At 38.8% G+C, this 55,164-nt stretch overlaps 1 protein-coding gene across 1 annotated transcript; it reads right to left on the reverse strand.

The window, feature by feature from the left end:
• Nucleotides 1-3,378: 3,378 nt before the first annotated feature.
• On the reverse strand, nucleotides 3,379-51,022 carry gkt (glaikit). The gene is made up of 7 exons (XM_067782984.1): nucleotides 50,720-51,022; nucleotides 50,416-50,630; nucleotides 47,203-47,482; nucleotides 47,030-47,132; nucleotides 44,259-44,648; nucleotides 43,523-44,114; nucleotides 3,379-3,802 (listed from the first exon to the last, which is right to left on the reverse strand). Exons 1-7 carry the CDS (start codon nucleotides 50,805-50,807, stop codon nucleotides 3,671-3,673), a joined length of 1,800 nt encoding a protein of 599 aa, XP_067639085.1. The 5' UTR covers nucleotides 50,808-51,022; the 3' UTR covers nucleotides 3,379-3,670.
• Between the last annotated feature and the right edge of the window lie 4,142 nt (nucleotides 51,023-55,164).

The following is a 55,164-nucleotide window of genomic DNA, read 5'->3' on the forward strand; positions in this document are numbered from 1 at the left end:
AGTATTACTAAAAGCAACTTTAGGGCAGTTTTATATGCTTACTACCGGTAAAATACATTAATACTCTCTAGTTGATTTGTTCACAAGTTTCGCTATCTAAATAATTATTTATCTGTGATTATTGACTTCATGCTTTATTTTTCTATATCTGTATTTGTTTCTTTTTTTCTTGTGTTATGATCTTGCTTAGATTTAAGAATTAGATATCTGTATTTTTGATGTTCCATATACTGTTGTACTATAAGAGATCATATATATCATTGTACTAATGTAACTTATCAATAAATGAAATGAAATTAGATGTTTTGATGACACGAAAATTAACCGCGATGTTTCGCAGTTGGTGAAGCATGTGCTTGGATATTTTGCGTCAGGTGCCGTTGGTCCCGTACATAGGTGTGATTGAATTTTAGATAAGGAGTAACATGCCATGTAATGTAATGTTTCACTGAGCTGAAGACAATTGCCTGTCATAAGGAGGTTTCAGCATGATAACTACCCAAAGCTCACTGTAAAGTCAACGGAAAAGCTTTTCGTCGAAAGTGTTGGCTTTCGCATATCCGCAACCCAGTCCAGGGCACGGCCCGTTTCATAAAAATACAAGCCTTGTAATTCAACTGAATCTGTTCGGACCAATTTTTATTTTCAAAAGAAATTTACTTGAATTACAAGACTTGTTTATTTTGCGAAACGGCCACCAGATTGCTGATAACTGTATAGTCGTGAAAGCTTTAAAATGTCCCACACTGGTGAAAGAACAGCAAGCAATCCCAGTGGCGCGCTGTCTGCATCTTATTACATTAATGTCAAGTCGATAGCTATCACCCAGTGAGTTTTCTAGCTCCGTATCACCCTCAGTTTTCACGAAACCGCTCGAGATCATTTAGAAACTTGGGAAGTAGAGGTCGTGATATTTTTGTACACAAAAGAAAAAGTAGGTTTATTAAAGGCAGCGTTTGCCAAACTAAAGACAAGAAATTAACAAATTATATGGCTCACAAATTGAACCAGACTTCTTCCTGGATTTAAAGTATTTGCCAAAATTCTAGCAAGGAAAATAAAATAATACTACAAATTGCTCTTTCTCCCAGAGCAACATGCCTTCCTCCAACAGGGTGGAGTACATACATTAGAAGTAAAGTCACGCATTAGAAGTAAAGTAAAAGATAATCTTAAAGCAAATAAACAAAATTATATATTTTCAGTAGATATAGAAAAGACCTTTGATAGAGTTATTTCATTTGTTGTAATAAAAGAACTTACTACCTGGGGTGTTCCGGCACTAGTGCTAAAAACTATACATTCCCCTATGTCGCATCGTCGTTCTTTTTTTATCGAAGTTAACGCTTAATAAAAATATTATAAATATAAATGAGGTGAACTTTATTGGTGTATACGCTGACGATATTTTCGTTGCATTTCAGGCTCAGCAGAACAAATAAATAACAGTTGGAGTTGAGTAAACAGCAAAGTACAACGGTGCACAAGCAACTGGAGCAGTGGTACCAATTAATGAGCCAGAAGCTATGCATACATGCAACAAATTTAAATGTGATATATCCTCATTGCAAATAAGCAATCAAGATATTAGGTTGAAACCCCATATCTCAATCCTTGGCAATGAACATATCAACAAAATTTGCGGAAACCTAGACAAGTTATTAATCTACTATTCTGTACGAGAAAAAAAGGACCACACATATACGCTATTAATCAGTCGAGCTATATGTGAAGGAATAATTCAACACGGACTTACGACATCTGGATGGACATCCGAAAAGAATATAGATACTTTCGAACGGCTGCACGGTTGCTCATGGCTCCCCAATAGCCGCCCTCATACTGGAAGCGCGGTACCGATTGGCACCTACAAAGGTCAGCTTATTTGATGAAATTTGATGCTTCTAGCCGTAAAAAAGGGGACACAAATGACAGTTTATAGGGGTATACACTATATATACTACGGATCTCTATGATTTTTTCAAACAACAATATATGCTATATACGTAAGCATTTGGTGAAATTTGAAGCTGCTAGCTGTTAAAATGGGGCAGAAATTGCGAAAAGTGTCTTAACTGAACAATCGGTTGTATGAGATATATACTATATATACCACCGATCTCTATGAATTTTTCAGACAGCAATATATGCTATATACGTTAACATTCGATGAAATATGAAGCCTCTAGCTGTCGAAATGGGGCAGTAATTACGAAAAACTTCTTATCTGAACAATCGGTTGTGGGTGATATATGCTACATGTACGACCAATCTCATCCCTTTTTTCAGACAATAAGCTTCAATCTGATAAACTGAGGAAGATATGACAAATCCCTATTTTCTGAAAAATCGGATATATCCCCCATATATATGCTATAGTGGTCCGATCCGGCCGGTTCCGACAAATGTCTAATCGGACACCCAAATATACCCGCTCACCAAATTTTATCAAGATATCTCAAAAAATGACGGACTAGTTTGCATACAAACAGACAGACGAACAGACGTACATGGCTAAATCAACTCAGCTCTTCATCCTAATAACTTCGGTATACTTAATGGTGGGTCTATCTATTTTCCTTTAAGGATTTACCATTTTGAGATTCGTGACGAAGTTAATATACCATTTCATTTTCATGAAAGGTATAAAAAAGAAAACACAAATGCTGACATCTTCAAAACCTACGCCAGAATAAAAAAAAATGAATTTAACCCAGAACTTATCTTGTTGACTGACAGCTCTAGCCAGTGCGATACCTCAATCTATGCTTTAGACGAACAAACTTCGGTTTACTCCTTTAAAACTCTGAAGCACAGTGTATTGCCCCTACATTCTGGAGTTTTTAATGCAGAACTTGCAGCTGTTGAACAGGCAATTATATACAGCGCTGAAAGAAAAGCAAAAACGCTTCGACAGCCAAAGTGTGGTTTAATACATTGGCTTGGTTGAGTATAATGGACCGGAAATCCAAAGATCTTGAGAGGATCAAATAATAAAAATCCGTTGGGTTCCAGACCACGCAGGAATCAAAGGAAAGGAACAAGCCGATCACATAGCAAAAGCAGCTCTCCGGTTACCAATAACTGTGGAAGTACCTTGCTATGGTAGTATAATAATGAACCACTGTTATAGTTGTCAAGAAGTTGAGGAACAAGAAAAATGGAGAAATTCAAATACATTTCTTCGATCACATAAACCGCGCACGAGGAGGCCAAACTACAATTTAAACGTTACCAGGGATGAATGTATAAAGATTGCAAGAAAATATAAAGACTGCAAATTGAACTGTGAGATAATCTGGATTGCGATGAACTAAAAACTTAAATGTTATATTAAATTCAAAATCCTATTCGGGTTTTTATGATTAAAAGTGAAAGTTTGGGCATTATGTAAGTTAATGTTTAACTGTTGCGTGCAGCACTTTTTATTGCATCTAAGCTATTGCTTATGCTAACTTCAGTGTAACTATTAACAGGTTTTAACAAAGCAAAGGTAATTAAAAGTACATACATTTGCATGGTCTAGTAATTTGATTTTTATCACACTCTGAATTAAAATAAAGGGAGTTTTAATCTGACCTAAAATTATGTGTTACAATTCAAGTCTCAATATGTGTAAAGCATGCAAATGTGTTAGTATGCAATTGAAGCTTGAGCAGCAGTTTTATTTTCACTGATGTAGATAGTCCATCAAAAACGGTTTATCGTCTGGTGCATATGGAGTCAGTGGCACATCATAAGGAAGCGGAAACGAGGGTATACCATCACGGACGTGTCCCAAAGGAAATGTATCCTCACCAATCTGAAAAAAATATAATATACTTATTTTAATTAGTATTTAATTAGCGAAACACACTCATTTTGCTTTATACAATTGTTTTTCGATGTTAGAGAAAAACAATTAAGGACGGGACCGTCTTCGGCTGTGCCGAAGACTTCATACCTTTCATGAATGGGGCTGAACAATAATCTTATCCCGTTGGTAATCTCCAAATAATCGGATGTATTAGATAAGATATATATAGTAAAGAGATGTACATACCTAAACGATTTTTAAGATAAATATAAAATAAAAAATGGCAAAAAACCCCCTTATCTGAACGATCGGTTGTATGGGATATATATTATATATAGCTCCGATCGGAATGATTTTTACTGGAAATCTTCTATGATATATTAGAATATATATCACCGAGTTTCACGTTTATACTTTCTAAATTGCGGCAGGAATGACCAAAATCGTCTTATCTGAACGATTGGTTGTATGAGAGATATATGTTATAGTGGTCCGATCCTACCGGATCCGACAAATGCCTAATATAATACAAAAATACATCCTTGTGCCAAATTTCATTGAGATATCTCAAAATTTGAGGGACTAGTTTGCGTTCAAACAGACAGACGGACGGACAGACGGACATGGCTATATCAACTCAGTTCGTCGCCCTGATCAATTCGGTATACTTAATGGTCAGTCTATCTTCTATATTTCTCAACGTTACAAACATCGGACCAAAGTTAATATACCATTTCATGTTCATGAAAGGTATAATTACAAAATTCACAAACGCCGATGTTTAAAGGTAGATGCTTTTGGCTGGGTGGATAAAAGTATCTGTCTTTTCACTAGAATGAAGTATGAATGTTGGAGATTTCGACTTCAATACTCAGCTCCCGAGGAGCTAGCTGATGAATATGTGAAGTTCAGAAACATGTCCTGCATAACCATCGCCGTTTGTAAACTTTGTAGTTTTTCTCTAATGTCAATACTTATTTTAAAATGAAGCATAGTTACTTATAATATTATTAGTACAGTTTTATTCAAGGCATTAAGGCATTTCTTCGATTGTCTAATTATCTTTTGAGTGTTAACTTAAAGTTAGGAGTAATTTGGAGTTAGTGTAACATTAGAAAAATAACATTTTTTTACAAATACTCATAACTGTTAGATCAAGTCCTATACCTTTTTTAACACAGCGTTGCATTGTTTACATGTTTCGGGACCTCCTTCATCAGAACCGATCATTTAACAACGGCTTTAATATTGGAACGTGGGATCGAGTCCCAGTACCTCAAAAGGATCTGGTGAAGATATGTAATCTACGCATGGCAGTGATAGTAAAAAATCAACAAATGAGGAAGAGTACTCCCCATTAGAAAGAGAAATGAAATGCCAACCAAGCAGTTTCTGTTGAATACCCAGAAACCTGGGCATCTACACAGACATCTGATTGATGAAGTTACACCGCCCAGGGGCTAAAGGGGTCACCTCCGTAAGCATTATGTGGAAATACGGCACTTGAGAACATAGCCGTCTGAAGCAAAAAAACACAAGCAGATCCTCAGTGATATCCAAAAACAGGCGTCGGATCACTATGCCAGGAATTGCTCGGCAAATCCGGTACTCAAAGAAAAATACCCAGAACCAGCAGAGGAGGAACGCACTCTCCCTAGGGAAACGCGCGTCACTCTAGCTCAACTTCGATCTGGATACTGGAACAGGTTAAACTCTTACCTATCCAGAATCAAGGAAAAGGTACAAAACAGTCGAAGCGCTTAGCTGTTTTAAAACAGCTCGGCTTACTGCAAACAAAGCCATAAGGTTGGCCAAGGCAATTTATTATACTCAGTTGAGCAGAGCTCACAGAGTATATTAACTTTGATTGGATAACGGTTGGTTGTACAGGTATAAAGGAATCGAGATAGATATAGACTTCCATATATCAAAATCATCAGTATCGAAAAAAAATTTGATTGAGACATGTCCGTCCGTCCGTCCGTCCGTCTGTCCGTTAACACGATAACTTGAGTAAATTTTGAGGTATCTTGATGAAATTTGGTATGTAGATTCCTGGGCACTCATGTCAGATCGCTATTTAAAATGAACGATATCGGAGTATAACCACGCCCACTTTTTCGATAACGAAAATTTCTAAAAACCGAAAAAATGCGATAATTCATTGCCAAAGGCGGTTAAAGCGATGAAACTTGGTAGATGGGTTGACGTTATGACGCAGAATATAAAATTAGTAAGATTTTGGACAATGGGCGTGGCACCGCCCACTTTTACAAGAAGGTAATGGGATTCAAGGGGTTGTATAGCGCAAAATATAGCTTCTCCAACCCAATTGTCAACCTCACCTTCGAGCGGCGAATCCCGTTTCACTAACAGACGAGGCTCTGGCGACCCCAAGCTCCTCATGGAACTTGGGGGTGGGGAGGGAGGGATGGCCTGAAGGTTCAATGTGGCCATATAAATCGTTCCCGAGATGGTCGGGCCAGCACCTTAATGGTGCTGTGTTACCGGAGCGTATCGGATCTGTATCCGACAAAGGACCATCACATCGATAACACTCCCCAAAGCCTTCGGGGAGTAACCTAATCGCTACAACAACAACAACAACAAGGTAATTTAAAAGTTTTGCAAGCTGTAATTTGGCAGTCGTTGAAGATATCATGATGAAATTTGGCAGGAACGTTACTGCTATTACTATATATGTGCTAAATAAAAATTAGCAAAATTGGATGAAGAACACGCCCACTTTTTAAAAAAAAATTTTTTTAAATTCAAATTTTAACAAAAAATTTAATATCTTTACTGTATATAAGTAAATTAAGTCAAAATTCAACTCCAGTAATGATATGATGCAACAAAATACAAAAATAAAAGAAAATTTCAAAATGGGCGTGGCTCCGTCCATTTTCATTTAGTTTGTCTAGAATACTTTTAATGCCATAAGTCGAACAAAAATTTACCAATCCTTCTCAAATTTGGTAGAGGCATAGATTCTATGACGGTAACTGTTCTCTGTGGAAATGGGCGAAATCGGTGGAAGCCACGCCCAGTTTTTATACACAGTCCACCGTCTGTCTTTCCGCTCGGCCGTTAACACAATAACTTGAGCAAAAACCGATATATCTTTACTACACTTAGCCCACGTACTTATTTGAACTCACTTTATCTTGGTATAAAAAATGGCCGAAATCCGACCATAACCACGCCCACTTTATCGATATCGAAAATTACGAAAAATGAAAAAAATGCCATAATTCTATACCAAATACGAAAAAAGGGATGAAACATGGTAACTGAATGGGTTTATTGACGCAAAATATAACTTTGGAAAAAACTTTGTAAAATGGGTGTGACACCTACCATATTAAGTAGAAGAAAATGAAAAAGTTCTACAAGGCAAAATCAACAGCCCTTGGAATGTTGGCAGGAATACTGTTAGTGGTATTGCATATATAAATAAATTAGCAGTACCCGACAGATGATTTTCTGGATCACCTGGCCCACATTTTGGTCGATATCGCGAGAACGCCTTCACATATACATCTAAGGGACACTCGCTTTTAAAACCCTCATTAACACCTTTAATTTGATATCCATATCGTACAAACACATTCTAGAGTCACCCCTGGCCCACCCTAATGGCGATATCTCGAAAAGGCGTCCACCTATAGACCTAATGTCCACTCCCTCTTAAAATGCTCAGTAACACCTTTCGTTTGATACCCATATCGTACAAACATTCTAGAGTCACCCCTGGCCCACCCTAATGGCGATATCTCGAAAAGGCGTCCACCTATAGACCTAATGCCCACTCCCTCTTAAAATGCTCAGTAACACCTTTCATTTGATACCCATATCGTACAAACACATTCTAGAGTCACCCCTGGCCCACCCTAATGGCGATATCTCGAAAAGGCGTCCACCTATAGACCTAATTCCCACTCCCTCTTAAAATGCTCAGTAACACCTTTCATTTGATACCCATATCGTACAAACACATTCTAGAGTCACCCCTGGCCCACCCTAATGGCGATATCTCGAAAAGGTGTCCACCTATAGACCTAATGCCCACTCCCTCTTAAAATGCTCAGTAACACCTTTCGGTTGATACCCATATCGTACAAACATTCTAGAGTCACCCCTGGCCCACCCTAATGGCGATATCTCGAAAAGGCGTCCACCTATAGAACTAAGGATTACTCCCTTTTAAAATGCTCATTACCACCTTTCATTTGATACCCATATCGTACAAACACATTCTAGAGTCACCCCTGGCCCACCCTAATGACGATATCTCGAAAAGGCGTCCACCTATAGACCTCATGCCCACTCCCTCTTAAAATGCTCAGTAACACCTTTCGGTTGATACCCATATCGTACAAACATTCTAGAGTCACCCCTGGCCCACCCTAATGGCGACATTTCGAAAAGGCGTCCACCTATAGACCTAATGCCCACTCCCTCTTAAAATGCTCAGTAACACCTTTCATTTGATTCCCATATCGTACAAACACATTCTAGAGACACCCCTGGTCCACCTTTATGGCGACATTTCGAAAAGGCGTCTACCTATGGAACTAAGGATCACTCCTTTTCAAAATACTCATTAACAGCTTTCATTTGATACCCATATCGTACAAACATATTCTAGAGTCACCCCTGGTCCACCTTTATGGCTATTTCTCGAAAAGGCGTTCACCTATAGAACTAAAGCCCATTCCCTTTTAAAATATTCATTACCACCTTTCATTTGATACCCATATCGTACAAACACATTCTAGAGTCACCCCTGGTCCACCTTAATGGCGATATCTCGAAAAGGCATCCACCGATAGACCTAAGGCCCACTCCCTCTTAAAATGCCCAGTAACACCTTTCATTTGATACCCATATCGTACAAACAAATTCTAGAGTCAGCCCTTGTCCACCTTTATGGCGATATCCCTAAATGGCGTCCATCCATAGAACTATGGCCTACTCTCTCTTAAAATACTCTTTAATACCTTCCATTTCATACACATGTCATACAACCACATTCCAGGGTTACCCTAGGTTCATTTTCCTACATGGTGATTTACCTTATTTTGTCTCCATAGCTCTCAACTGAGTATGTAATGTTCGGTTACACCCGCACTTAGCCTTCCTTACTTGTTTTAAGTATAAGTTTAGTTCTGCTTTGAATACAAAAGGAAAGTGGAACAAAATCAAACAAATAGGAATTGGAAAGCCCAAAAGTGACTTGTCTCATCCCCCTGATGTTGACATCAAAGAAATAAATAATACTATTGTAAGACTACCAAACTCAGCCGACAATGCGCGTGTTAATGTTGACACTGGCCCTTCTGAGTTTGTTTGTGTCGACAATTGTGATGTTGTCCAAGCCATACTTTTTGTGAAGTCTAACGCAATGGGGTTTGGTGGTATATGTTCAAAGTTTTTAAGTCATTCTTCCCAAAATCCTTCCCCACATTACTTGCTTGGTCAACTCAATTTTGACGACCGGTGTCTTCCCAATATACTGGAAAGCTGCAAAAGTTATTCCTATCCGTAAAAAAAATAATGAGTATCGACCAATAGTCATACTCCCTTTCCTCTCTAAGGTCGTTGAACGTATTCTACATGGGCAAAACGTATCATATGTAAATGAACGCAAGCTCCTGTCAGACAGTCAGTCCGGTTTCAGAACAAAGCGAAGCTGTAAAGCGGCACTCGTGAGCGAGTGGATGAAAGTTACATTGCCTTCTTAACACTTCTTGACCACTCTAAAGCTTTTGATTCTGTAGACCATACTCTGCTCTGTAGGAAGCTGGAAAACTTATTTAATTTCTCTGGTCATGCAGTTGCCCTTATAAGATCATATCTTGGCGATAGGACTCAAGCAGTATGTATAGATGGTAAAAAGTCTGACTTCCTACATGTCTTAAGAGGCGGCCCTCAAGGCTCTATCCTGGGTCCTCTGTTATTTGTTCTGTATATCAACGACTTACCCGATGTCCTTAAGTATTGTAATGTTCATATCTACGCTGATGATGTGCAGTTGTATACGTGTTGTCCTCGTGATCAAACTAGCTTGAACATAGATAAACTAAACCACGATTTGAATCAAATATTTTCATGGGCTACTATGAATGGCTTATGTATAAACCCGAATAAGTCAAAATGTATTGTTATTCATAGAAGGTCTTTTCCTACTAATGATTTAGAGAATGTAGTGTTTGACAATTCCGTTATAGAATCCTTAGATACGGCGAAAAACTTAGGTGTAGTTTTTAACAAAACATTGACATGGAAAGACCATATTTTTAGAACGGTTGGAAAAGTGTATGGAATGCTTCGTACACTATGGTTAACACAGTATTTCACGCCTTTGCACATAAGACTACTTCTGGCTAAAGCGTACTTAATACCTACGCTACTCTATGGTTGCGAGATTTACTCACACTATGTGTGCAAGAACAAACTAAATGTTGTTTACAACAACATTGCTAGATAGGTTTATGGGTTGAAAAGATTTGATCACGTATCACAACATGCTGAAAGGATGCTAAACATTTCTTTCGAAAATCTTTTAAAAGTCAAAACACTGTCCTTCCTCCATAAATTGATACACACGAAGGAACCTGACTGACTATCTATATCGTAAGCTTATTTTTCTGCAATCATCAAGATCTGTGCTTCTTCTTACGCACATTAGATACCGCACGCTAACCTTTGAACACCAATTCTTTGTTACTGTAATACGTCTTTGGAACTCCCTACCTACAAGTCTCCGACTCTTAAGTAATGCTCTGCACTACAAAAAAGAGCTAACATAATTTTTTAACGACTCTTATACTGGATTTCAACTTGTTGTTGTTAAAATGTTCATTTCTAAGTCCCTTTTCCTTTCTCTGTGTCTTCTTTCTTTATTTGTTAATCAGCCAAAGGTTACACTAGTCAACAAGAGAAATTACTTTGAAATCTAACTATTTAATTTCGATGTATTATGGCCCCCTAAGTACAAAAACAGCCAAAATTTAAAATTCTCTTGATACCATTTTTTTTTTCTTTTTCTAAAATCACGAATTTTCACAGAAGTCCTTCCATTTATTTTATCATATCTTGGAAATTACTTATCTAAATTCGTTGAGAGAAACACCAGTGGATTCACCGCAAAATTTTCTTCAAGTCTTGAACAGGCCCGACGAGAGGGGAAATTTTTTTTAATTCAGGAGAGTCTTTAGTTGTTCCATGTGTAAATTTTAAGCCGAGTTTCAAAAGCAACGAATATTGATAAAGATTTTTTGCCTGGGCCTGAGGAGACAATAAAAACATCAAACAAAAATGTGTTTCACAGGGGGCCCGCGATTTAGAGGTACTAAGAATTTTTTTTAATTCAGGAGAGTCTTTAGTTGTTCTATGTGCAAATTTTGGGCCGAATTTCAAAAGCAACGAATATTGATAAAGATTTTTTGCCTGGGCCTGAGGAGACAATAAAAACATTAAACAAAAATGTGTTTCTCAGGGGGCCCACGATTTAGAGGTACTAAGACAATTTTTTAATTAAGGAGAGTCTTTAGTTGTTCCATGTGCAAATTTTAAGCCGAATTTCAGAATCAACGAATATTGAAAATGATTTTTGGCCTGAGCCTGAGGAGGCAATAAAAACATCAAACAAAAATGTGTTTCTCAGGGGCCCGCAATTTAGAGGTACTAAGAAATTTTTTTTAATTCAGGAGAGTCTTTAGTTGTTCCATGTGCAAATTTTAAGCCGAATTTCAAAAGCAACGAATATTGATAATGATTTTTTGCCTGGGCCTGAGGAGACAATAAAAACATTAAACAAAAATGTGTTTCTCAGGGGGCTCACGATTTAGAGGTACTAAGATTTTTTTTTAATTCAGGAGTCTTTAGTTGTTCTATGTGCAAATTTTGGGCCGAATTTCAAAAGCAACGAATATTGATAAAGATTTTTTGCCTGGGCCTGAGGAGACAATAAAAACATTAAACAAAAATGTGTTTCTCAGGGGGCCCACGATTTAGAGGTACTAAGACAATTTTTTAATTAAGGAGAGTCTTTAGTTGTTCCATGTGCAAATTTTAAGCCGAATTTCAGAATCAACGAATATTGATAATGATTTTTGGCCTGAGCCTGAGGAGGCAATAAAAACATCAAACAAAAATGTGTTTCTCAGGGGCCTGCAATTTAGAGGTACTAAGAAATTTTTTTTTAATTCAGGAGAGTCTTTAGTTGTTCCATGTGCAAATTTTAAGCCGAATTTCAAAAGCAACGAATATTGATAATGATTTTTTGCCTGGGCCTGAGGAGACAATAAAAACATTAAACAAAAATGTGTTTCTCAGGGGGCCCACGATTTAGAGGTACTAAGACAATTTTTTAATTAAGGAGAGTCTTTAGTTGTTCCATGTGCAAATTTTAAGCCGAATTTCAAAATCAACGAATATTGATAATGATTTTTGGCCTGAGCCTGAGGAGGCAATAAAAACATCAAACAAAAATGTGTTTCTCAGGGGGCTCACGATTTAGAGGTACTAAGAAATTTTTTTTAATTCAGGAGAGTCTTTAGTTGTTCCATGTGCAAATTTTAAGCCGAATTTCAAAAGCAACGAATATTGATAATGATTTTTTGCCTGGGCCTGAGGAGACAATAAAAACATTAAACAAAAATGTGTTTCTCAGGGGGCCCACGATTTAGAGGTACTAAGACAATTTTTTAATTAAGGAGAGCCTTTAGTTGTTCCATGTGCAAATTTTAAGCCGAATTTCAAAATCAACGAATATTGATAATGATTTTTGGCCTGAGCCTGAGGAGGCAATAAAAACATTAAACAAAAATGTGTTTCTCAAGGGGCCCACGATTTAGAGGTACTAAGACAATTTTTTAATTAAGGAGAGTCTTTAGTTGTTCCATGTGCAAATTTTAAGCCGAATTTCAGAATCAACGAATATTGAAAATGATTTTTGGCCTGAGCCTGAGGAGGCAATAAAAACATCAAACAAAAATGTGTTTCTCAGGGGGCTCACGATTTAGAGGTACTAAGAAATTTTTTTTAATTCAGGAGAGTCTTTAGTTGTTCCATGTGCAAATTTTAAGCCGAATTTCAAAAGCAACGAATATTGATAATGATTTTTTGCCTGGGCCTGAGGAGACAATAAAAACATTAAACAAAAATGTGTTTCTCAGGGGGCTCACGATTTAGAGGTACTAAGATTTTTTTTTAATTCAGGAGAGTCTTTAGTTGTTCTATGTGCAAATTTTGGGCCGAATTTCAAAAGCAACGAATATTGATAAAGATTTTTTGCCTGGGCCTGAGGAGACAATAAAAACATTAAACAAAAATGTGTTTCTCAGGGGGCCCACGATTTAGAGGTACTAAGACAATTTTTTAATTAAGGAGAGTCTTTAGTTGTTCCATGTGCAAATTTTAAGCCGAATTTCAGAATCAACGAATATTGATAATGATTTTTGGCCTGAGCCTGAGGAGGCAATAAAAACATCAAACAAAAATGTGTTTCTCAGGGGCCTGCAATTTAGAGGTACTAAGCAATTTTTTTTAATTCAGGAGAGTCTTTAGTTGTTCCATGTGCAAATTTTAAGCCGAATTTCAAAAGCAACGAATATTGATAATGATTTTTTGCCTGGGCCTGAGGAGACAATAAAAACATTAAACAAAAATCTGTTTCTCAGGGGGCTCACGATTTAGAGGTACTAAGATTTTTTTTAATTCAGGAGAGTCTTTAGTTGTTCTATGTGCAAATTTTGGGCCGAATTTCAAAAGCAACGAATATTGATAAAAATTTTTTGCCTGGGCCTGAGGAGACAATAAAAACATTAAACAAAAATGTGTTTCTCAGGGGGCCCACGATTTAGAGGTACTAAGACAATTTTTTAATTAAGGAGAGTCTTTAGTTGTTCCATGTGCAAATTTTAAGCCGAATTTCAAAATCAACGAATATTGATAATGATTTTTGGCCTGAGCCTGAGGAGGCAATAAAAACATCAAACAAAAATGTGTTTCTCAGGGGTCCGCAATTTAGAGGTACTAAGAAATTTTTTTTAATTCAGGAGAGTCTTTAGTTGTTCCATGTGCAAATTTTAAGCCGAATTTCAAAAGCAACGAATATTGATAATGATTTTTTGCCTGGGCCTGAGGAGACAATAAAAACATTAAACAAAAATGTGTTTCTCAGGGGGCCCACGATTTAGAGGTACTAAGACAATTTTTTAATTCAGGAGAGTCTTTAGTTGTTCCATGTGCAAATTTTAAGCCGAATTTCAAAAGCAACGAATATTGATAATGATTTTTTGCCTGGGCCTGAGGAGACAATAAAAACATTAAACAAAAATGTGTTTCTCAGGGGGCCCACGATTTAGAGGTACTAAGACAATTTTTTAATTAAGGAGAGTCTTTAGTTGTTCCATGTGCAAATTTTAAACCGAATTTCAAAATCAACGAATATTGATAATGATTTTTGGCCTGAGCCTGAGGAGGCAATAAAAACATCAAACAAAAATGTGTTTCTCAGGGGCCCGCAATTTAGAGGTACTAAGAAATTTTTTTTAATTCAGGAGAGTCTTTAGTTGTTCCATGTGCAAATTTTAAGCCGAATTTCAAAAGCAACGAATATTGATAATGATTTTTTGCCTGGGCCTGAGGAGACAATAAAAACATTAAACAAAAATGTGTTTCTCAGGGGGCCCACGATTTAGAGGTACTAAGACAATTTTTTAATTAAGGAGAGTCTTTAGTTGTTCCATGTGCAAATTTTAAACCGAATTTCAAAATCAACGAATATTGATAATGATTTTTGGCCTGAGCCTGAGGAGGCAATAAAAACATCAAACAAAAATGTGTTTCTCAGGGGCCCGCAATTTAGAGGTACTAAGAAATTTTTTTTAATTCAGGAGAGTCTTTAGTTGTTCCATGTGCAAATTTTAGGCCGAATTTCAAAAGCAACGAATATTGATAATGATTTTTTGCCTGGGCCTGAGGAGACAATAAAAACATCAAACAAAAATGTATGTTTACATGAATCCGAAATCGTAAAGTTTTCGTGGTGACACTGATGAAGGTTCATCTTCAAAAAGTCTTCCAACGGTACCACCAACTCTGTATCAAAGTCCAGATTATTTAAACGACTTCGATATCGGTACCGTGAATAATGAGGTTTTGCAATCTGAAGAAGTCAACGAACTAATTCGCCGTGGTCATCAAAAGTGTCCTGTTATTTTTCCACGTTATTGTCATGACGAGGCATTTCCTATCTCGTTGTTAAACAGAATCTTGCCAAAAGCTGTTTATTGCATACCATGTCGTCTACTAAGCACCAATACTTTAAATCGATCTAAAATTTGTTCTGAGCATACTCGAAATTCCAGGTATGGAAGAAGCTATACGATAAACTGCCATCACACGAAAATACTCAAGATCACATTAAATGTTATATTCAATGGCGATCTTTACAAAATCTAATTCAAAAGGAGGCTACAATTGATACACTTATCAATGACCAGCTAATCACTGAAACTCAAAAGTGGAAAGAAATTTTATATAGAATTTTGGACACTATTTCCTTTTTGGGTGAAAGAGGCCTAGCTTTCAAAGGCGAAAGTATATATATTGGTGGAAGAAACGATGGACATTTTTGACTGCGCAAGCATACGGCGATGTTATCGACATTCTCAAGTACATCAACAAGTTCGATTGTATCTTGCTTTCCTCAATTTGGTTCAAAATACTGACTACCATTAATGAAAGAAACGTGGTGCTCCAAGCTAGAGACGCCACCATAGATGTTGAGGTCCGACATCTAGATGCCTTATTAGCTGATTTAAAGTTGACCAGGAACCAATGGGAAACAATTTTAAACGAATGCAAAGCAGTTGCTATTCAATTGAACATCTCGCCAAATTTTCCGGACATTGGAAAAAAAACCCAAAAGACGTTCTGAAGATAATTTAAATGAGATGATTACGGATGATTCAGAGTCTGATTAAAAACAATACATTCTTTGTGATCGTTGATTCGGAAATCACTGGCATTACTGAACGATTTGCAGCTATAAGAAATTTGAACGAGACGTTTTCCTTTTTATGGCAATGCGAAGACATGAATGAAACTACGGTTCGGGCGAGTGCAGCAAAATTTGCCGAAAAATACAAGTCGGAAGTTTCTCAAAGCTAAGAATGCGAAATAATTCACTTGAAACACATTGACGCAGCAAATTTGGATAAAGGTCCGTCCACCATTGGAATTGCTAAATGCACTCTATGTTCAAAATCTGTATACAAATGTCCCCAACATTCGTGTTGCTTTACGTATCTTTTGCACTATACCTGTCACTGCAGCTGGTGCAGAACGTTCCTTCAGCGTCCTTTCAAGAATCAAAAGCTTTGTGTTGAATCCGTTTTGGCAAGACAGTTAAATTTTGATATTATTATAAAAAATTTGCAGCGAAAAAAGCAAGTAAAGCCACTCTTTGATATCCGAACTTTCTATATTGAATAATTAAATGTTTGTATGTTTAATGGTGTGTTCACTTTTTACTTAAGATTTTGAAGAATTAATGAGCTTAACACCGATAAATGATAATTGTTATTCAATTATTATTTTTGGTTTTTATTGGGAAAAACTGAAAAGAGGGAAACATTTACTGGCATATTGCGATGGTACCATTTCGAAAACCGCCACGTCATCATCGTCAGGCAATTTCGTAATGTTTTTACATATTTCAACAGGTTTCACCGGGGATCGAACCGCGGCCAAACTGCTGAAATCACAATCACCTAACCATTGGGCTATTGTGTTGTATTTGCTTTCTTGGTTAATGCTAAATGTATCCTTCTTTTCAGTTTTTCCCAATAAAAACCAAAAATAATAATAGAATAACAATTATCATTTATTCCTAAAAATCTTGAATAATTAAAATTTATAATCATCATTAAATTTATCAGAAATGTATTAAAATGTTACTAAATAACTAGAAGAGTTTATTTGAAACAATATGTGGCTGTTACACGAGAGTTTTATTTCTACGTTACAATAATAGTATAAATAGTAAATATTCTGTGTTAATTTTATTGTCAGCTCTTAGTCCAAAAATCATTTAGTTGATGTGACAAAAATTTCTTTGATGTAATCCATCAATAATGATTCATGAATGAGACGTCATAAATTCAAGTTAATCAAATATATTAGTGGATTTTTTATAGGGGCCCGTAAATTGTTTAGTCCCGGGCCCGGATTTTCTCTCTACGGCCCTGGTCATATTTATCTGTTATCAAATATATACAACTTTTTCCTTGAGGTATTTCTTGCGATGTTCTTAGAATGCTTAAATCATAAAAACAAAAAGATCAAATTATCACTCCGTCATAGAAACTGTTATACCTACCTACTGAACATCCCAGCCTGCACATGCCATTTCCCATAGCATATGAAGTTTTTTTGAAAACCTCTTTTTTTCAAAGCGTTTCGCAGGTAGTGGTTAAAAATTTTATAGACTCATTAGATGCCTGCCCTGTATGGTATATTGTCGCCGATTGTGACAAACTTAACGAAAAACAAGTAAGGAAGGCTAAGTTCGGGGGTAACCGAACATTACATACTCAGCTGAGAGCTTTGGAGTCAAAATAAGGGAAAATCACCACTTAGCAAAATGAACCTAGGGTAACTCTGGAATGTGTTTGTATGACATGTGTATCAAAAGAAAGGTGGTAATGATTATTTAAAACGTAGTGGGCCTTAGTGCTATAGGTGGACGCCTTTTCGAGATATCGCAATAAGGGTGGACCAGGGGTGACTCTAGAATGTGTTTGTACGATATGGGTATCAAATTAAAAGTATTAATGAGGGTTTTAAAAGGGAGTAGCCCTTAGTTGTATATGTGAAGGCATTTTCGAGATATCGACCAAAATGTGGACCAGGGTGACCCAGAACATCTTCTGTCGGGTACCGCTAATTTATTTATATATGTCATACCACGAACAGTATTCCTGCCAAGATTCCAAGGGCTTTTGATTTCGCCCTGCAGAACTTTTTCATTTTCTTCTACTTAATATGGTAGGTATCACACCCATTTTACAAAGTTTTTTCTAAAGTTATACATATTTTGTGTCAATAAACCAATCCAATTACCATGTTTCATCTCTTTTTTCATATTTGGTACAGAATTATGGAATTTTTTTCATTTTTCGTAATTTTCGATATCGGAAAAGTGGGCGTGGTCATAGTCGGATTTCGGCTATATTTTATACCAAGATAAAGTGACTTCAGATAAGTACGTGAACTAAGTTTAGTTAAAATATATCGTTTTTTGCGCAAGTTATCGTGTTAACGGCCGAGCGGAAGGACATACGGTCGACTGTGTATAAAAACAGGGCGTGGCTTCAACCGATTTCGCCCATTTTCACAGAAAACCGTTATCGTCATAGAATCTATGTCCCTACCAAATTTCACAAGGATTGGTAAATTTTTGTTCGACTTATGGCATTAAAAGTATTCTAGACGAATTAAATGAAAAAGGGCGGAGTTACGCCCATTATGAAATTTTCTTTTATCTTTATAGTTTGTTGCTCCATATCATTACTGGAGTCGAATGTTGACATAATTTACTTTTATACTTTAAAGATATTAAATTTTTTGTTAAAATTTGACTTAAAAAAATTTTTTTATGTGGTGTGGGCATCATGTAGCGAAATTTTGTGCGCGGATGAGTATGTGAGTGGGTGCTACGGTATACGTGCGAGTGTGTGCTACCGTTTGCGTGTGGGTGAGCATGTACGTGTGAATACGGGAAAGCCGAAAGTAAGTTGCATAAGTGATGGTGAAAAATTTTCATTTCTAACTTAACTTTCTATAGGCCGGGATTGGCTATAAAAGGGGGTGAAACAAGACAACGGGCCAAAGTTGAAAGTAAACTGTGCCGTGAAGAGCTAAAGTGCTTAGTGGAAATCGTTGATTGTTCTTAAAAAAAAAAAAAAAAAGAAACAAAAAAAAAAAAAAGGAACAAACTAGAAGTTGTGCGCGAATATATTGCGAGTGCGGTCCTTAAAGTAAATTGAAATCTAGACCAAAGTTTTGCGTCTCACGGGATTGCGGGATACATCTCCCCCAGATTTGTGTAACCTCGGCCACTTGCCTGAGCACAAGGAAAGTTTAAACAATTGTGCTTCTGTAGACAATAGATATTTCCCTTGGCTTACGAACGGGGGTCTGGGATTCTCCATGCCCCGTCGTTAAAGCAAGGCAAATAAAAGGTTCCATTGCCCCAATCCTTGCCGCCAGATAGACTCACAGCTGTGCGGTTATGGATATTTGGGCAAACAAACAATAGACAAGAAAATGTGATTTGAAGCATGCGCATGCGCAAGATAATTCACTATGAGCTATTTCTAATGATTTTCCATTTTGGTTTTGTTATATTTTTTTTGTTAGATTGCATCATCGAAGTAAACACCACACACACTGCACACCATCACTTGCTTAGCACGGAGCACATACCCAAACAGTATCACCAACTAGATCTCACCAAAGCCACAAGCCTAACGGTAATTTGATGCCACAAAACCTGAAGTAAATACGCCCAGCTCCAGTAAAACAAGGCAAAACCAATAAGTACCACACAACTAAACAAAACTTCTACCACGCCATCACCACCACCAAGGAACCTAAGTTGGAAGAAAGCCCAAAAACTTTGAGGCAAAAGAAGCGACAGACGCCCGATAGGCAGCGGCAACTGCAGCTACAGTAACAACCCCGTCACCATCACCACAACAACAACACCAAGGGACATCAAACATTGGAAATTGGTCCGGAAAATAAATAAGCCAGCTCGAAAGATTTTTGTTGATGTTTGTATAATTTATTGTATTATATGTACACTTGGATTATCATTTAGGATAGGACAGAGGGGTACGAAACCTCACTTTCTTTAATTTTTTTTATGTCTAATTTAGAACTTTCTTCTTTTGGTATTTGAGCAAAATTCAAGTGGCTTTTTGCGTTAGGGTACTTTTTCTAGGAAAACTCTACGATATTTTTTTACACTTTTCTTCATTTAATTTTTGCTTTTGCATTTCTTTTTATTATTTTTGTTTGGGTCTATTTTACACCATTTTTTTTTTTTTTTTAAGTTTCCGCATTCCGTTGAGAACTGCTGTAAAAATTCTTGCAGTATTTCTGCTTACTATCCACTAAGCAGCAATTCCTACTTTTTAGCGAATAATTACTGGAATTTGCTTCCCTCGCACTTTCGTGCATGAGCACATGGCTTAGGCCCAATTAATCAACCGGGTCTTGGGCCAATTGTGGCCTGTAAGCAGGGTCAAAATCTCATCCCGAGATCTGCCTTTTTATGCCCTTACAAGTCTTTTTTGTATACCACTATCTTATCATAAATTTTACTAATGTTTTGTTACCTTTTGTTTTTGGATTGACTTGGTACTCGTAGCACTTTTGCTCCCGGGCTCCGCCCAGCCATTGATAAACGCAGAAACCTCGGTCCCTGAGCCCCGTTGGGCATTACCAGCTACAAAACTTATAGATTTTTTTTTTGGTTCACTTTTTTATTTTTTATGCAAGTTTTGTTAAGCACTTTCCGATCGCACGCATTGAGGCCCACCGTGTAGAATATCACGAGTTAAATGATAGGTAATGGAGCGCAGTGACCACGCTCAAAAGAGGAATGTATGTAAAGCATATATGTTTTTGAGTTCTTTTTTTTCAGCAACAGGTACTCAAGAGCGACGGTACCGGAGCAACGGAGTGACCAGGTGAGTGCTAATATATCATACCAAGAGACATATATGCACATATGTATGTACATATATTAATAATTGCGCTCCTAACCCGCCCCTAACTTGTTGAATGATTTAGTAGCGAGAAAAATAAGAGGAAAATATATGTACATGCATAATTGCTCATATATTAACTTAGAGTCGGAGTGAGTGAATCTTTGTAGTCCTCCTTTATGCCCTTTTCCATCCTCTCAAAACCAGTTTTTTTTTTTATAATAAATTCCGCTAGTAAATTGTGATAGGTCAGGGATTGCTCGCGAAGACAAGCTTAGGGCGTTTAAGCAAACGTGCTACAGCTTAGCGAGTATCTCGTAAGCGTTTTGATACGTGCAAACAGAACATTAAGGTGGGTCGCCGCGCACCGTCAACGATAGCATTCTTTTGAGTTTTTTTGGAGTTTGCCTTATTCATTACTAAATCTTACCAAGTCAATTTTTTTTAGCTCGATTCCAGGGTCTTATAGGCATATACAATTTTTTTTGTAGACAAGCTACTTTCTTGTTTTTGGAGTATAGTTTTAAAATTTGTAATCTCTAAGTTTGTCCAATTGTTCAATCTTATTTTGTTTTTACTGAATTTTATTAATTTGAAATATTTTGTTATTTTCATGTAGGATAAGAGCATATATACATAAGTAGAGCTGAATTTATGAAGTTTTGGAGTTTTTATCTATTGTTTTAGTAATTTTTTTATTATTTAACTTCTAGAAATTGGGATAGTAGAAATAGTAGGGCACAGACATATGTAGATATAAGAAAAGGAAAAATATTGTTTGTAAATAAAAAAAAAACATGAATGATTGAAAATAGGTTGAGCAATTAATCATTAAACATGCAGGGCTAGGTTGGAATATTTTGGTGTGGGTGTTGCCTCTGTGCGCGCCGAGGTAAATGAAGGTGAGTACAAACGTGACTGAATGACGGACGGACATGTGTCAGGTTCGGGGGCACTGTAAGAAGTAGGAGTCACCACAGTGCCCATGGCTTCGCGCAAGTTGCGCTGAAGAGGGTGGGAGGACTCCACCTGACAGGACAGGCCTTATCCTTGTTATTATATTCCCTTTCTATTAGATCCCCACTTTAGAATTTTCAACCGAATTCCAGATCATGTTTCCTTCTCTGTATCCTTTCCAACAAATGCAGGTATGAACCTATTTTTTGTTCATGCGGCTGTGAGTGGGGGTGGTGGAAAGACTCCGCCCAGGACGACGAGCTAGCTGGGGCCCGCGAGCATACCTGCTTGCCGCCACTCCTTACCAAACAAACATGCAGCTACATGACAATGGCGCCCAACGTAATAGCCCAGTAATCCTTTCAATACTTACCACTTCTACGTTTCACTTTTATCTTCTATCATATATCTCCTAACCCTTTTCAATTGCCATAATTTTTCATTTCTTAATTATCTTATTTCCGTTTCTTTATTTCCTTCTCTTGACATTGGACAGGGACCGTCATGATGACAGCGTCACTGGGGCTCACCTTGGTGACTAGCGTTATCATGGAAAACGTGTGAGAATTAGCTAAGTGACCATGTCAGGGTTCCTTTTCTTTTTGCTTCGACAGTTTGGTTAAGTGGTACCTGACATGGCATTGCGCCAAGAGGAATAGTTTGGTAGGTGATCGTGGCGAGCTGTTCAAGCTTCCTTACTGGTAATCCAGCATTACCGGTAAGTGAGGTTTACAGTAAGTCGCCACGACAGAAGTAGGGAATTGTAGCATCCACGCTCGGAAATCAGTTGACGGACGTGAAGTGCCACACTTCAGCGGACAGTACGGAGACTGACGCAGGGCAGGACTTTAGACAGATACGAACACCTTCGCATGCCTTCATCAAACCATCGCCAAGGCAACACCAAACACACCCAAAGCAAATAATAAGAATTTTTGATTTTTTTTTTTTTGTAAAGGCTTTTAACCTACAAGTTGTAATAGGTTGATCTCTTCGCTTAAATGCCAGTTATTTCATTCTAGTAGAAAATCTATGCAATTTCATGATTAGCTCCCCTGTTGGAATCTAGAATAATTTTTAAATATATCTAGTACACTTATCCTTTTCTTTACTTAATTAGCTAGTAGTATTCTAGTGTTTTTAAAAAAGAAAAAAAAACATTTTTTTTTTATAGTTTTCACAGATAAAATATACATTCACATATACGATTTGAATTTGAAATTTTATAGTTGTATGCATTTTTTTAAGCAAACAAGTTGATACACAAATGATCATAGAAAGAGCCAATATAGCAAATACTTTCTAAATACATACGCCGTCAGCCCTCCGAATTTTCACTTTCGGTGATTTTGGATATTTTTCTCGAATTTGTGCTGACTCATTTGTGTAACTAGAGTTATTTTTTTGTTGCAGCTAAGTTGGAATATATGTACCTACATACATGTAGATATATGTATATGTACATTGGATGCAGTTGTACACATATAAGCTCGTTTATATTAATATATACTTATATATACCTACATATTATTTCTGAATACATAGTTTTCTTGAATTTTTTATACTTTAGAAACAAAACCTTTTTTCTTAGAATATTTTTAGTTATACCGCGACGGTTGATTTGCCAGTGGAGTTGGTTTCATATGTTCCAGTGATCAGGTTTCTCCATCGTTTTTTACAACATTATTTTGGGGAGTTTCCTCGTTCACAGGTAGGAGGAGAATAACAGTTCTTCACCTAGGGAGAGTTTATGGAACAAGAGGAGGTAGAAGAGATAGTGCCAGGCGGTCTGGGCATTTTAGATATAAATCGTAGGGTTACGAGGAGTGCGGCCAGGGCTCTGCAAAATCAGATCGCTGGGTCCATATTTACTACACAAATCGATACGGGGATACCACACCCTGTCGACTTCGTGCCAATCGATCTCCTCAATAGGTGCACTGCCAGGGTTTTTCGGTCGCAAGGATAGCAGGTTCCAAGGATCAGGATCACAAACGAGTTTTAATGCAACACCACTAACGACAGTATCAGCTTTTCGCAAAAGATCGAGGAGATAGCAACCATGGCAGATTCAGATGAGAGAGAAAGGGACGGTGTTGCATCCAACCGTTCGTTGACGTCGGGTACGGGGCCGTAGGTGGAAAACCGAGTTCGTCGGATACCCGTGTGGAGCCGCTGAGCCAAATAATGGCGATGATGGCGCAGCAGCAGGATTTGCTAACGAAGTACGTGGACGAGGTTAACCACTTACGAGCCAGCGTGGCCGACCTCAACAAGCGCGCGTCTGGAGTAGGGGCATCAGCCCAGGTACCACAGGACCGACCCAGAAACACGTCTACACCTGAAATAAACAACGCGAGATATAATGGCATGGGGCAGTTCGGCGATGCAGAGAGGACGCAAGGCGAAAACCTGTCGCACTCTAGCGATTTTAGGCGCTGGAAGAAAGTCGACCTTGAGAAGTGGCATATCAAGTTCGACGGATCCAGCAAAGGCATGAGTGTGGAGAGCTTCATTTTTCGCGTTGAGAAAATGCGTGAACAGAACGCTATCACGTATAAGCAGCTGTTCACGGATTTTCACTGTCTGGTAACCGGCGGTGCCTTGAAATGGTATTGGCAGGTACTCGAAGATAATGCAGAAAATCCCGAATTTGGATATCAGGAACTAAAAGACGAGCTGCTATGCCACTTTAAGACCGCTGAGACAGACTATGAGATCATACGCGAAATAATGGAGCGGAAACAATAGCCGAAGGAGAACTTTGATGAATTTTACGGGGAAATCCACAATTTAACCTTTCGTCTGAGGAAACGTATCCCGGAAAGGAACTGATTGGCATTGTCAGGGAAAACCTTAAGCCCTACCTGGCCAATCTGACGTTTGCGGCCAAGATAGAAACCTTGGCTGAATTGAAAGCTGAATGCAAAATGGCAGAAAAGGTTATCAAAGAAAATAGGAGTAGACCCAAACCAGTTAGCGAGATTAATTTTGGCGAGAGTGAGTTGCTAGGAAATAGTGTTGAGGCAATTGGTAAAACCCCATATGGGAAAGTGCAAACTCCAGCTCAAAATCAGGCTAGAAACGATGTGTTCCCGTCCTTTTGTGGTAACTCGTCTAAGTCCGCTGTGAAATCCTTTTGTCCTTCACCTTTCCATCTCATGTTGTGTTTCGCTTGTGACATGCCGGTGGATCACTTCGGGAAAAATCCGACAGAAGCCAACAAGGACACTAGATGTAAGTCCTCGTTTCACAACATGGTGTGTTTTTCCTGTGGAAGTGACTCGTCGTTTTGTGTTTAAAAATCAGATAAGGGAAAACACAGGCTGGCAGAGATTTCCGGGAACTCGTGTCAGGAGCAGGGAAACCCGGAAACAGCTTAAGCATTTTGAAAAATGAAAACTCAGGTAGAAGTAAAATCAAAGAAATGGAGAAGAAAAAATTAGGTAAGAGTTTACATCAGCGTAAGATAGAATATGAAGAAGCACGTAGGAGAATTTTTAATGAAGAAATGATAGCTAAAAAGAAAAATAGGAATTACTTTAAGATTAAGAAAATGTGAGAAAAGAAAAGAAGTTTTAAAAGAATTAGGAATAAGATTGTTTCAACTATAGTAACACTGAAAGGGGATAATCGCTTCTTTGCAAAAACGAAGATAGGAGATCTTGAGGTGCTAGCGTTGCTTGATTCAGGGGCAGGTGCCAGTTGTATTGGTAGAAATTCAGATGCGTTATTGCGGGGTAAGGAGAACCTAATAATGCCAATCAGGGGACAAAATGTTAGGACGGCGAATGGTGGAGAAACCGCGGTCACGGGGGTCATAACGTTGCCGGTTTTGTGGGATGATACAGTCAGGGACTTAGAATTTTTAATCGTACCCGATCTTCAGCAAAAGGTGTATCTTGGTGTTGATTTTTGGCAGACGTTTGGGATCGATGTGGTCAGTAGGGGTATGAATGTGAAGAGGAATGAGTCTGACGTTGCAGAGCTCGTGCCCGCCGAGAGTGATCTGTCGTTTGACGCGGTGCAACACGAACTTTCCAACGAAGAAACCGTAGCCTTGGAGCGAGTAAAAGCCCAATTGCCATCATTTTCAGTCGTAGGGCTTGGAAAAACCGATGTAGAGGAGCATGTAATCGAAGTTACTGACGAGAACTTACCCGTGAAGCAACGATTCTACCCAATCTCGCCGGCCATACAGAAATTGATATACGCAGAACTCGATCGAATGCTGGAGATGAGAGTGATCGAAGAGAGCAACAGTAGTTGGAGTTCGCCGGTCTCCCTAGTAGTGAAAGGAACGAAAAATAGATTATGTTTAGATGCAAGAAAATTGAATGCGCGTACAATTAAGGATGTTTACCCGTTGCCGCATATAGATGGAATCTTGAGTAGGTTGCAAACAACGCGATATATTTCGGCCATAGATTTAAAGGACGCTTTTTGGCAGATACCGCTTGAGCAGAAATCCCGAGAAAAGACAGCGTTTACTGTACCTGGTAGGCCTCTATATCATTTTAAAGTTATGCCTTTTGGGTTGTGTAACGCGGCACAAAGAATGTGCCGACTTATGGATAAAGTTATTCCTGCCTCTTTGCGTGAATCAGTGTTTGTATACTTAGATGATTTGCTCGTGTGTTCTGTTGATTTTCCGTCTCATTTGTGTCTGCTAGGAAAGGTCGCTAAGTGTTTACGATTTTCAAAACTTACGATTAATGTTGAAAAGAGTAAATTTTGTTTCAAAGAGGTTAGGTATTTAGGATACGTAGTGGGCAACGGTTGCATTCGTACAGATACCAGTAAGGTGACTGCCATGAGGGACTTCCCGGAGCCAAAAACGCCGAAACAGCTTAGGCGGTTCCTAGGGATGACAGGCTGGTACCGCAGATTTATTCAGGACTACGCAACGATTGCAGCACCGCTGCACGACTGTCTCACTAAAGAACGAATTAAGAAATTTACTATGACAGACGATGCTAGGAGGGCTTTTGAGCGTTTGAAAGAGAGCTTGATATCCGCTCCGGTACTCACTCACCCGGATTTCAACAGAAGATTCTATATACAATGTGACGCATCAACCGACGGAGTAGGGGGTGTGCTGTTCCAACTGGACGACGAAGGGAACGAGCGACCAATCGCGTATATGTCAGCTAAGCTCAACAAGGCTCAGCGCAACTACAGCATCACCGAGGTCAAGTGCTATGCAGCAGTGCTGAGTGTAAAGCGTTTCCGGCCATATGTCGAAGGATTACCCTTCACAGTTATAACTGACCATGCGAGCCTGAAGTGGTTGATGAACCAGAAGGATTTAGCTGGACGGCTCGCACGGTGGAGTCTTAAGCTGCAAGGATTTGACTTCGACATACAACACCGCAAAGGAGCACAAAACATTGTACCAGATGCGCTATCTCGTATGGATATGGAGGAAATCCCCATGAACAGCCGAATGTTAGACGTCGACATGGGTTCACCCTGCTTCAAAACTGAAGAATATGAAGAGTTGAAGAAGACAGTAAAGAGCCACAGCGACCGACTACCAGAACTATGTATCTCGGACGGATATGTTTATAGACGGACGCAATTCTTAAGGAGGGACGATCTTCAGGAGGACCAGGCCTGGAAACTTTGGGTTCCAACTGAGCTTAGACAGGGCTTGGTGGAAGCTTCCCATGGCTCACCATCAGCAGGGCATTGTGGGATACATAAAACCTTGTCAAGGATACGACAAAAATATTATTGGCCTGGTATGGTGACCGATGTGCAGGTACATATAAAAGGGTGTGAAACCTGTAAAGTAAGCAAACCACAAAATTATTTCCATAAACCGCCTATGGGACAACAACAATTAACTGAGCAACCTTTTCAGCGTTTGTTTATTGATTTTATGGGTCCTTATCCACGTACGTCAGAGGGTAATATGTTTGTTTTTGTGTGTCTAGACCACTTCACTAAATTTGTGTTTTTAAAACCTATGCGAAAAGCCACTTCAGCCGACGTCATTAAACTTTTAGAAAAGGATGTATTCCACGTATTTGGGGTGCCTGAATACATACATTCAAATAATGGGAAACAGTTTGTTTCCGAATTGTTTTCTTCCTTCCTAGGAAAATATGGGACAAAACACATTAGGACTGCATTTTATTCCCCGCAAGGAAATGCTGCTGAGAGAGTCAATCGGTCAGTGTTGCAAATTGTGAGGTCGTATGTAAAGGAAAACCAAAGGAATTGGGACAAGCATATCAGTGATGCAGCCTTCGCACTTCGTAGTGTAGTACACACCAGCATCGGAAGTTCCCCATATATCGCCGCATTTGGTATCCCTATGATACAGCATGCTGCATCATACGGGTTATACCGCAAGCTTGGCGCGCTTAAAGATGCTGACTGTGAAATCTTGACGACCGATAAAAAGATGCAAAAGATTAGGGACAAGATCATGAAGGAGCTGAAGGTGGCCCATGAGAAGAACGCTAAGGTTTATGACACTAGATCTAGAGAAGTACGTTTCAAAATAGGACAAGTGGTATATCGCCGAAACTTCAAGCAAAGCTCGCAGATAGAAAATTATAATGCTAAACTAGCTCCAAAGCATGTTAAATGCATAGTGTTGAAGACCATTGGAAATTCAATGTACGAGCTAGGCGATATGAATGGCAAAAGGATCGGCGTATACCACGCGAAAGATATGTATATTTGTAGTATAATAGTCTTGTTGTCGTTATTGTTATAGATGGATCGATGTAGATGTCGTTTCGTGGTCAAATTTTTTGTAGACTTAGTAATTATTATTTATATCTATACTGAACTAATTTACTGATACATTTTTTATCTGTGATATTTTCTCATGTAACTCGCAATTTTCGATCTATGATATATTTCTTCTTTGACCTCTCGATTAATTATTTATTTACGAATTTTTACGAATTTTTTTTTTTTTAAGTGGGCGTGTTCGTCATCCGATTTCGCTAATTTTTATTTAGCACACATATACAGACCAATTCTAAACATTCTCGCGGAATTTTGTTCTCGCGGATTTTTTTATTCCCGCATGTAGCGCAGGCCTTTCCTTCACATTGGCTAAAAGTGGCACGCAACATGTACACACAACGGCATCTGCCCACAACAGTTTTGCAGAAGTGCTGGCAACATTGTTTAAGTGGTGGGCATCATGTAGCGAAATTTTGTGCGCGGATGAGTATGTGAGTGGGTGCTACGGTATACGTGCGAGTGTGTGCTACCGTTTGCGTGTGGGTGAGCATGTACGTGTGAATACGGGAAAGCCGAAAGTAAGTTGCATAAGTGTTGGTGAAAATTTTTCATTTCTAACTTAACTTTCTATAGGCCGGGATTGGCTATAAAAGGGGGTGAAACAAGACAACGGGCCAAAGTTGAAAGTAAACTGTGCCGTGAAGTGCTAAAGTGCTTAGTGGAAATCATTGATTGTTCTTAAAAAAAAAAAAAGAAAAAAAAAGGAACAAACTAGAAGTTGTGCGCGAATATATTGCGAGTGCGGTCCTTAAATTAAATTGAAATCTAGACCAAAGTTTTGCGTCTCACGGTATTGCGGGATACATCTCCCCAGATTTGTGTAACCTCGGCCACTTGCCTGAGTACAAGGTAAGTTTAAACAATTGTGCTTCTGTAGACAATAGATATTTCCCTTGGCTTGCGAACGGGGGTCTGGGATTCTCCATGCCCCGTCGTTAAAGCAAGGCAAATAAAAGTTTCCATTGCCCCAATCCTTGCCGCCAGATAGGCTCACAGCTGTGCGGTTATGGATATTTGGGCAAACAAACAATAGACAAGAAAATGTGATTTGTAGCATGCGCATGCGTAAGATAATTCACTATGAGCTATTTCTAATGATTTTCCATTTTGGTTTTGTTATATTTTTTTTGTTAGATCGCATCACCGAAGGAAACACCACACACACTGCACACCGTCACTTGCTTAGCACAGAGCACATACCCAAACAGTATCACCAACTAGATCTCACCAAAGCCACAAGCCTAATGGTAATTTGATGCCACTAAACCTGAAGTAAATACGCCCAGCTCCAGTAAAACAAGGCAAAACCAATAAGTACCACACGACTAAACAAAACTTCTACCACGTCACCATGTCACCATCACCACAACAACACCAAGGGACATCAAACATTGGAAATTGGTCCGGAACCCAAATAAGCCAGGTCGAAAGATTTTTGTTGATGTTTGTATAATTTATTGTATTATATGTACACTTGGATTATCACTTAGGATAGGACAGAGGGGTATGAAACCTCACTTTCTTTTATTTTTTTTGTCTAATTTAGAACTTTCTTCTTTTGGTATTTGAGCAAAATTCAAGTGGCTTTTTGCGTTAGGGTACCTTTTCTAGGAAAACTCTACGATATTTTTTTACACTTTTCTTCATTTAATTTTTGCTTTTGCATTTTTTTTTATTATTTTTGTTTGGGTCTATTTTACACCATTTTTTTTTTTTTTTTTAAGTTTCCGCATTCCGTTGAGAACTGCTGTAAAAATTCTTGCAGTATTTCTCCTTACTATCCACTAAGCAGCAATTCCTACTTTTTAGCGAATAATTACTGGAATTTGCTTCCCTCGCACTTTCGTGCATGAGCACATGGCTTAGGCCCAATTATTCAACCGGGTCTTGGGCCAATTGTGGCCTGTAAGCAGGGTCAAAATCTCATCCCGAGATCTGCCTTTTTATGCCCTTACAAGTCTTTTTTGTATACCACTATCTTATCATAAATTTTACTAATGTTTTGTTACCTTTTGTTTTTGGATTGACTTGGTACTCGTAGCACTTTTGCTCCCGGGCTCCGCCCAGCCATTGATAAACGCAGAAACCTCGGTCCCTGAGCCCAGCTACAAAACTCATAGATTTTTTTTTTGGTTCACCTTTTTATTTTTTATGCAAGTTTTGTTAAGCACTTTCCGATCGCATGCATTGAGGTCCACCGTGTAGAATATCACGATTTAAATGATAGGTAATGGAGCGCAGTGACCACGCTCAAAAGAGGAATGTATTTAAAGCATATATGTTTTTGAGTTCTTTTTTTTTCAGCAACAGGTACTCAAGAGCGACGGTACCGGAGCAACGGAGTGACCAGGTGAGTGTTAATATATCATACCAAGAGACATATATGCACATATGTATGTACATATATTAACAATTGCGCTCCTAACCCGCCGCTAACTTCTTGAATGATTTAGTAGCGAGAAAAATAAGAGGAAAATATATGTACATGCATAATTGCTCATACATTAACTTAGAGTCGGAGTGAGTGAATCTTTTTAGTCCTCCTTTATGCCCTTTTCCATCCTCTCAAAACCAGTTTTTTTTTTATAATAAATTCCGCTAGTAAATTGTGATAGGTCAGGTATTGCTCGCGAAGACAAGCTTAGGGCGTTTAAGCAAACGTGCTACAGCTTAGCGAGTATCTCGTAAGCGTTTTGATACGTGCAAACAGAACATTAAGGTGGGTCGCCGCGCACCGTCAACGATAGCATTCTTTTGAGTTTTTTTGGAGTTTGCATTATTCATTACTAAATCTTACCAAGTCAATTTTTTTAGCTCGATTCCAGGTCTTATAGGCATATACAATTTTTTTTGTAGACAAGCTACTTTCTTGTTTTGGAGTATAGTTTTAAAATTTGTAATCTCTAAGTTTGTCCAATTGTTCAATCTTATTTTGTTTTTACTGAATTTTATTAATTTGAAATATTTTTTGCTATTTTCATGTAGGATAAGAGCATATATAAGTAGAGCTGAATTTATGAAGTTTAATATTAGGTTTTGCGGTCACGTAATTAGTATTTTTCTTATTTTTTTGGAGTTTTTATCTATTGTTTTAGTAATTTTTTTAGTATTTAACTTCTAGCAATTGGGATAGTAGAAATAGTAGGGCATAGACATAGATATAAGAAAAGGGAAAATATTGTTTGTAAATAAAAAAAAAAAATGAATGAATGAAAATGGGTTGAGCAATTAATCATTAAACATGCAGGGCTAGGTTGGAATATTTTGGTGTGGGTGTTGCCTCTGTGCGCGCCGAGGTAGATGAAGGTGAGTACAAACGTGACTGAATGACGGACGGACATGTGTCAGGTTCGGGGGCACTGTAAGAAGTAGGAGTCACCACAGTACCCATGGCTTCGCGCAAGTTGCGCTGAAGAGGGTGGGAGGACTCCACCTGACAGGACAGGCCTTATCCTTGTTATTATATTCCCTTTCTATTAGAATTTTCCACCGAATTCCAGATCATGTTTCCTTCTCTGTATCCTTTCCAACAAATGCAGGTATGAACCTATTTTTTGTTCATGCGGCTGTGAGTGGGGGTGGTGGAAAGACTCCGCCCAGGATGACGAGCTAGCTGCGGCCCACGAGCATACCTGCTTGCCGCCACTCCTTACCAAACAAACATGCAGCTACATGACACGCGGAAAAACTCCTCCAATTCTGTTCTCCTAGGGAGAACAATAAGTGGGGAATAGGAATTTCGAATTTTCGAAGTCAGCTGTTTTGTCAATTGAAATTTCGTTGCACATTTCTTATTTTGTTTAAAAAATTGAAGAGTTTAATTATTGTTGCGCATTTGTTTGAAATTAAGAAATAAGGTATAAACAATGCACATTATTGCATTTCATGTGGTATTCACTGGAATGAGTAATGAATTGGTGCCACAGCAACATCAACAGAGGAGGATAAGAAGAAGAAGACGGCGGGATAACACAAATCCGCTGGAGTTGCCTGCTTTCATTCTGCAAAGCAATTTTCTGGCGGCCAAGTCGAGTTGAGTTCATCTTTCGCCATATGCCAAAATCTATTTAAGCCTTCTTAAAAAATCCTTGCGCAATTTCTGGATGGCTGCATCAAATATACGAAGAGTTCTTCCGTTGCTTATGATATACTTTTCGACTTAAAATAATGAATATTGTGGTTGTTGTTGTTGTTGTTGTATTAACAGTGAGAATATTGTGGTAGAATGTAAATACATATTTTAGCACAAATTTGTACAAATAAGTGTTTTTTTCTTGAAAGAACCAATTTCCTTTAACTATTTTGATGCATTCCCTTTAATTTAACTAGTGAAAAAACTCCTATGAAATGGCAGAGAAATCTCCCTCTCCCTCACATTCATAATACCTACTTTTCTCCCATAACCGGTTTCCGCTTTTTCGAACATTGTTCAGAATAGGAGGAAAGGGAAAAGTGAAAAAACTCACAAGGAATTTTTATTTAGAATACGAAGAATGGGAGAAGGGAAAAACTCGCACGGAATTTTGGTTTAGAATTGGGCTGATAGTAATAGGAGTAACGTGCCTACCAAATTTCATCACGATATCTTCAACGACTGCCAAATTACAGCTTGCAAAACTTTTAAATTACCTTCTTTTAAAAATGGGCGGTGCCACGCCCATTGTCCAAATATTTACTAATTTTCTATTTTGCGTCATAAGGTCAACGCACCTACTAAGTTTCATCGCTTTATCCGTCTTTGGTAAAGAATTATCGCACTTTTTCGGTTTTTCGAAATTTTCGATATCGAAAAAGTGGGCGTGGTTGTAGTCCGATTTCGTTCATTTTAAATAGCCATCTGAGATGAGCGCCCAGGAACCTACATACCAAATTTCATCAAGATACCTCAAAATGTACTCAAGTTATCGTGTTTACAGACGGACGGACGGTCATGGCTAAATGAATTTCTTTTTTCACCCAGATCATTTTGATATATAGAAGTCTATATCTATCTCGATTAGTTCATGCCGTTACGGATTACCGTTATGCGAACAAAGTTAATATACTCTGTGACCTCTGCTCAGCTGAGTATAAAAAAGATACATACTGTCACGGATATTAGCATCACTAAGCTATACCATCGCTAAGGCGATGCTAAGCGATATTTACGTCAATAATCAAATCATGTATACACATATATAAGGCAGCCGAGAGATGTCACACACAGATGCATTTACTTATACGCATATGTGTGCGCGAGAGACTGTAAACTACAAACATTCACATCAATAATTCAATCTTTATATATCTACATAAACGAATAAATAATTGCGTCTACACATATGTACCATGTACGAACACGAGCAGCGGAGAGTCAATGCACAAACACATGCATATATCTGAGAAGTTTGAGAGCTACTGGACTAGTAAATTCTGGCCTAAAAGATGTATAAAATTGTGCAATTTTAGTTATAGCTGAGAAGTTTGAGAGCTCATGGACAATGCTAGTAGATTCTAGAAAAATGCGAACGAGGAAACCAAAGAGTATAAAAGGCGACAGATGTAGAGGCGCTGTAATTCAGTTTGATTTGAGTTTCGATTAAGACGATATCTAGCGAGCAATAGCAGTATTATTTTGATAGTAGAGTTTCAATCAGTTTGGTTATTAAGCCAGCGAGTAGCAAAGTATAAGTGTTATTGTGAAGTACTTTAATAAAGGCCATTTTTCCATTGTTCAATATTGGAGTTATTTATTCAACAGTTTAGCGATACGAACCTAGCAAAAGGGCAAATAAGAGGATTTGCAGCAACCGGCATTAAACTCGAACTTCAGGCACGACTACGAGAGGCAATGGAATTAGAAGGAATTGACGTGGAAGAGTATGTCTTTCATCTTGATGGCGATGAGACAACAAAAATTGAAGAGAAAAACGGAACATCGCAGACAGTTACAAGAACAGACTTGAACATGATTTTGGCTGCAATATCTGCTCAAACATCGACAATGTCATCACAGATGGAATCCCAAGAGACACGAATAACATCGAAGATTGAAGCACAAGAAACGCGAATGTCAGAAATGTCGACACAGATTACATCCAAGATGGAAACGCAATTGGAAGAACAGAAGACATATATGGCATCACAACTGGAATCGCAGGAGACACGCATAACATTAAAGATGGAAGAACAAGAGGAGCGCTTATCATTGCAGGTGGCACAAATGTCTTCACAGTTAGAAGCACAGGAAGCAAGGGTAACATCAAAGCTGGAAGCGCAGGATGCAAAAATCGCTCAATTTCAGGCAGAAGTCGATGATTTGAAGGGTCGTATGGAGCAGTTACAATTAAATCGTCCAGCAGTTTCAGCGAGTAATCCAAAGGTAAAAACACCATCCTTTGACGGTTCTGTTCCTTTCCAGGTCTTTAAGCTACAGTTTGAGAAGACCGCAGCAGTGAGTGAACAACTGGAATGTGGAAGATAAAGTTGCCGCACTCTTCGTAGCATTGAAAGGACCAGCTGCCGAAATCTTACAGACTATTCCAGAGTACGAACGGAACAGTTATGACGCATTGATGGCTGCAGTAGAACGGCAATACGGAAGCGAACACAGGAAACAGATATTTCAAATAGAATTACAAAACCGCTACCAAAAAGCTAACGAGACTTTGCAGGAGTTTGCTTCGGACATTGAAAGATTGGCTCATCTTGCAAATGCGGATGCACCCGTGGAATACACGGAAAGAGTGAAGATTCAGAGCTTTATAAATGGCATACGGGACGTCGAAACGAAGCGAGCCACATACGCGAACCCAAAGCAAACATTTTCTGAAACGGTATCCCATGCATTGACTCAGGAAACGGCGTCATTATTGAGTAAACCAGCATACAAAGCTCATCGTGTGGAAGTAGAAAGGCCAGAGTGGGTAGATACAATTTTGGAACCTCTGAAGGGATCACAACAGAAAAATGCCGGAGTTATGAAATGTTTCAAGTGCGGTAACCCAGGTCACATTGCACGTCATTGCAGTAGCAATTCCAATAGTTCCAACAATGTGGGTGGCCGTAAACGCAGAGCTGAAGGAGACGAGCAAATCTCCAAATCCACTCAATCGTTAAACTAAAGCGAGTCAGCCGCAAGGGGCTCCCTCAATTGAATGCTCCATAATCTCTATCCCGCAAATTGGAAGAAGGTCAAGCAATCTTACTGTCGGAGGACATGTGGATGGAAAGGAACGTTTACTGACTGTAGATACGGGTGCATCCCATTCCATCATTCGATCAGATTTGCTTGGAGCAAGATTACGTACAGCCACGGGAGAGGACACCCAGGTAATTGGAGAAGTAGAATGTGAAGTAGCAATTGGGAACGTCACGGTAGTACACAATTTTATAGTGGCAGAAATTGTTGATGAAATCATAATTGGAGTGGACTTCTTAATCGACCAGGGCATCAAGATCGACATGCAAAGCAAGACAATGCGATATAAAAACATGGATGTACCACTTAATTTCGGCTACGAGAGAGCAGTAAACGAGTGCTGGTGGAAGAGAGTCAGCAAATACCACCAAAATCAGAAGCAGTCATCTGGACAAAGGTTGATGGAGATTGTGGGACAAACAAATTGTGGGTTGTCGAAGCAGCAAGTAAATCAGCACTGAACATACTTGTAGGAAAAACCCTGGCTATGACAAAACAAGATGGACGTATTCCGGTAAGAGTACTCAATGAGTTCAAGTCACCATTCAATTTGACCAAAGGAGCTATTTTGGGAAGATGCCAAGAGGCCGAAGTAGTTATTAACTGTGAACAGCTCCAGGAACACGTTTCATCTAGTAATACTGATCTTTCAAATGATATCACGGCATGGACGCATGGGCTAGAGGAAGCCTGTCAGAGTAAGGCAAAACAACTGCTCATAAAATACGCGAACATATTTGACCAGGATGGTTTCAAACCAGGCCGCACCAATGTTGTGAAACATCAAATTGACACTGGAGATGCGAGGCCGATCCGACAAGCTCCACGTAGTGTTCCACTGGCGAAGCGGAAAGTTGTGAGTCAAATCATACAAGAAATGAGTGACAGCGGCGTCATCGAACCATCAGCTAGTCCATGGAGCTCACCGGTAGTACTTGTAAAGAAGAAGGATGGAAAAATGAAGTTTTGCGTGGACTACCGAAAGTTGAATGACGTTACGAAAAAGGATAGCTACCCGTTGCCAAGAATTGAAAACACTCTGGACTCGCTATCTGGTACGAAATGGTTTTCCACACTGGACTTGAAAAGCGGCTACTGGCAAGTTGAGGTGAAGGAGGAAGATAAAGAGAAAACAGCCTTCAGTGTCGGTGATGGTCTTTGGCAATTTACAGTGATGCCTTTTGGACTTTGTAATTCACCAGCTACTTTTGAGAGACTCATGGACCAGGTACTGAAAGGACTACATTGGAAAACATGCTTGGTGTACCTGGACGACATCATCGTATTGGGCAAGAGTTTTGATGAACATCTTAAAAACTTGGAGGAAGTTTTCCAGAGAATAGCTGGCGCTGGTCTGAAGTTAAGTCCCAAAAAGTGTACGCTGTTTAAAAAGGAAGTAAATTATTTGGGCCACAAGGTAACGACCGAAGGTGTCTGTACAGCGAATGAAAAGATAGAGGCAGTAAAGGATTGGCCAAGACCACAGAATCTGCAAGAATTGAGAAGTTTCCTTGGGCTGTGCACATATTACCGCCGATTTGTACCAAATTTTGCCACCGTAGCGCATAGTCTCCACGAGCTAACAAGGAAAAATAAAGCTTTTGAATGGAAGAAGGAGCAAGAAGTAGCTTTCCAAACATTGAAAGAGCGGTTGTGCACTGCCCCAATGTTGGCATACCCAATTCCAGGAGCAACGTTTATTCTAGATACAGATGCGAGCGGATATGCTATAGGAGGCGTTTTATCACAACTGGTCGATGGACAAGAGAAGGTAGTTGCATATTACAGCCGTTCAAATGGAAAACCAGAGAGGAACTATTGCGTTACACGGAGAGAGCTGTTGGCATTGGTAGAGTGCATTAAAATTTTCACAAATACCTCTACGGCCAGCGATTCCGTGCCAGGACAGATCACGCAGCGTTGAAATGGCTTCTGCAGTTCCGTAATCCGGAAAGACAATTGGCACGGTGGATCGAGCGACTACAAAGCTATGACTTTTCCATTGAGCATCGAAAAGGTAGTACCCATGGAAATGCTGATGCAATGTCACGAAGACCATGTAGTCTGGAATGCAAGCACTGCTCAAAGGCCGAGGCTAAAGAAGACATTATAGATGTCCGGCTAATGACTATAACGTGTACGGATGAATGGGGCAAGGAACAACTAAGAAAGTGTCAGCTAGAAGATACAGATCTGTCACATGTTATGCAAGGGCTCGAACGAAACGAAAGACCAAGCAGAGAGGAGATGTTAGCAGAGAGTCCCATTGCGAAGTCATATTGGGCACAGTCGAACAGTTTAGAATTGATATCCGGTTGCTTGCATCGAGTATGGGAGAGTGAGGATGGTCAATGCAAGAAGAAACTGATAGTTGTTCCCAGGTAGAGGATTCCTGACGTGCTCAGCGAGCTGCACAATGGTCCAAGTGGAGGTCATCTTGGAATCACGAAGACACTCGAGAAAATTAAGCAGAGATTCTATTGGGTTGGTTGCCGTCAGTCGGTCACCGAGTGGATTGCCAACTGCGAGGTATGCAACAGAGCGAAAGGGCCCAAAACCCGAAGTCATGGCCAGATGAAGCAGTATATTTCAGGTGCACCATTTGAAAGGATCGCCATGGATGTCGCCGGTCCATTTCCTACTAGCAACCGCGGAAACAAATACGTATTGGTGGTTATGGATTATTTCAGTAAATGGCCAGAGGTATACCCAATCCCAAACCAAGAAGCAGAAACAGTAGCAGAAGTGGTTAAAAACGAATGGGTTGCAAGGTATGGTGTACCAATGGAGTTACATTCTGACCAAGGCAGGAATTTTGAATCAGCTGTGTTCCAAGAAATGTGCAAGAAGTTGGGCATTCGAAAAACACGGACAACTGCATTGCATCCTCAGTCCGATGGTATGGTGGAACGCTTCAATAGAACATTGGAGGAGCATTTAAGGAAAGTAGTAGACAAGTACCATAAGGATTGGGATACACATTATTCATTATTATTGATGGCTTACCGATCGGCAGTACATGACACAACGGGTCAAACTCCCGCAAAGGTAATTTTTGGCAATGACCTTCGACTGCCAGCTGATTTGAAGTATGGGATAGATGCCGATGCGGAGAGGAATGTTAAGAAATCCACTGGTGTCTTGGAAGAAGAGCTGAGAGAGATACACGTTCTGGTAAGGCAACGAGCAAAGATTATGAGTGACAAGATGAAAGGGAGGTACGATAAAGCAATTAATTCGGAAGGGTTTCAAGAAGGAGATTTGGTGCTGCTATACAACCCACAACGAAAAAAAGGTTTGTCCCCGAAATTGCAGTGTAACTGGGAAGGCCCATACAAAGTTGTAAAACGGATCAACGATGTAGTGTACCGCATACAAACCACTACCAAACCACGAACCAAAATGAAAGTGTTCATTTGGAAAGATTAGCAGCGTTTAGATCGAGAGATTTGTCTGATCGGTACGATCAGACTTAGGTGGAGGGCAGTGTCACGGATATTAGCATCACTAAGCTATACCATCACTTACGTCAATAATCAAATCATGTATACACATATATAAGGCAGCCGAGAGATGTCACACACAGATGCATTTACTTATACGCCTATGTGTGCGCGAGAGACTGTAAACTACAAACATTCACATCAATAATTCAATCTTTATGTATCTACATAAACGAATAAATAAGTGCGTCTACACATATGTATCATGTACGAATACGAGCAGCGGAGAGTCAATGCACTAACACATGCATATATCTGAGAAGTTTGAGAGCTACTGGACTAGTAAATTCTGGAAGCGCCTAAAAGATGTATAAAATTGTGGCCTCCGACTATTTAAAGTAATTCATTTAGTTCATTCAGTGTTATTTAACTAGCATTCCTGATCGCGAAAAGTCAAGTCAAGACTTGAAAATGGTAGCTTTACTAACTGGACTACAAGGTGGTTACACAAAACATTGTTGTTTTCTTTGCCTTTGGGATAGCCGAGATCAAAGCGCACATTATGTAAGGAAGGACTGGCCAGCAAGAACCAATCACGAAGTAGGCACACACAATCAGACCAATTCTAAATATTCTCGCGGAATTTTGTTCTCGCGGATTTTTTTATTCCCGCGGAAAAATTCCTCCAATTCTTTTCTCCTGGGGAGAAGAATAATTGGGGAATAGGAATTTCGAATTTTCGAAGTCAGCTGTTTTGTCAATTGAAATTTCGTTGCGCATTTCTTATTTTTTTTTTAAATTGTAAAGTTTAATTATTGTTGCCAATTTGTTTGAAATTAAGAAATAAGGTATAAACAATGCACATTATTGCATTTCATGTGGTATTCACTGAAATGAGTAATGAATTGGTGTCACAGCAACATCAACAGAGGAGCATAAGAAGAAGACCCGCGAGATAACACAATTCCGCCGGAGTTGCCTGCATTCATTCTGCAAAGCAATTTTCTGGCGGCCCAGTCGAGTTGAGTTCGCCTTTCGCCATATGCCAAAATCTATTTAAGCCTTCTTAAAAAATCATTGCGCAATTTCTGGATGGCTGCATCAAATATGCGAAGAGCTCTTCCGTTGCTTATGATATATTTTTCCGACTTAAAATAAAGAATATTGTGGTTGTAGGTGTATTAACAGTGAGAATATTGTGGTAGAATGTAAATACATATTTTAGCACAAATTTGTACAAATAAGTGTTTTTTCTTAAAATAATAAATTTCCTTTAACTATTTTGATGCATTCCCTTTAATTTAACTAGTGAAAAACTCTTATGAAATGACAGAGAAATCTCCCTCTCCTTCACATTCATAATACCTACTTTTCTCCCATAAGCGGTTTCCGCTTTTTCGAACATTGTTCAGAATAGGAGGAAAGGGAGAAGTGAAAAAACTCACAAGGAATTTTTATTTGGAATACGAGGAATGGGAGAAAGGAAAAAACTCGCACGGAATTTTCGTTTAGAATTGGGCTGAATATAAAACATGCTGCTCTAGTAAAAAAGGAGAATGTGATTTTTCCGCCATTACACATCAAGCTTGGATTAGTCAAGCATTTTGTTAAGGCGCTAAACAAAAATGAAAAAGCATTCGATTATATTCAAACAATAATTCCAAAATTATCCGCTTCAAAAATTTCTGAAGGTGTTTTTGATGGTTCACAAATCCGAAAACTACTACAGAGCTCAACATTCGAAACGTTATTATCACCCGATGAAAAGGCTGCTTGGAACTCATTTGAGCTGATTGTTTCAAACTTTTGAGGAAATACTCGGGGTCCAAATTATAAGGAAATCATTTCTGATTTACTAACCAACTATTCGAAAATCGGTAAGTAGGAATATGATATGATGTTTGTATATTCATCATAATTGTAACCTCTAAATTACATATACATATAATTTCAGGTGCAAAAATGTCTCTAAAAATGCATTTCTTACACTCCCATTTAGATTTTTTCCCTTCAAATCTTGTTGATGTCAGTGACGAGCAGAAGAACGATTTCACCAACAACTTAAGTCAATGGAGGAGCGTTATCAAGGATTCTAGAACGAAAATATGATGGGGTATTATAATTGGTTTCTTATACGAGAATCAAATTCAGAAAATTACAGTAGACAAGCAAAAAGTAGAAACTATTTTTAAATATTTCAAGTACTAAATTTTGTAGAATTTCTTTAATAAGGGTATCTTAAGCTTGCGTTATTTGGAATGTTCACAGTTTTACGATAATCTAATAAAAGTTGTAAGTTTTTGTCTCTTTCGATTTTTTACGAATTAAAGAAATTTTTAATACAAAAAATCGATTTTTTTATAATGCGATGCAAATAACTCTGAAACCAATAAGTATTTAAAAAAATGGTATTTAAACAATTGTAAGGTAATTTCATTTGCTATTATATGCTGTTTTCTCCAACAAAAGCGGACAACCCGTTCCATAGATATGATAAAATCAATGGATCTCCCTTTTCAAAAAAGGCAAATTTTCGAAAACAACCTATCCATAGAATTTTAAATTTCGACCATTTTTATAATTAGGGGACTATAGCAAATAAAACAAAAATAGTGGTGATCCAGGGTAATGCAAAAAGTTTAATTTTGTAGAGCAGTGTTATCATCACTATTGCTGTCTTTTAATATTTATTAGTTACTTTTCTTTAGTTTTAAGATTTATATCTAAAAATACATAAATATTTAACTATTATCTGTTATATTTAATGAGGGAGCCCGCGATTTAGAGGTACTATGAAATTGTTTTTGTTTTTATCGGCCTATTGATAAATCATTCAAGGTTCGAATCGAGCTCAAGCCCAGAACAATAATTTTTTTCTAATGATAATTATTGTTATTTTTTAATTTTTCTAAATTTGAAAAAATTATTGTTCTGGCCTTGAGCTCGATTCGAACCTTGAATGGTACTATGAAATTTTTTTTTAATTCAGGAGAGTCTTTAGTTGTGTAGAGGGTAATTTTCATACCACTGGGTGACTAGGGTCTCGAGATATAGGCCAAAACGTGGGCCAGTGAATGCCTAGACAATGTTTATACAATATGGATATCAAGGGCAAGCCGTTGATGAGTGCTTTAGTACAGAGTAATATATTATCCAGAGACGGACTGGGACGGGGATTAGGACTAGGACTGCCTCTGAGACTCGGAGGGGGGCTGGGACTGGAATAAAATACATACCACCCTCTGGGACAGGCAATAAGGGATGCAGAAGAATGAGAAGAAATTGAGAGAAGAGAAAATAGAGAAAGAGATTGAGAAAGAGATAGAATGAGACGAAGATGGAGATAGATGAAGGGAAAAAGACGGAGGGAGGAGTGAATAAAAGGATTAGGAAAAAGTGAAGAGGCGGGGAGGGCAGATTCAGACGGAAAAAGCTTATTAAAATGTAAGACCAAATTTAGGACAGGACAACGTCTGCCGGGTCTTCTAGTTTCAAATAAAATACAAATACAAATACAACTTAAGCAATTTGGAGTTTTACTTAAAGTTAGTGTAACATTAGAAAAATAACATTTTTTTACAAATAGTCATAACTGTTAGATCAAGTCCTATACCTTTTTTAACACAGCGTTGCATAGTTTACATGTTTCGGGGCCTCCTTCATCAGAACCTATCATTTAACAACGGCTTTAATATTCGAACGTGGGATCGAATCCCAGTACCTCAAAAGGATCTGGTGAAGGATCATCTGGTTTCGAAATATGTAATCCACGCATGGCAGTGATAGTAAAAAATCAACAAATGAGGGACAGTACTCCCCATTAGGGAGAGAAATGAAATGCTAACCAGTTTCTGTTGAATATCCAGAAACATGGGCATCCACACAGACATCTGATTGATGAGGTTAAGGGTTCATCTCCGTAAGCATTATGTGGAAATACGGCACCTGAGAAGACAGCCGTCTGAAGCAAAAAAGCACAAGCAGGTCCTCAGTGATATCCACACACAGGCGTCGGATAAATACCCAGAACCAGCAGAGGAGGAACGCACTCTCCCTAGGGAAACGCGCGTCACTCTAGCTCAACTTCGATCTGGATACTGTAATAGGTTAAACTCTTACCTATCCAGAATCAACCCCGACATACAAAATGTATGTCCTCCTTGCAATGTGTCCCCACATGACACCAACCATCTCTTTAATTGTATTGTGGAACCAACGCCTCTAACACCCCTCTCATTATAGTCCACTCCTGTTGAAACAGCAAGTTTCCTTGGACTCCCGTTAGAGGACATTGATGACAATGGATTAACAAGTGATTGATCGCACCTTTTTGGAGGGGGAAGCACTGCTACAAGAACAACAACATAGTAAAAAATCAACGTTGTATAAAATAAATATAACTACTAAGTACCAATTATATTCATTTTTAGACACGTTTTGGTTTTAGGGGTCTTTGTAATACATGCCTAATTAAACCAGACAAGGAAAAAGTGTGCTATATTTACTGTATAAGATATGACAAAATTTGAGACGAGATATTATATAGTATTTATATGGAAATGTGGCGCGTTCTCTGGGTACATACCACAAATTTCGGCAAAAATAGTACGCCGGCTTCGTAGTTCATTATTCTCAAACATGGTGATATGTTAACATTTTTGTTAAATGCACCCCATGCTGCTTTCGATAAGTTTGCTGATGTTAACATGAACCAATAAATAGATTGATCTTCTAACTTCATTCTCGTATAGGTTTTAATGTGAGGCATTGCTTGAGAACGATGACGCTGCTTCGAGCACCATTGAAATAAATGTCCGCGCAACCATGGCTGTTTATCATTAGTATTCGATCCATAAGGTAAACAACCACCACCGAACAAGTCATCATGACTGCTTTTAACATTACTAAAACTTGGATATATCATTTTAAATGGTGGGAAATGACTAAGTCCCGGCGGACCCGAATGTTTACGAAGACTGCTGAGAAAGTCATGTTGTATCCACGTGTGTATGTTTGGTCCTAAACTACCTATGCTGGAGCTTTGACAAATTACGGGCACTCTTGCTTCCATTGGTGCACAATGTTTTTGTAACAGTTCGCCGACACGTGCATGACCCCACGGGTAACCGCGTGGACCTTCGCGAAATCCACCTGGAGTGGAACCGATAAAGAAAACACTAAAAAACAAAAATAGAGTTCAGTATATCAGTGACCACAATAGTTCATCGTTTACGTTCTATTCGTTTACATGTGATTCAGGCAATTTAAGCTTATGATAACAGATATGTATGTACATAAACATATTTATATTTTATACTCACTTGATAGCACTAAAGTCAGTTTTACGTATTCGTGCAATCCATGATTGTAGCTTTGCAATTTTATATTCCACTAAATACAACATAAGATCTTGCCGAAAATTTGTTGGACTTTCACCTGCCGTTGTATCGCCATCGTTTGGTAATGCTGTGAGTTTGGGACTTATCCATATGCCCTGTGTACGATTGTGCCAATCATCTTCGTAGAGATTTGCTGTGGAAATTACAACGCGCATGTCACCATCTGTATATCCAAAAAGCATTACTTTCGCATGTGACGTTGCAAATGGCGTTGGCATATTTACTTTAATGGCAGTAACTTCTGGATGCGTTTTTGATATGTTTAATAACTCGGGTGTTTCATCGCCATAGAGAATGAGTAATGGTGTACCCCTGGAAAGAATGAATAGTTTATCGAGCAGTTTTTTGATAATTATTATTTATATCACGGGGCTAAACAAATGCATTCTCTGGAATGGGTAGGGAGATGGGGTGGTGTTGTGGTGTTGTGGTGAACCAGGGTAAGACGAATAACTTGACGACTGTGCAGTCATCGGCGTAGGAAACGATAGTAACTCCTTCTGGTGGCGAAGGTAGCTTTGATATGTAGAAGTTAAATAAAAGTGGGGATAGGACACCACCCTGCGGCACCCCTTATTTAATTCTTCTTGGTTTTGATGTTACGTTTCTAAATTGCACTGATGCCTGCCGGCCACCCAGATAATTTGCGGTCCAACTTTCAAGACTTAGGGGAAGGGTAGACCCTTCCAGGTCTTGCAGTAACGTGCCATGGTTGACCGTATCAAAAGCTTTTGATAGGTCTAGCGCAACGAGTACTGTTCTATGGTGGGGGTTTTGATTTAAACCGCAATTTATCTGGGTGCTAATGGCATTTAGGGCGGTGGTGGTGCTATGGAGTTTTCTGAAGCCATGCTGATGACAGGCTAGCTTCAAATTTGCTTTGAAGTAGCGGAGCAAAATGGCTTCAAGCGTCTTGGCTACTGGCATAAGAGAGATATCGGGCGATATGACTCTCCTATGCTAGCTGGTTTCCCAGGTTTTAGTAGCGGGACCACCTTCACCATTTTCCCATTTTTCGGGATTGACAAAGGTGGAAAAGGGACAGGTTGGAGACATGTGCAAAATATTTGAAACCCTCTTTTCCTAGGCTTTTAGGCATCTGCATGGCTATGCCGTCTGGGTCCACTCCTTTAGATGGTTTAGCATGACCGATGGCATCCTCAACCTCTTTGGCGGTGATGGTAATTGGAGACGCGCTGTGTTCATCCACAAGCAATCTGATGCGTTGGTTTATATCCCTTATTTGGGGGTCGCCGGGATCGAGCTGTCTTATAAGGTCACGTTCTCTCGCTAGATCTTGCCGAAAATGGTGGCTGTCTCTTTCCACCTTTGTCATTCCCGAAAAACGGAAAATGGCCAAGGTGGTCCCGCTACTAAAGCCTGGGAAACCAGCTAACATAGGAGAATCATATCGTCCGATATCTAACCTATCGCCAGTAGCCAAGCCGCTTGAAGCCATTTTGCTCCTCTATTTCAAAGCAAATTTGCAACTAGCCTGTCATCAGCATGACTTTAGAAAACTTCATAGCACAATTACAGCGCTAAATGCCATTAGCACCCAGATAAATTTCGGTTTAAATCAAAACCCCCATCATATAACAGTACTCGTTGCGCTAGACCTATCAAAAGCTTGTGATACGGCCAACCATGGCACGTTACTGCAAGACCTGGAAGGGTCTACCCTTCCCCTAAGTCTTGAAAGGTGGACCACAAATTATCTGGGTGGCCGGCAGGTATCGGTGCAATTTAGAAACGTAACATCAAAACCAAGAAGAATTAAACAAGGGTGGGTGGTGTCCTATCCCCACTTTTGTTTAACTTCTACATATCAAAGCTACGTTCGCCACCAGAAGGAGTTGGGATTCAAGGGGTTGTGTAGCGCAATATATAGCTTCTCCAACCCAATTGTCAACCTCACCTTCGAGCGGCGAATCCCGTTTCACTAACAGACGAGGCTCTGGCGACCCCAAGCTCCTCATGGAACTTGGGGGTGGGGAGGGAGGGATGGCCTGAAGGTTTAATGTGGCCATATAAATCGTTCCCGAGATGGTCGGGCCAGCACCTTAATGGTGCTGTGTTACCGGAGCGTATCGGATCTGTATCCGACAAAGGACCATCACATCGATAACACTCCCCAAAGCCTTCGGGGAGTAACCTTATCGCTACAACAACAACAACAAGTAGTTCTATATCTCCTTAAAATGTCCTTTATAGGCTTGAAGTCGTTCGCACATATATCTAGCCAATTCGTATTCCCTTTAAGTATGCTTATCGATTTACCATTTGACAAAAAGTGACTGCAGACGTTAATAAAGATTGTTTGTTCCGAGATGTTCAAAATTTAGTAAGGGTCTTTTACCGGACCCTATCTACTGGGAATACAAAGACGTTTTGGCAGAAAAAGAGTTCCGCGTAGAAATAAACTTTGATCCCTAAGCCGGTGAGGGACCCACTCCAGGATTATTTTTTTTCCAAGCGAAGCCGAAGGCCGCCAATGCAGCAAGATGCGCCGCTCCCCTCCACGGTTTCGAAACGAATCGGTTTTTTTTAGTATCTTTTGACAAAATTAGTTTTCGCGTTCGGATTTTATATCCAAAATCCGAAATACGTCTTTTGACATCCCTTGCGATATTTTTGGACATATAGTAGCTGTAGTAAGCTTTAGTAAAGAATTATCCTGTTCTTATACTTACATTATTCCAGCAAAATAATAATGTCCAAGCAACCATCCAATCTCAACCATAAAGTTTATTTGCACAGACGACTCTATTTCCCCCAGGCTTTCATCAAGGATTTCTGCATTTATGAACAATATCAAATTGTTAAATCAGGAATTAATTATAAGCTACAAAAGATTAATACAAACCTTGAAATGTTATTGTTAATGGCTCATGATGAGTGCGCTTAGAATCCGTTATCGCAGTAAGAAATAAATTGTAAGGTGCAGCGCTAGCAATTTTTTCAGCAGCATGGCCCTTCTCTAAAACTACTGGTATATAATCTTTAATATTTTTTGTTATTTTAGGTTTCTTCGAGAATTTAGAACTGTCATCGACAGACGTTGAACTTGGCTTACAGCTATTGGGTGACGCGCACTTCGAAGACGTACTTGCCATTGGGGATTTGCTTTGCTTAACTGAATCAGGCTAAAAGTGGTAATAATACATATATTATTTTGCTTTAAACAATTATTGGTAACGTTTTACAAGACGGTGCACCACCTAATTTTTATCAAAAATTATCAAAGGTGATTATTCACAAAAAAACGTAAAATGACCCAGATAGGGTCCGAAATATGGGGCCGATCCATTTTCCATAAAACACCTTTCTGCGTTGGCGGCCTTGGGCCCCGCTTATAACAAATTAACCTGGGTGGGTACGACACTGGTTTATTTATTTATTTATTTATTATTACGGTCTTTAAGACCTAGTTTAGGTTAAAGTAAGAGATTAAACATAAATACTCATGTCACATTTAGTGACGTACAATATAAAAACAATTTTTCTTTGAACTTACTAATATTTTCACAGTCTTTCAAATCAGAAGGTAACTCATTATACATTTTATACCCTAAATATTCAAGAGACCTTTTGGCGAACTCAGTTCTTATTCTAGGCAGTATTATATTATTCCAATTTCTAGTTCCATAATTGTGGATTTCATGATTATAATGTATTTTACTACTCAGGTAATTCCTAACCTAAGTTGGTGTATAAATTTCAATGTGAAATAACTAACTGACTGTTTAATACTAAGCCAGTTTAATCTATTGAGCATTACAATTTTTGGCGCTCTTGGAGGACATTTTAAAATAAATCGCATTGCCTTGTTTTGCTGTATTTGAAGTTTCTTAATATACATATCATTACTTAATAGCAGAATAGTAGGACAATAAATAAAGTGTGGTTCAATAATTGAACGATATACCAATATTTTATGACTTTGACTGATATGTTTACATGTTCTATACATGAAGCCTATTTTCTGTACAATTTTCCTTTCCAGATAAGTTACATGCTCTCCAAAATTTAGATTATCATCAATCAAAACTCCTAAATACTTAATTTTGTCTACTCTTTGGATTTCCATGTTTTTTACCTTCAGTGTAATATTATTTAAACAATTGTCACTTATGATATTAGTGTTTTTACAAAATATCATGAACTTAGTTTTTTTGACATTTAATTTCAGTTTTCTAAGGCATAACCATTTGTATAGCGAGTCCAGGTCTTCTTGTACTTTCAGCATGGCACATTCTGCATATTTTTCACTTATGATAAGCAATGCATCATCCGCAAATAGACGTATTTTACAATATTTTAAGCATCTTTTGATATCATTGATATACAATGTAAACAATATTGGCGCCAAGACCGAGCCTTGTGGTAAACCAATGTTAACATCCACCACTGATGAAACCTCCTTTCCAATTATCGTTCTCTGTTTTCTGTCACCCAAATAACTCCGGACCATTCCAACACCTTTCCTCTTATACCAATTTTAAACATAACGTCCAATAGCTCAGATCTATCGACAGTTTCAAAAGCCCGTTTTAAATCCAAGAAGACAGACACCGTAAATTTTTTCTCCGCCATGTCTTCTTTCCAATCTGCAATTACCATATTCAACCCTGTTTCACAAGAATGGCTCTTCCTGAATCCCGATTGTTCTATCGTTCTATCATGGCATCTTTAACGACACCCTCCGATAAAAGCTTGTCGCCGACATATTTGTTTTTAAGTGATTTTGTGATAATAATAATATCGTCCACTACAATGTCAGTAAATTTAAATGTTTCAAATGGATTACTATGATTTGCGCTTATTTCATCCCCATTTACAATTTCTTCGATGCTATCATTAATTTCAACAATACTTTGTATAAAAAAGTTATTTAGGGCATTAGCTATATCATATTCGTTTTCCAGGCATTCACCGTTATTTACAATTTTAGTGATATGTTTTTTAACATCATTAAAGCTGGAGTCATTGGTGCCGTATGTCGTATCGCTGTATCCGTATCCCTAACGTAATCAGCTGTTTATCGTTACGACGGTAAACCAAAACCCAATTGGTTGGCTACGATACGGTTACGACTTTAGCGGCACCAATAATCGATTGCATTGATTCTCATAAGGTTGGTCGAATCAGCTGTTAAAAGGTTACCGATACGGTTACCGATAAAGCACCAATGTCTCCAGCTTAAGCTCGACGAGGTCTTTTAGACACTTCCACATACGTTTCATATCGCCATTGTTATGATTTACTCTATCTTCCATGTATTTCTTTTTTTTATAAATTTGGGGATTAAAACTAAATGCGCGCAGAACACCTTTCTGCATTGGTGTATGTGTGCGTGTACAACAAATCTGACAAACAACCACATGCAAATTAGAACCAATTTCCTTATATCTTTTGACAGAAATAAAAATTTTGGTGATAGTCTAGTTGAGGGGTCGACTGCTAATACGCTACCAAAAATATCGAGTGAGGTGTCAAAAGACGCGTATTAATCTCGAGAACAATAATCCGAAGGCGGAAAAGAAAATTTTATCTCTGTCCGGAGATATTTGCAGTTGAAGTTGGCGATTTCCATGTGGTTGTTGTTGTGTTAGTACCCACAAAAAAATTTGTGCATCACCGTGGCGGTAGCCACGGTTATACCACACACCCGGACTTGGCATGGCGTAGCCCAGGGTTATTTTTTATAAGCGCGGCCGAAGGCCGCCAACGCAGAAAGGTGTTCTGCGCAAAAGTTCTATGGCTCCGACCCCCGGTTTCGGAGGTACCCGCGGGTCTTTTTTCGGTTTTTTGTTAATATATTTTGAACGAGTTAAAAATTTTATTTTCCGCCTTCGGATTATTAATACTGATATCAAGACGCGTCGTTTGACAACTCTCTCGATATTTTTGGTAGTGTATTAGCAGTCGACCCCTCAACTAGACTATTACCAAAATTTTAATTTTCGTTTCGGGATTCTAAAAACGGAGGTCGAGACGCCACCATCGTTGATAAAAATTAGGTGGTGCACCGTCTTGTAAAACGTTACCAAATTATTAAAATGAAGTATGTTCGTACTTTAGGTGAACCACTATCCAAACGAATACCGTCCTTCAAACTATTGCCATCAGTTGAGGTTGTCTCCTTGCTACTTTTACTACCACTTGGTTTTGGGAATAGTTTTTCCAACAACTTTAGTTGTGTTTCTATCAATTCTGCTGACATAAAAAGTTCATCTGGTATGACATACTTATTAGTCTTAGAGTCCAATCCATTTGCATATATCGTGTCCACTAAAAATATTTGAGATGTATATAATATCTACATATGTATATCACCGCCAACATGTCATCTTTGGCCAACATATGGAAATAACACCTACAATGAGGATGTGAAAACTCGCCAAAGTGTATCGGATTTTTCCGGTAGCACTGCTCGCCATAAGGACATTTCTTTAGGTTTGACGCCATCCAAATTGTGAATGCAAAAATTTTAAAACTTGAACTATAAACAAAAGCGTTTGAACATTTGCAATAAACAGTACAGGACAAATGAAAGTAGGTTGAAACGGAACTGTTTTTAAATTTTCGCAGTAGAGTTGGCAAATATTCGGGTTCAAGTCACTTTGTCGCTGTGACTTAAAGTAAGGCCACCCGAAGCTGCACTTCACTGCAAAATATTGCTCGTGTTTCAATGAAACATCAACCAGATACGAATAGAGATTATGATATGGTTCACATTGTTGTTGCATTTGCATGTTAAATCGAGGATTCTTTGCATGTATGTGTATGGGGGCAATTCACATTTAGCGTCAGCAGCACTGCGCGCCCGGCACAGCGCTTCAAATTTGATCAACTAGGCAAAAAATCCGCATAGGCAAGTGTCGCGCAATGCTGCTGCCGCTATGTGGAATTACTTGGCGGCAAACCCCTCGCGGGAAAATTTATTTGATCGAATGAGAAAATGAGGAAAAGTTATATTTGGGCCGAAATATCCATAGAAATTAGAGGAATTTGTTGCAACAGGTGTTAAATTATAATCAATTGGGCAAGGAGCTAATGAAGACTCGTTCAATCGTGGTATTTTCTTTCGATATTATTGTTATGGTTGCTGATACAGAACCCATCGATTATAGTAAAATCGTCACTTCTGTGCAAAAATGATGGATCACAATTAAAATCGCAAATTCAATCCATTAAACATGAAATTGAAATACCTCCAGTTTAAAGCGATATATATAAGATGTACATTAACCTGGGTCGATTGTTAATACGGCAGTTATACGCCAATTACACGGCTCAAGTATCCTTGTGCCAATAACCAATTTGCACAAGGATTTGCCCGGTGTGTGCAATGGTTGCGCTATTTGCGCAGAGAACTGCGATAAAATCAAAACGATTTTGATATTTACGCACGTCTGCAAATATTGCACATGCATTTTTCTTCGTGTGTGGTGAATCTTACACAGTTTACCTGTGGTTTCTGATAATATAACATCAGTAATTATTGCTTAAAAATGTTAATATCGAAGGCGTAAGGACCATATCTAGCTTGTGACAGGAATTCACACAAATTCAATAATACATAATAATTTTTTATACAATTGGAACACATGTTTCATTTGTTGCGCTAGTTGAAAAATGAATATTGCGCAGTGCTGCAATGAGTTGAGCTGGTCTTGCAACTAAAATATAAAAATTATAAATACAATGGAAAATAAACGCTTCTGGTGCGAGTTTTTCGACTTATACTGTGAATTACCAGCACTGTGGAAAATAAATAGTGTTTTTTTTATACAATTAGTGCCTTTTTGATACAATTAAAACACATGTTTCAATTGTTGCGCTACATTAAAAATGAATATTGCGCAGTGTTTTTGAGCCGTGTATGTCAAAATTTTCATTTGCACAAATTCCGTCGTTTTATATTTGCGCATGGCTTTTGTGTCATGTATGGGCCGTCTTATGCGGCAGTTACTCACGAACGTACGTACCAAAAACGTGTCAGCTGACACTACCTATCTTATGAGTATGCAATGTAAACGAAAACTCACCGACGTGCAACGCCCGTACGTACGTAGCCCGGAAAGTAGAAATCAAAACAATTTTGATTTTTTCCGTAAGAACGTGTCAGCTGATCGCTCTCTCACTAGACTGAGTTGCCTAGTAAACTTTTGTGCGCTAATTTTTGACCGTTTGCACTTTTATGCAAAAACACCTAATTAAAGTTTGAAAAATTGTGAAAATAATTCGAAATAATTATGTAAAAGTGCAGATTATAAATATGTAATCTATTTATACTTATTTAATATTTATTCCGGCCTTTTACAATATCAGAAATTAAATTGGAAAAAGTTGATGTTTCCTTAAGCATGCATGCAAAATGGTCAATGGCAACAGTGCTTATCTGTAAACAATACACACACAAATATGTTATGTACATGTACACAGACGCACACATTGATTCCTACGGGCTTGAGAGTTCGGTCAAACGTGTTTCGTACGACAAACGTCCGTACGTACGGCACACGTCGGTGGGTAACTGCCGCATTACTCACGAACGTACGTAGCAAAAACGTGTCAGCTGACACGACCTATCTTATGAGTGTGCAATGTAAACGAAAACTCACCGACGTGCAACGCCCGTACGTACGTAGCCCGGAACGTAAAAATCAAAACAATTTTGATTTTTTCCGTAAGAACGTGTCAGCTGATCGCTGTCTCACTAGACTGAGTTGCCTAGTAAACTTTTGTGCGCTAATTTTTGACCGTTTGCACTTTTATGCAAAAACACCTAATTAAAGTTTGAAAAATTGTGAAAATAATTCGAAATAATTATGTAAAAGTGCAGATTATAAATATGTAATCTATTTATACTTATTTAATATTTATTCCGGCCTTTTACAATATCAGAAATTAAATTGGAAAAAGTTGATGTTTCCTTAAGCATGCATGCAAAATGGTCAATGGCAACAGTGCTTATCTGTAAACAATACACACACAAATATGTTATGTACATGTACACAGACGCACACATTGATTCCTACGGGCTTGAGAGTTCGGTCAAACGTGTTTCGTACGACAAACGTCCGTACGTACGGCACACGTCGGTGGGTAACTGCCGCATTACTCACGAACGTACGTAGCAAAAACGTGTCAGCTGACACGACCTATCTTATGAGTGTGCAATGTAAACGAAAACTCAACGACGTGCAACGCCCGTACGTACGTAGCCCGGAACGTAAAAATCAAAACAATTTTGATTTTTTCCGTAAGAACGTGTCAGCTGATCGATCTCTCACTAGACAGAGTTGTCTAGTAAATTTTTGTGCGCTAATTTTTGACCGTTTGCAGTTTTATGCAAAAACACCTAATTAAAGTTTGAAAAATTGTGAAAATAATTTGAAATAATTATGTAAAAGTGCAGATTATAAATATGTAATCTATTTATATTTACAACAGCCTTTTACAACATCAAAAATTAAATTGGAAAAAGTTCATGTTTCCATAAGTATGCATGCAATCCTAGTATTGGGATTAAAAAAAACTTCTGCCTATCTGAGAAAAAAAAGGTATTTTCCTCTATAGGACAAAAAAAAAATGAGAGAAAAAAAAATTCGAAAACTGTGAAAAACTGGTTATCAAATGTAATGGGAATGATGACATCCCCTTCCCGAAGGCACTCGGGCTACAGATAAAAAAAAATCACACAGATACATTCATACATGTCCCTAGTGCTCCCAACCGCAATGCGAGGGGGTCTTAAGGCCCCCCTCCGAGACTGGTTGGGGCCACTAGGGTCAGTTCCAGACACTCACAGGTTGGTCTCAACACGCCCAGCCGCAACGCAGGGGCAGTCTCCAGGGACTCGCCCCTGGGACTGGTGGGGGGTGTTGAGGCCTCCCGTCCATTCTCACTGGACACCCCTCCTGCCTCCGCCGCGATGGGTGGAGCGGCTTCGTAGCCACTCTCCAGTCTGGTGGGACAGGAAGGGTGTCCTCTGAATCCCAGCTCACCCCGTCACAGTCCAGGTGGTATTCTAAACTACCACCTGGGACGTGGGATGAGCTGGGGTTCTTTCACCACATACATACACGCACTCACACTAACAACACAAATTCGGCAGCAGGAAAGAAACTATAAAAAAAATTTAAACATTACAAAAAAACCCAATTAGCGGACAAAATTATTCCAAGCCGACTAACGGACAACATCCGGCAAACTAAAATCCCACTTACAACCAAAAAATAAAGTGCGTGCAGCACTGCCTCACCGGGTGAATGCAAAAGTCCGGGGGACACGACGTTAAGTCTCGTGGCTCCTTCGGCCACTGCCCCCGACAACCAGCCCGGACAACCTGATCCATCCAACCATCCCACCGCAACGTAGGTGGCAGCTCCTGTGGCTGCTCACTCGGACTGGTGGGATGGTCAACTTCAAAAGTTGACCCGACTGACCCTCGCGACCAGCGCCTCAGGCGCCACGTTGGGCGCCATCTGTTATGGAAACGCATTTTCTAAGGGAAGCAGTAAGGAAGGCGGTCGGCATGATGTGGTGGTGCACAGTGGCTAGTCATTGTCGGCTGGGGCGGGTCCTTGCCAACCTTGCTGTCCTGCGCCATAACAAAAAAAAAGTTCCTATCATGCCTTTAAAAGAAACTGTCAAAAAGCGCAGAACGAATTCAACACGCTTGAAGTTCACATTAAAACAACATCCGGCCGAACCGTATGTCACGGACAGACCGTTACAGCATTCAAAATTTAAAATTCAAAAAGAAAAGAAATTCAGAAAAAAAATCTAACGCAAAAAAAAATTACCGAACCGGACA

This window comes from Eurosta solidaginis, chromosome 4 (assembly GCF_040869045.1).
Source record: "Eurosta solidaginis isolate ZX-2024a chromosome 4, ASM4086904v1, whole genome shotgun sequence".
Classification (NCBI taxonomy): Eukaryota; Metazoa; Arthropoda; class Insecta; order Diptera; family Tephritidae; genus Eurosta; species Eurosta solidaginis.

Bases quoted from the DNA above. Each gene is read 5' to 3' on its own strand.
- gkt (XM_067782984.1), bottom strand. From the start codon at position 50,807: ATGGCGTCAAACCTAAAGAAATGTCCTTATGGCGAGCAGTGCTACCGG. The intron at 47,133-47,202 runs GTTTGTATTAAT...TCATAAATGCAG, and splicing joins ATTAACAATAACATTTCAAG to AAATCCTTGATGAAAGCCTG. The intron at 44,649-47,029 runs GTAAGTATAAGA...CATTCTTTCCAG, and splicing joins TATTATTTTGCTGGAATAAT to GGGTACACCATTACTCATTC.